Source organism: Neolamprologus brichardi, chromosome 13, assembly GCF_056152115.1.
Source record: "Neolamprologus brichardi isolate AB-2024 chromosome 13, ASM5615211v1, whole genome shotgun sequence".
NCBI classification, from domain to species: domain Eukaryota; kingdom Metazoa; phylum Chordata; class Actinopteri; order Cichliformes; family Cichlidae; genus Neolamprologus; species Neolamprologus brichardi.
The window spans coordinates 4,759,707-4,828,151 of NC_142116.1; the positions used below are offsets into that span (position 1 = coordinate 4,759,707).

General features: G+C 39.5%; 4 protein-coding genes across 5 annotated transcripts; 2 read left to right on the plus strand and 2 right to left on the minus strand.

The window, feature by feature from the left end:
- Positions 1–19,655: 19,655 nt before the first annotated feature.
- On the plus strand, positions 19,656–28,949 carry zc3h15 (zinc finger CCCH-type containing 15). The gene is made up of 11 exons (XM_087850005.1): positions 19,656–19,874; positions 21,369–21,470; positions 21,640–21,751; positions 21,854–22,006; positions 22,571–22,662; positions 23,014–23,196; positions 25,337–25,417; positions 25,588–25,653; positions 25,751–25,858; positions 27,746–27,881; positions 27,990–28,949. The coding sequence occupies exons 1-11, from the start codon at positions 19,800–19,802 to the stop codon at positions 28,181–28,183; spliced, it is 1,302 nt and encodes a 433-aa protein (XP_087706131.1). The 5' UTR covers positions 19,656–19,799; the 3' UTR covers positions 28,184–28,949.
- A 2,341-nt stretch (positions 28,950–31,290) lies between these two features.
- rbm45 (RNA binding motif protein 45) lies at positions 31,291–39,780 on the minus strand. The gene is made up of 11 exons (XM_087850006.1): positions 39,407–39,780; positions 38,919–39,041; positions 38,389–38,515; positions 38,084–38,215; positions 37,803–37,973; positions 36,070–36,199; positions 33,966–34,056; positions 33,513–33,670; positions 33,194–33,269; positions 32,954–33,093; positions 31,291–31,845 (listed from the first exon to the last, which is right to left on the minus strand). Exons 1-10 carry the CDS (start codon positions 39,680–39,682, stop codon positions 32,977–32,979), a joined length of 1,401 nt encoding a protein of 466 aa, XP_087706132.1. The 5' UTR covers positions 39,683–39,780; the 3' UTR covers positions 31,291–31,845; positions 32,954–32,976.
- Positions 39,781–43,169: 3,389 nt separating this feature from the next.
- LOC102776071 (cytochrome c) lies at positions 43,170–47,446 on the plus strand. Of its 2 annotated transcripts, none has more exons than XM_006783512.3 (3): positions 43,170–43,321; positions 44,641–44,815; positions 46,294–47,446. In XM_006783512.3, exons 2-3 carry the CDS (start codon positions 44,647–44,649, stop codon positions 46,437–46,439), a joined length of 315 nt encoding a protein of 104 aa, XP_006783575.1. In that variant the 5' UTR covers positions 43,170–43,321; positions 44,641–44,646; the 3' UTR covers positions 46,440–47,446. The 2 variants fall into 2 exon arrangements, with proteins under 2 accessions (XP_006783575.1, XP_035760736.1); XM_035904843.2 differs by lacking the exon at positions 43,170–43,321 and adding an exon at positions 44,293–44,436.
- A 6,382-nt stretch (positions 47,447–53,828) lies between these two features.
- LOC148099891 (uncharacterized) lies at positions 53,829–58,184 on the minus strand. The gene is made up of 3 exons (XM_087850497.1): positions 57,702–58,184; positions 57,399–57,546; positions 53,829–53,953 (listed from the first exon to the last, which is right to left on the minus strand). Exons 1-3 carry the CDS (start codon positions 58,182–58,184, stop codon positions 53,829–53,831), a joined length of 756 nt encoding a protein of 251 aa, XP_087706623.1.
- Between the last annotated feature and the right edge of the window lie 10,261 nt (positions 58,185–68,445).

Below are 68,445 nucleotides of genomic sequence, written 5' to 3' on the forward strand. Positions count from 1 at the left end.
CAGAATTTTTTTAAAGATGTTTCATCTTTGACAGTCAGTCAAAGATGCACAGTCAGGATTTTGGATGCACTGCAAGGGGGTGTGTGAAAACCTCTCTTTCCCCCCATCTGTCTGAGTGAAATCGTTTGTTGGACCCATAAAAAACTTAAACCCTCACCCGTGTAGAGCAGTCTGTTACTGCCAGAGGTTTCTTCCTGTCAAAAGGCAGTTCTTCCTTCTCACCCTCGACATGTGCTTCCTCATAGGGGACTGCTGATATATTGTGGTTCTTTCACAAATATTGTTGGGACCTTACAAGATAATGAACTTTGAGATTGGCGGTAATTCATCATTGAAATCTATTGACTAGAAGACCTACAAACACCCCCCTCATTGTATTCCAAAAAAGACAGCCAAAACAACCAGTAATTTCCTTTTTAAAGAAAAATCTGGATAATACATTATACATTTAAAAAACATGTCCACAGTGCCTAGAGTGATTCTCAAGTTTCACAGTTCAACAGGTGACTGAACAAAAACACTAATTGCATAATTAGGGAAATCTTGAATTGACTTAGGGCCTCAACAGCAGGCTCAACTGCTGTTTGCTTTGCAAGCACAAACATTCGAGCGTTCCAGAGAACACAGAAGAGAATTTAACCTCTATAAAACAAGCACTCAGCATGTAGTTAAATACACACATCCAGCTGAGGATGTTTAAATACCAATTAAGAAAGCTGCAAACACAGATAGGTAGACATTAGGTGTTTACTGACTTACGTTAACTGATGCTGAAGCCCATTCTCTTTTCTCTTCATAGGAGCAAAGTGGTGATCTACTGTCTTTACAGATGAAGTGGTGTGGTTGCTGTCAGAACCTGTTGTGTCCATTTAATCATACTGGCTAACTAAATTAGCTAAGTGAAGCCCATTAACAACACCCCCCTTTTTTTTTTCATATAAATTGCTTGCTGTCTGCTTCGTTTGTTCACCCTACAGTGTTTTGTTCTGACTGTCCTGGTACAGTTTTTAATCATAGATCATCAGCTTCCCCTGGTTTCCCTTGAATAGACACAAAATTATCTACTACGACAGGTCAATACTTGATTTATTTTTGGAAATTCACGTAAATTAAATCTAACAGTGGCCAAAAATGAAGAAACAAGTCATTGGAGAGGCACTTGGACACTTAACACAGACATGAGGTTTACTACAAACTGGAATGCCATACAGTGTCCTGTTTAGGGATGGGTATCGTTTAGGTTTTATCCGATACCGGTGCCAAACTGGTACTTTTGAAACGGTGCCGGTGCTTAAACGGTGCTCAAACCGGTGCTTAAAGAATGGAAAACACAAAATTGGTCCAAAAAACCTCTCATGTTCAGCTGTTTTTTTGTAAAAAGATAACAATGTTAGCCTTTTCTGCAGCTATGGGGCATATATGGTATCATTCTTGGCTGGAAGCAGTGCTTAATCAATGGGAAAAACACAAACTTTGTCCAAAAACCTCTCATGTTTAACTGTTTTCCACTTTTTCTTTGGTCGTTTTAGCCTTTTTGGCCAGGGTGAAGGGAGTATCTGCCATCAAACAAGAAGACAGCCGCATGTAGCTACAACGGTGTTTGCTAGTTCACCTTACATGCATTAATGTAATAACGTGGTTAGCCTACTCAACCTAAATTACACACGAACAACATTAAGCTACTCACGCAGAGAAGAACGGCTGCTGCTGCCATCATCATCATCATCATTTCTGCTACACTGGCAGGGCTAGGGGCCAGGACTCTCCTCTTCGGGTTTTTGGGGGATGTTGCTAACTCCGGGTCCGATAACAGGCAGTAGACATGCACGGTGTGAGGTCTCGCAGCAAGCTATCAAATACTGCGCATTTCTCGGCTTTAAAAAAGAACGCTATGCATCGCCAGGTGTTTCATCAGATTTGAGGTGTTACCTCCTTTGACAGTATCAGCTTAAAGCACTTGTTCCAGGCTGCTGAGTTTGCATCTTTTGCTGTGAAGTACAGCCAGACTTTTGACCGCTTCGCCTTGGGCATTTTTAATCTGTAGCTCTGCTCTATAAGAACGTACGTACCTGGACCCGCCTACTATCCTCGGAAACGTAAAATGATTGGCTAGAATCTAAAGCGTATCATTCCATACCAGTTGGTGGCGGTAATGCACCTTTCAGTTGTTTGCCAACCGCCAATACAAATATAAGGAAGAAGAAAGTATCACAGCTCAGGAAAAAAAGCACCGAAATGTGCGCTGCTTTCCGGTCTGGTTACTAACGTTTATGTCATCATGGCACCGGATACCGGTACCCATCCCTAGTCCTGTTACTAGAGACCTATCTGTTTAGCGTTTTATTAATTTTGCTCTCCAGCTGAAGAAACCCTTGATTTCCTCAACTTTTTCTCTCCTTTTGGATTATAGTCATTTGCTCTTCATGAATGCACCTGGCACAGCAGGTAAAGACAGTAATACTGTTTACTATTGTGTTTTATGCTTTAATAGTCCATAGAAATGATCGAAATCGCCGTTTCCTGTATGCTGCTGATAAGTGTCGTCTCTCTGTGTCCACAGATTTTCTTATTGGTTATTTCTAAATAAAAATATCTGCTTGGGCTTGCACACACTTATCTGTGTACGCACGTCTAAAACCCATAATCAATACGACCTTTGCTTTCTCAATATTATACAAATGTTTGCCCTTGGAGCCAGAAGAGAACGGGTCAAAATAAGCTTTTAAATATGCTGCCCATTTTTCCTGGAAAAATCGAAAGAAGGCGCTAAATTTGTGAGAACTGGTTATCGTGGGGGAGTTTAAGTCAATTCCAAAGAATTAAGAAAAAAGTTGCTGTTGAAGCTGTGCTTCTTCTCAAAATGTTGTTGCATATATCTAGATGTGATGTTCACTCCCTTGCATCGTGTGTCAGTTGTGTTTATTAATGCTGTCAAAGCCTCTACCGACTCCTTGTGCAGGTTTCTCTTGAACAACAGATTTTTAATGCTTGTGGACTTAATATATACAAATGTATCCATCTATGGCCTTCATGGCAGTGAGCCACCGTCCCACTTTCCAGTATTTTATATTGCTGGTTTATTACGGTGGCCCCTAGAGACAAAGCACGTACAAACTCCAAAACACTTGCAAACTCCAAAACACATGCAAACTCCAAAACACATGCAAACTCCAAAACACTTGCAAACTCCAAAACACTTGCAAACTCCAAACCACATGCAAACTCCAAAACACATGCAAACTCCAAAACACATGCAAACTCCAAAACACTTGCAAACTCCAAAACACTTGCAAACTCCAAAACACATGCAAATTCCAAAACACAACGGAAGTGCTCCAGGACGCTAGGGGCAGTGTTGAGCTCGATTTGCAAAATAAACGGCAAGTTTGTCTGTATGGGACGGTCTAGTCTCTGTCGCGCTTCCCAGGTTGCCTAGCAACCATGATACTAACCGCTGGAAACGTGTCATACAACTTTGTTTGACAGAAATGAAGGAAAACATATTTTGTTCATTTGTTTGTTTGTTTCTACAAGAGCTTTGTGTGATTTGATGAGTATCTGAGGCTGAGACCACAGGACAGTAAAACATGATTTTTGGGCTTCATTTCTGTACTGAACAGTCATTTAAGATTAGTTAGTAAATAACAATTAGCTAATGTTGTTCATGAGACTAAAGTCATATCACTTTGGTAATGTAAATATAATATGGCCAATATTATAGTTATTATATTAATCATTATTAGCTATTACAGCAGTGAACATGAACTCTGTGTCAAATACTGAGCCTCAGTACAGATTCAAGTTGCAGTTATTTATAGGTCTTATCACCTTAAATCTTCACTCAAAGACAAGTATCTTTGACAGTGCATATATAGGTGTATCATATATAAGAGAGAAATGTTGTTCCTTCAGTATGTTGGCATTACTAAATTTGGCTCATTGCTTACATACGTGTGTAAAAAGAAATTATATGAGCTGTGATAACTGTTTCTGATAAAATGAAGAGTAGACTGATATATTGAATATTCCTTTATTGGGTGAGAAAATCAGACCATGTCATAACTGCTTTAAGTCATACAGAATAGATATCAGAGCCTTAAACAGGCTGACTTCTGCTAAATGGGTCAAACTGGGCAGAAAGTATACAAACACATAGCATCATTATAGAATATGATGTAACACAATAGATCAACTTACCTCCGAATATATAAAGCATATAAACAATTACAGCAATATGATGCAACAAACACAGCAGTGCTACTAATCCAAAATACTCAAAGCTTCATAGAACTGAAACAAACATTTATTTTTAGGTCCATTCAGCTGCTGATACATACTTTAGGTTTCTGAACATTAAACTTGTTTCTTCCTTTCATAGTGTGTAACTTGAGGGCCCTGAGTACTTTCTCCCACACTGCAAACACTGGAATGATAAAATTATTTGAACATTACCTAATAAGACTGATTCAGGACAGACAATTAGTTATGTTAAACTTTCCTAGCAGTCCTTCACAAACAGGGAACAGTCTGTCTATTCTCTCCATCTATCAGCTGTTGCTGGCTCTTCCTCCTCCTCTTCCTCACACACTGCTGAGTCCTGGTGGATCATCAGGGGTGCAAAGCCTCACAGATGATGTGCAGCAGTGGGTCCCTCAGTCTGTCCTCACTCTGGACACTTGCAGTCGTCACACATGGAAATCAAATGCGTGATAAGCTGCAGGATTCAAACACAAGTGTAACTTATAAATACATGTTCATACTTTTATTACACAATCAGAGAGAAAGAAAAAGAGAGAGAGTGCAGGAGAGACAGACAGGTGATAGTCTCAGGTGTATACACTGCTACAAAACAGCACAAAAGAAGGAGGACTGTGTTATTACGAAACACGAAGAGTTCCCAGATGGTACAGTGGACACATGTGTGACTCCTGTGATTAAAGCATCTTTCTTTCAGCTTAACGAGTGAACCGTCAGCTCGTTCAAACACACGTTAAACTCCATTTGGCTCGACACCACCGAACAGAGGCAGCAATATAACATAGCTAACATTAACAGTGCAGTGAATCCTGCTTGTGCCGTGATATTCAGGACTGCAAACCGAGCAGCATCACTGACTTTCAGCCTGTTGTGTTTGTGGATATATGACTGACTTTAATTATCCATAAAATCATCACATTCTCTGTAAGATTAAAGTCAACTATTGAACGGCGTATATTTTGGAGTAAAGGCTTTAAAACCAAGTTAGTACAAACATCGCTAATGTCACATAACTTTCCCGACATGTGGCCAACAGTAATGTTTTAATGTTCTTCATTATAAAAAACATTTGCGCATAAATAAGTGACATAATATTCAGTACTTACTTCTGAAAGTTTACTCTTCGGCGGCTCCGCTTCCGCCGTTTTTTTCGGCAAAATTATCCACACCACAGCCGCGCTATGAAATCTGGGATATGTTGGGCCATGAAGGCTACAGCGACCCATCCTTAAAATTCAGGGAAATTAAGGACAGCCTTTGAATTGGGACAGCCTTCGTCGTGTCGCTGTGACGTAATCGGCCTTAAAATGCGGCCTTTAAGGCTGCAGACCCCAAATCTGGTCATTGGTACGTCCTGGCTTGTGTAGTTACTAGGTAACAAAAGCTCAACACTGCCCCTAGCGTCCTGGAGCACTTCCGTTGTGTTTTGGAATTTGCATGTGCTTTGGGGTTTGCATGTGTTTTGGAGTTTGCATGTGTTTTGGAGTTTGCATGTGTTTTGGAGTTTGCAAGTGTTTTGGAGTTTGTACATGCTTTGTCTCTAGGGGCCACCGTAGTTTATAGTATGAGGTCTCAAACTCAGTTACTCAGAGGCCAACTTTGAAAACGACAGTCACATCATGGTAGGCATGTATCTTTTTTTGGGCATGTTTTCATTTAATATAAATGGATATCTCACATAGTCTGCTCATGTACAATTTTGCCCACATAAAACCCTCAACCAGTCAACAAAAACACGCTTGCATTATTATCGGATAAGCTGTCAATCTGTATTATACCTAATTAGATTTTGCTCTACTCTGACCTACCCAGAATCTTAAAAAGCTGCTTGTGATTTAATGCATTAGTGGTCCACTTTAGATCAATAAAATAAAAGTAAAACAACACAGACCACTTTTTTTATAACACACAAGCACGTTTATGTATGAAAAACTGGAATGCATGACTGATGTGGGCATTTCTACATGTGAAATATCTGAGTAAACACTGACAGCATTGATCATGATGGATTTATTTATTGCAAGTGAAGTTGTGGTGGGTTTTGTGTGTGTATGTGTGTGTGTTCAAACATGGTGTGCACTTAAATTATGTGGAATTATGTGGATTGGTGCTCTTTTCACTTTGGCTGCTCATTAATTACTGTAATCATCAGGTACTTTTTAGAGATGATTTAAACTCCTTTTCATAACTTTTTTAGTTGTTTTTTGAGGGGAGTAGCATAATAACAAGGCCTTCGAGGTTTAAAGGATATGGTTCTAATTGAAAATGAAATTGAATGAGATTATTAAAATTCAATTCAGTTCAATTTTGTTGATATCGTAACAATTTACAAGCATCTTGAGGTGCTTTATATTGTAAAGTAGAGACCCTATAATATTAGAATTTTTAAAAAATTCTGATTTTTATTCTTTTTTTCCAGGATAATCAATGCTTTTAATTCATGAAAATGTGAATTATATGGACGAGGTGGGCTACATACATTTTGTATGGCTGATTTGATCTTTTAATTTGCACTAAATGTTTTCTAAATAAGTCAGTGTATATACAAAACTAATCCCTGTGATCTAAAAGTTCAGGCTTCATACTGCTCGAAATGCTTTGTTTCAGGGAGGTTTTCCTCCTATTCCAGGGTCTGTATGATGTTAGTCAGAGGGAATATCCCTACTACGCTTCTCAGGCACACAACCTTGCCTGTGAGCAAAGAAGCCCCACGCAATCTATTGTCCAGCCAATCAGAAGAGCTGCCCTGAGGACCAGTAAAATATTAATAAGGATTATTTGGATGCAAAGACACTCTAAAAACTTCAAGAATAAAAATATTAAGGCTAATAATAAAACAGGACTACGCAGCGTGTCCACATTTAAAGAGGCAACATCTCAAATCACCTTCACTTTCACTGCGTGTGTTTGAATTCGCAAGTATTCAGACTAGATTAATTGTTTTTAATAAAACAGGAAGTGAGAACAGAGACACATGAATAAACTTGAGGATAGACCAGTAAACAAATAAGTAAATAACATAAACTCAAATACTAAGGCTAAATTAAGCTTCCAAACATGCTGAAGAAAACACGAAGGTCAAAAAGCAAAACTATAACACCAAACAAAGAATTCACCATCAGAGGTTCAAAAGCCCACAGTTGAACCTGGGATCATAACACAAAGATTTTAAACTAATAAATAAGAGAAATAAAGAACAAAGATTGGACATATGAGGGACAATCTGGTGCTTTGTAGCTGTAGCTGGTTACTAATGGACATTCCAGGCTCTGATTTTGTTGGTACATGCACCTAAATATGTGAGTCAATTATGTTTTCATTTCCAGTGGTACCCTATTAAATTGCTTGCTCTATTTATCATTCTTATTTCACCAGTCATCGCTACAGGTCTTTGAAGTTCACTGACATGTCACTGTGATGTCCGGTCCCATGTAGCTGTTGGTGTCTTCCTGTTTGAACGCACCTTGATGCTGTGTTCAAACTGACTGCATTAAAAAGGCCCATCCTTTCAGAAAAAGAACACACACACACAGTGTTGGGAAGGTTACTTTTAAAATGTATTCCATTACAGAATACAGAATACATGCCCCAAAATGTATTCTGTAACGTATTCCGTTACGTTACTCAATGAGAGTAACGTATTCTGAATACTTTGGATTACTTAATATATTATCATGCTGTTTACAACTACATGAATGTACTATTGCTGTGATTTATTACTGTTACTGAAGGTTCGCGGCTCCGAACCGTAGTAAAGGGACCTCTGGCTAATACGGTGGGTTCTGTGTCGGGCTCGTAGCCGAAAACTAGCTTTACTTTGTTGTCTGGGTCAACTTTGCTAGCAGAGACAGAGAGAGGCGTTGAAAGGCTGCTCCATCGGAACTTATTGTTTTTGGAGGAAAACACGAACACAGTGTACAGTCGAGTCTTAATAGCTTACTTACAACTGGGCTCATCAGGCTCTCTTCTTGGCTGCAGTGGTTATTATTATATTTACATGCTTCCAGCTCCCGTTTTTGCTCGATGACAGCTCGTACTTTTCCTTTTTCTCCCTCCCTCGCTCACAGACACATAACGGGTATGGCAGTCCATTCTCCCTGCATCACGGACTACACTGCCCATGATGCTACATTCTTTAGAGCTATACCGGTAGCATTCTGCCTGTTAGCTTAGCACAACAACAACAGGCACTCTCTCACCCAGGAAACACGCAGAGAGAGAGCGTCACCCTGTAACCATGGCAACCGTAACGCTGCCGCCTGGAACAACAGAACGTAGCTGTCAAACAAAACCCAAACAGTCCTGACCCGCCACAATATGAAACAGGGAAGTACCGCCGTGTAATCCATTTATTTCAACAAAGTAACTGTATCCTAAATACCACCTTTTTAAACGGTAACTGTAACGGAATACAGTTACTCATATTTTGTATCTTAAATACGTAACGGCGGTACATGTATTCCGTTACTCCCCAACACTGCACACACAGGTCAAAGGGAACAAAAGTCAAACTTTATTATTACTGAAAACCCACAGTGTAAGAAAGCAACAGCAAACTAATCTTCCAGTTAAAACAGGAAATGACCAAAAGATAAATAACTGAAACTGTGACAGAAAGACTAATATTAAAGATGATTAACAAAGGTCTGTGCCTGGATTAACACTAGAGGGAAGTAAGGAAAGCCATGATAATCGAGAAACCAACATCATGCAGCAATAGCCCTTCAACCACATATTCCTGACCGACAAGACTTTTTTACCAGAAAGTTGATTTTTTATCATTTAAATCATTATTTTAACATTTAAAGATAAAATAACTGCACAACTGATAACTGTCTAGAGCTGCTGTATTTTAGCCTCTGATAAGCCTTCGAATTCACCGATCCGTTAGTCATACTGGACTTTGGTTTTCATATCTCACCTATCTCTGAAATAACACGCTTCCTCAATCAATTTTGGGGTGTCTAACTTTCAAATTTCATTTGAAATCAAAAAATAGTTTGTGGTACTGCTTAGATAAGAGCGGTTTGGACATGTGAGGACCTCTAATCTATCCAACCTTACACTGTGGAAAATTCAGAGCTAGCTTTGATATATGTCCTGTGTGCTGCGGTTAGATGGCTGTTCAGCAGGTTTTTCCCTTTAATTTTCACCTCATCGGGGAGCTTGGACAGAAAACGTCTCTTATCACCTGTTTTAATGCAACATGTGAAGTTAGACTAAAAGAGAAACTTGCCATCCAGCAGCATGAAAGTGGCACGCACGCACACGCACACACCTGAATGCTCACACAGGTACTAACATAACCTCACAAAGAAACAGATACATGCATACCCACATCCATTACACAGAGAGTCAATAAAGAAGCACACACACAGGCCAGGGGGGAGGGCTGGGGAGACACAGAACTGAAACACATGCACTCATGCAGTGCACCACTGGGGGTTCGATCGCCTCTCTATGTCAAATCAGTGCATTCCTTATTAAAGGTCCTTTTCTTCTCTCCCCTCTTCTTTTCTCCATCCCCTTTTTTCCTCTCCTTTTCCCTCCTGTCTTTGCATCCTCTTCCTCCCCCCTTCCCTCTCCCTCTCCCTCTTTCCCTTTCCATTCCTCTCTTCCCTCCCTCCCACTCCTCTGTCAGAGAGCAGATCTGCCTGAATAATTTCTTCCCCCTGGACCAGCTCTGCTCTTTAATTCATGAGCCAGAGCGCAAGAGTGTGTGTGTGTGTGTGTGTGTGTGTGTGTGTGTGTATATATGTGTGTGTGTGTGTGTGTGTGTGTGTATATATATGTGTGTGAGAGAGAGAGAGCGAGCGAGAGCGACAGTGTTTCAGTGTATGTGCGATTGTGTCAGAGAATGTGTGTGTTTGTGTGTCAGCAAGTGAGAGAACAAAAAAGAGAGCTAGTGACAGAAAGTGTGACACCGGCTGTGTGTGTGAGCAAGTTTCTTTTTCTGTTTTTATTTGAAATTTCACAAAATGTAATTGTGGTGTTTTGCGGTTCCCGTATCTTCATTTGTGTGCATTTGCATGGCGACAGCACGTGCACCGATAGCCATGCATATGTGCATGTGAGTGTGCGCGCGTATGTGTGCAGTGATCTTCTTCAACCGCTGAAAGTCTATTTTTAACTTCAGGATGAAGCTGGCTCAGAGTCATTTAGGACCGACTCCTTTGAATGAATCGCTTGCTTCCATTCAACATTAAGCTCCTTCCACTTCTTCCCAGATAAATCATTTACTTCTTTGCCACTCTCAGAAATTAATCTTTTAGCTCTTTCCGAACACTTCCAAATTAATTATTTGGTTTATTTCAGTTGTTCTAAATTGAGCCATTTAGCTGATTGCAAATCTTAACTGAAACGCTCAGATCATTAACACGGAGTTCATTTCAACTCTAATCAAAATAGTTGGAGTTGAGCTGCATGCTTCTCAGACGTGACTGGACTCCAGAAGAGCATCGCTCCCTTTATTTATTCCAAGTTTAAACAGTTTATGCTTGTAAATTATCCTCCATGTTGTTTTAATAAAAACAAAAGAATATTAGAACGCAGGCATGCCTGCAAGGCTTGGACAAGCTGTGACTGGCAGCAGGTGAAATGTTCATCTGTATTCTTTTATTGGCAATAACAAGAGTCTCAGTCATGGAACTGAAAGTGATTTACAGGTTTCATTTCAAGCTGCAATAAATTTGTCCTTACTGTCTGAATTTCATCTGTTAATATTTCAGAAACACAGTTTATTAAGTCCTTAACTTGTAACAATTCGCCGAGCGAACGTGACACGACTCCTAACTATAATAGTGCTGAGCTTTACTGCCAGCAATCATCTGCTGGTAGGTGGAAAATATATATATATATATATCTTTTTTTTGCCAAGTGGCAGATATCTAATTTTGGAATGAAAGTCTTCATTTTTTATTTGAAGTCTAATTATCTCTGGGAGTTTGTAATCTCTGAACATTCTGCTATAATAATCTGAGTTTTTATTGTGTGACGACTTCTCTTGATTTTTCATATTCTTTACTAAACAGTTGCTGAGTTTTGATATGAAAGCATTAACTTTATAGAAAGACATTTGATTATCTGTTAAATGGGTTTAATCTTTGAGATGATGTACAGTATTGAGTGGTGACTGATTAAAATTAATCCCACATTGTCAGTGTTGGGGAGTAACGGAATACATGTACCGCCGTTACGTATTTAAAATACAAAATATGAGTAACTGTATTCCGTTACAGTTACCGTTTAAAAAGGTGGTATTTAGAATACAGTTACTTTGTTGAAATAAATGGATTACACGGCGGTACTTCCCTGTTTCATATTGTGGCGGGTCAGGACTGTTTGTGTTTTGTTTGACAGCTACGTTCTGTTGTTCCAGGTGGCAGTGTTACGGTTGCCATGGTTACAGGGTGACGCTCTCTCTCTGCGTGTTTCCTGGGTAAGAGAGCGCCTGTTGTTGTTGTGCTAAGCTAATAGGCAGAATGCTACCGGTATAGCTCTAAAGAATGTAGCATCATAGGCAGTGTAGTCCGTGCTGCAGGGAGAATGGACCATACACATTATGTGTCTGTGAGCGAGGGAGGGAGAAAAAGGAAAAGTACGAGCTGTCATCGAGCAAAAACGGGAGCTGGAAGCATGTAAATATAATAATAACCACTGCAGCCAAGAAGAGAGCCTGACGAGCCCAGTTGTAAGTAAGCTATTAAGACTCGACTGTACACCGTGTTCGTGTTTTCCTCCAAAAACAATAAGTCCCGTTGGAGCAGCCTTTCAACGCCTCTCTCTGTCTCTGCTAGCAAAGTTGACCCAGACAACAAAGTAAAGCTAGTTTTCAGCTACGAGCCCGACACAGAACCCACCGTATTAGCCAGAGGTCCCTTTACTACGGTTCGGAGCCGCGGACCTTCAGTAACAGTAATAAATCACAGCAATAGTACATTCATGTAGTTGTAAACAGCATGATAATATATTAAGTAATCCAAAGTATTCAGAATACGTTACTCTCATTGAGTAACGTAACGGAATACGTTACAGAATACATTTTGGGGCATGTATTCTGTATTCTGTAATGGAATACATTTTAAAAGTAACCTTCCCAACACTGCACATTATCCATTCACATGTGTGATACATTTTGTAGCATCTTTACACCCCGTTCATTTTCAGTGCATGTCAGTGTTTTTTTTTATTATTTAATCCCCATAAGGTGAATTGCGTCCAACAGAGTTTGCCCTGTTGTGGGTGTTAAATTTCCATTTCTTCCAAGCCATATCTCACCCCCGTTTTGGCTAAACATTTAGTGGGAGATGAGAAAAAGGGCTAATATCTGCGCTCGTATTATTTTTAAAAATGAAATTATTTAAATTTCACATGAAACTGTCTTTTTTTTAAGGGATTAACAAATTGCTTAACATAGATCTTTCCTGCAGTGATGGAACCAAATGCAGTCTTGAAAGCGAGTGCAAATAAGTCTTGCAGGTGCCCTAAGTTTTGATGGTTATGTATGAACTTCCTGCACAGAGGCAGTGCTGAAACAAACCTTGTTACTACACCCTCTGAAGCATTATTATTATGTCATCATTCTAATAATGTGTGTAATGTGTGACCAGTAAGTGGTAATGTTATCCAGAAGGATTTAAACCTCAAATGCAGAACACTGAAAAAGGTCAGTAGTTTTAATGAGCAATTCTCTGAGCAACAATACTTGCAGGTAAACAGTGAAACAGATTAGGTAAGTAATCTTTCTGGTAAGCTGATCATTCACAAGCTGCAGGGGACTTGGACAAGTTTCTAAATAAGCAGGTAAGTATACTTTAGGCAGGGGGCAAACACTGTTACTGCAGTTTTTCTCTCTTTCCTCAGGCTAAGGTTTGCAATATTTGAGTCCTCAGAGTAGAGATGTTACAGCAGCAAGGGCAGTGAGAGCGGGTGAGGCACACTCTCCAGGTGGGCAGGCAAGTACAAGGTCCATGAGGATACAAACAAGCAGGTAAGCGCCATGCTAACGTGTGCATAGGTTAAAAATCTGGCAACAGGTGGTGGTGGAAGCTAGCTTTAAACACTGGTGCACCTGCCCTGGGTTTCCTGACACCATGCTCAGCACTGAAACAGACTGTAACGCACAACATTGCCTCCAGTCACATGGATAGGAGAGAGAAAGAGAAACAGACAGGCGCCACACCTGGAAGACTGTGACAGCGAAACTGTATGTGTCCCTATTTTTATCATGTGTAATTGAGGCTAATGTAGCATTTGCTTAAAGACTTACAAAGACATCAAATTAAGTTTGAGGATAAAGTTTAAACTTCTAAAGTTAAACTTTTTCTTGAGCTATTTCTCAGGTGGTGGAGTTCAAGCTCAGCTCCAAAACCTAAACACTATCATTTTAAATTTGTGAGCACTTTAAAAGACTTCTTATCTGATTTTTTTCTGTTTTTTCCTGATAATGTGCTACGGTTTAAAGCCGTGAACACTACTCTGTCTAATCCTTTGACTTTCCCACCAATGTTCTCACTCATTCATTCATGTTTCCAGTTATCAGGCAGTAAACCCCCACCTTCCAATCTTCCCTGAAACGACTGAGTGCGGTTCAATTCAATATTTATTGTCCCCTGAGATGAATATGGCTTGCAGATGGAGTTAACAATAAAATAATGAAATAGGAATACGCAATAAAAAGGCACAAAAGGAATGCAATAAAATGTAGGAATGAGTAAAATCACAAAAACAACCAACAGTTTTATGCCACACAGGCAAGCATGAGATGATAAAACCCTGCAGGGAGTCAATAGCCGAAACGCTGAAAACCTAAAATCGGTTATCAGTGCTGCTGGTGCTTCTGCTAAAATGAATAGGTGGTAGCACTTATGACTGACAGTAATAGGTTTACAAACAACTTTATCCAATTGTGAGAAGAAGCCTGAGTATTTTTCCTGCAGTGAGTGAATAATGGGACAGCTAGTTAGAGAAAAATCCTGCTGAAAATAGTTTAACATGTTTTAAAAATAGCTACTGGTAAATATCTCAAATGTTTCGAGCCCATCTTCTTGTTTGGTGTTCTGTTTTTCCAGATATTTCCAGTGTAGCTACACTGATATTGAAACTTAAAAGCACTACAATTGCAGTCCCACATTCTTCAGTTATCTGAAACATCAACAGTAAGCTAAACATCCTGTTTTGGTGTCAGTCCCTTGGGATTAGCGAGCAAAGCGCTCCTTTCTAGACTCTTCATTTTGCACCGACTTTCAACTCTCACACGGCGAGACAGAAATCCACCACGAGAGCAGGAATACACAGCAATCTCTCCACCGACAGTAGCCTCAAGGGACCTGAGTACAATGCATGCAGCAGACGAGTTGTGTTATCAGTAAAAGGATACGATTCTCCCCTTTTCCCAGATAAAAAAAAAAAGCACCGTCTCTCGCTATCACTCTTGCTGCTGCTATTGGTTATTACCTGAACACAGAGCATAAAGCTAAATACAACAAGTTCACATCTGTTCTCTTGGGACTGTCAGAAGTGTAAGAAACCATCTTCTGAAGTAAATGTAGACAAGGCAGGTTGAGGGGAATGTGCGTTACACCAAAAAGGAAAAAAAGAGAGGAACTTTAGCACCGAATAAGTCCTGGGTTGCGGGGAGCACCGCGGGATGATGGGATCTCAGCAGTGTGCAGAGAAAAAAGCCCTGAGGTGATGGGTGGTCAAGGTCTTTATGCAGCAGAACACTTTTCCCCAATCTACAGTGGAGATACATGTTTTTGCTTTTGGACCAGGAGGTTGCCTGGGTGGGCCTGGCTGGAGATTATCGTTCCTGCCCCTTTCTTCGCCCCTGGTGTCGTGCAACACCTTGATTGGGAGCAGCTGACAGCCGATGACCTGCTCAGCAAGTTAGCGGTACAGACAAGGTGCTGCAGTTTGTCCTTGGAAGCAGGAGGAGGCTGAGGCAGACTGAATACCAGGATGCTTTTGATTATTGCCTCAGAAAAATGAGACGGTTACAGGTTGCGCAGTGTCAAGTTTTCTCGGCTACCATGGGAAGAAGATCGACTGTTGTGCTTTCTTAATTAGGCCGGAGATGTTTTCTTTCCATCTGCAGGCCTCTCTGGATTCAAGTGCATTCGAGTGTGTGCTTCAGCATGTGTGTGTGTGTGTGTGACATGATGCCCTCTGCAGAAAGGATCGATGTTTGTATGAATATGAAGAGGGAGGTTATAGGGAAAATGCTCTTCTAGCAGATATAGTGATTTATTATACTCCACTCAGAGAGACAAAGACGTTCAGAGAAACAGAAAAAGGAGGAGCAAGAGAAAGAAACACACAGGGAAAGTTTGCTTGAGGCAATATTACCAGCCCCTGTTGTCTTAAAATCTAGCCTTCAGCCATGCAGTCAGCGGTAGTGTCAATATAGGTTATTGTATGCACACACTCGCGCACACATAGACGCACACATATTTGCAAGGTGGAAAAGAGTCATGCATGATAAGTGTGTTAGAAATAAAAAAGTCTCCGCATTGGATAGAATAAAATAAAGTTGCAGCAGAGCAAGCAGAGAGAAATGTCTGGTAACACATGGCTTGATAACACATTTTCAGCCAAGGATGCTGTTACTAGAGTTAATTCATTGTCTCACTCTGGGACTCATTAAAGTGCACAACTAGTACTGCCATTATAAGCGCACCCAAACTGAGTAAATGTTGTCCCTTACCCTTGAAAACCAGGACTCATTAAAAGACATGAGCGCAAATGAGAGCCCAAAAGGAGCAGGCGTGTGTGACCCATTTTGGCTCTTGTCTGTGCCTCGGTTTCTTGTGCGACACACACACACATTTGCACACACAGTGAAGTGGCCGATGAACCGAGGCACGATGTGGATGAAGGCCACACATTTCAAATGTGCCAAACCAAATCACATTAGTAACTTAAGTGAAATCTAATTAAATCAAGTTGAATCAGCAGCTGAAGCGGTAAAACCCCTGCTGGTTAGTTCTCCACCTCGCAGCGATGACACGTCTCGTGCTTCCGGTTACAAGGGGGGGCTTTTCTTTCTTTTCTTCTTCAAACGCACCCAACTGTAGCTTTGTTCCTGCTCTTTCTCTTCTTTTTGTGCTTCCTATAATTTTCCTCACAGCAAACCACAGAGGGTTTGCAGATAGGGGCTGATCCATTACTCAGCCAGTAAAAGTCATACCAAAGTTGAAATTAATTGACTAGTGGTCTAATCAAGCAGTGAAAAAAAAGAGAGTAAAAAGCTAATAAAACAGTCTTATTTTCAGTGGCCAGATGGTGGCTCTCTAATAACCTTTTTTATCTACCGCCTATGATAGAAACACACATCTCCTTTCTGCTGATTTCTCAGTACCTGTGTAATCAAATGCTCCAAAGTCATTCAACCAAACTCCAATTTAGGCATGTGGTCCTTCTCAAGTCTCATGAGTTGAGCCACTTCTTGATCTTTTGGTTGCTGTTTGAGGCTGCAACATTAATCTGTCAAAAGAAACTGTAAAGTAAGTACTCTCTCATAGTGGCCTCATTATATCACCTCAGCTTGCAGGCAGCATTTCAAATAATTTTGAAGATGTTTTTGTAATAACTAAATACTTGTAACACTGCAGATCTGTTTTCCTCATTATTCAGTTAGTTTTCCAAAACACAGAAAGTTCGTGCTCTCAAATAATTCTGGGCTCTCTAACAATATATGTCTGAATTTTGTTTACACTTGACCGTTAAATGAGTGAGGTCCTCTTTTCTTAATGTACAACTTCTTGAAGCGTCTTGCTTCAGCTGACATATATTGCAATACTGACACCAGATGGTTAAATCTTATAACTGCAATCAAATGACTTCAAACCCGGCATCATAGTCTGCAGTATATGCACACTGAAACTTGTGAGCAATGTTCCCTCTAATTTTTCACGTGTCTGAGCGAACACACAAACTCCCTGAGCGGTCCCTTGGACCACTGTGAGCAACAGCAGACATGTGCACGGTGGTCACGCCACCATCGAATCCATCCAAGTTACATGGTTTATTAAAATAATCAAATTGCCGCAGTTAGATTTATGTTAGACTACTTTTAATTAACTGCTTTAGCCCACTTACAATGCAAATTTAAAAAAAAAATCTAGTCATTGACCTGTGTAGTATGTTAACACTATTGGAAGTAAAAATAACTTGAACTCCAATTTTGAAAACAGCTCTGATTTATATTATGAGTCTGTGGTCTGGGAGAGAGTCCTGTAACTGTCTGCAAAATATCGTATATAATGACCAATGCTGGGCAGTTAATTATATAGTTACTTCTTCAAAAAAGTAACTGAGTTTGGCAAACAACAACGTTTTTTGAAGCTATTTTTTTTAAATGCAGCCAAGGCAGGTTTAAATGAACATTTCAAACTATTTACAGAACAATTAGCTGTTCTGCATCAAATTTAATGCCACACAAATTATTTGTGCCACTCCGCCGTCACTCCTAAAACTTCCCCTAAAACTTGCCATATCATTTTTTGATTGGTCGACATGGTACTTTTTTTGGACGAATAGGAAAGGGAGAGGGGGGTGGAGTTTGTTTTTGCTCACAGGTGGAGAGTGCTTTCATGCCTTTTTTCTCATAAAACGCCGTTTTTACCGTTTCTTCCCGCAGTAAATATAAACAACGATAGTATTCAGCAAGGAAACCAAACATTGCAGACATTTTTATCATAACTCTGGTTTTATGTGGCCTATCAACACAATTTAAAAACTGGTATAAAGTCCACACTTTTTCCGTCAATTGTTCCGTCTGTCCTGCTCACATCTCCAATGGTCGTACACGTTGTCATTAACGTGGCTTCGCTCCACATCAGCCACGCCGCTTTGCTAGCTAAAACACCGGTGTCGGCACATAAAGACGCTGTCATAGCCTGTCAACTACGTTGATTAGCTGTGTATATACGAATGTGAATCGCATTATTGGCTGAACTATGGGATAAGGTGGCATCGTTCTAATCCCATACGGGAGCAGCCAGTCACTCACTGACTAACACTGCAAAAAAGAATAGTTAAAGTATTAATTTTAATTTCAATTCAGGTTAGATTTTTTTTTGTGTGTGTGCAAAGCAGATTTTCTGTGCGCAAAGACCGTGCCAGCAGTGCGCAATTGCGGAATTTCATTCCTCTTCTCTCCAAAGCATACCTCCCCCTCTCCAGACTCTCTTCAACCTTCTACCTGTCCATCATCACTGCAAACAAGAATGGGCTCAGAGCTGATTCCTAAATTAATCCTACCCGCACCTTAAACACATCTTACCATCTCACCATGTCTTCATACATGTCCTGTAGTGATGGGTCGTTCGCGAACGAAATGGCTCTTAGAGCCTTAATATTTTAATTTATATTTAATTGTGTTGTGGTTTGCAGTGTTTTGTGTTGTTTCACGTTAAATTTGTTTAAAAGGAAAAAGCTAAAAATTTAAATAGTTAAAAATTTAAAATGTAAATAGTTGTTTTTTGTATTATATGATTTATTTATTATATTTTATGTGGAGTGAATAAATAAAGTATATTTATGGTGGCCCTTAGAGACAAAGCATGTACAAACTCCAAAACACGTACGAACTCCTAAGCATGTACAAACTCCAAAACACGTAAAAACTCAGAAGCACGTACAAAAGACAACAGAAGTGCTCCAGGATGCTGGGGCGCAGTGTTGAGCTTTTGTTTCCTAGTGGCTACACAAGCCAGGAAGTATCAACAACCGGATTTGGTGTGTGGTAGTAACAGGTAAATGAACATTTTTTTTTTTTAATTATTTGAATAAATATGAGTGCTTGTCTATAAATACACAAACAATACACACATGCTTTCAATTGTGTAATTTAAGTGATCTAGGTAGCTCTGTTTTGGAAGTTCAGTAAACGCTAGAAATGTGTTTTGGAGTTTGTAGTGCTTTTTGGAGTTTGTATATGCTTTAGAGTTTGTACGTGCTTTGTCTCTAGGGGCCATATATAAACATATATAATAAAACCACTTTTTTTACATTAGTAATTCCTTTTCTGCATAATTTTATATTATTGTTAATGATTAAATAATTAAAGCAACAAAACAACCTGAAGAGCCGGCTCTTTTTAGTGAGCTGAGCCGAAAGAGCCGGATCTCTAAAAAGAGCCGGATCTCTAAAAAGAGCCGGATTTCTAAAAAGAGCCGGAAATCCCATCACTAATGTCCTGCACCACCACCGTAATTATCTTAAGAAGAAGAAGAAGAGCCTTATGTTTGACACCCCTGAACTAGACGTGTTTTGCAATTTCCTTAGGGATTACATAATTTCCTTAGGGATTAATAAAGTATTCTGAGTCTGATTTTTCTACAGACTACAGTACCCATCCTGCCTCTCGGGGTGCGTGTTGACGTCACAGAACATCAACAACTCACATGTGGCCTAGAAGGCGCTGTTGCGGTGCTAGCAACAACCGGGTAATGTGGAGCTGACTTCCCTGCAAAATCACCATATTAATAAAGATATTGAACAGCTTCAGGCATTTTGTTCAGAGCTATACCTGAGCCGGCATGCCTCCGAAGAAACCCGCCCCGCCCGGGGGTAATAAAAAAACTCAGGAGAAGAAAAAGGAAAAGATTATTGAGGTAAAAGTTACACGAGTTAGCGTGTCGTTGATTAACCCTAGCTGATAAACTAGCATACGGCTAACCGCGGCTACCGCAAGTGCTGACAGGTGAATCGTAAAGTTGTTCTGGCCTCTGGGCAGTTGTCAGTGCTTTCTAATTGTTCGGTACATATTTCCAAGTAGTTAGTAGTATTCTACTAAAGGCTCCTTCGGGTATAGTTAAACCTAAAGCTAGCTGACTGTCTCGACGAAGGCATGCAGCTAACCGACAAAGCTAAGCTGCTATCAGGGCCGTCCCGCCGCATGAGCAAGTGCCTACAGTTATTGCTTTAAGGTTAATATCCCCTGTTGAAGACGCGTGTAAGAATTACAGACATTATGGTAAAGCTTATGTAGTGTTTTATGAGGTTTTATTTATGGTTTTAAACACAAACGGGCACGAAGGCGCAGAGTGAAAGGCCTGTTTTCTGACCGGCCTCAGGACTGCTCAGGAAACACATTTCAGTCTGTTTCAGTGATGTAAACCGGCTAGACATGAGTCATTTCAAGCTCAATTTGTGTGTATTTAGCTTTTTCCTGAAACAACACTTAATGTTATCAGCGTCTTCCGGTCGCTTACATGTTTTCTGTTGTGGTTAAGTTTAGCAGCGGGAATTTCAAGTAAATTTTGAAAGGGGCGCAGATTGTGCTCGAAGTTTTTAACATGCAACTTCATAATTCAGTTTCCTTAACACCAGACAAGCAACTCTTGCTTTCAGTTGCAAAGTTTTTAATTTTACAACAGAAAATGGTGTTGAGCCAGGCTGTAGGTGTGACTTTTGTTGTTGGTAAAATAACTATTCAAACACATAGATGAGCCACATATTGCACTCTTGGTTCAATACCACCTGTTAAAATCAAAGCCTACTGTTATGGTGGATGGTGAATTGGGCCTATGGGTTTTTAATAAAGAATGAACAACCAAATAAAGATGAAACTTGGGATGAGTGCTGCAGGCAAGGTAGTGCAATTATAAAACATTTAGACACAGAGCGATACAGTGCCGCACAAGGCCAACCATAGCCTTCAGTTCTAATCGCTGTGAAAATTACCCTCAATAATGATGTCTAATTTTTATCATAGCTGTATGTCAGATTTTGAACAAGTGTGTCAGTATTTGTTGAATTAGACATGCATTTATGAAATGTTCCTTGTCGATAGTCTAACTTTTCACAGACTTGGTCTGCTGAGACAAATTTTGGTTTCTCTGAAGTCACTAATCACTGGTCTCATGTTGCTGTTAGTAGAACCAAAGAAAACAGATTCCTCGTCGTTATTTTAAAGCATCTATGGAATAAAAGCAAACTTGGAGGTTATGCTTTGCATAATGAGCCTACCAAAGACTGAACCAAGACTACAATCTTGCAGATGTGTCAAGTGGATTTTTGTAGTGATGTAACACTTACTCAGGATTTGTGTTTGGAATTGTATTATAAAAGTGACAATTAATAAAGATGTGTTTGTTTTTTTGTAGGATAAGACATTTGGCTTAAAGAACAAAAAAGGGGCCAAGCAGCAGAAGTACATCAAGAATGTTACTCAGCAAGTCAAATATGGACAACAAAGTGCCAGACAGGTTGGCGAACTGTTGCCTTCTGTATCTCTTTCTGCCTTCATCCTTGTGTATCTTCTTAATCCTTAAGCCAAACATTCTTCTCTTACTTTTGCTCCCTGTACTTGCTGTCTTCCTTAAAGCTTTTGTAAGTAAGATAATCTTTAAATGTGGCTGAATTTGTCGTGTTTAGATTGCCCAGGCTGAGGCAGAAAAGACCACCAAGAAGAATGATAAGAAGAAAGAGCTGGATGAACTCAATGAGCTTTTTAAACCCGTAGTTGCTGCTCAGAAAGTCAGCAAAGGTAACACACAGCGTGTGACGCACACAGGAGATGAATCATTTGATGTGTTAAATTTGATAAGAAAAGATGATTGATCTTTTTTTCTCTCTTTATTTCTTGCAGGTGTTGATCCAAAGTCAGTGCTGTGTGCGTTCTTTAAGCAGGGTCAGTGTACTAAAGGAGACAAGTGCAAGTTCAGCCATGATCTATCCATGGAGAGGAAATGTGAAAAGAGAAGCGTCTATGTGGACGAGAGAGATGAAGACCTGGAGAAAGGTTGGTAGACATCACAGTTAACTTGTACATATTGAAAGGGTGTTTATTGCTGCGTGATGTCAACATCTGCATCATGATTTCTCTTAGGAAATCTGTTTGTTATCATTTTATATTATTCAGATAAATTAAGAAGACAACCATCTGCTAAAAATGTAAACAGCTTAGTTATGATTACATGGGTCTTAAGCCTACTTTATGGCAGCTTTGTTTATTTTTCCTGAATAAAATAGTCAATATTTTCCCCTGTAATGCAAATAAACCTCATTCATTACTGATATCTGGATTTAAAATTCAGTGATGAACACTTAATTAAATTAACCAGGCCTTTGCCTTATCTCCTTTATTGACTTGACCTGGACAGTGGTCCATCATGCCTACCATGTTTGTTTGTTTTTCCTTTGAAAATTAACTGAAAGTTCTGCTACGTCTTACTATCTTAGAGCCCCATTCTCGTACAAAAAAGGCCAATGTGAGCTTTTTTATGAGCTACAGGAGAGGGTGTTGGGCATTTTAGTGATTTGAATTCATACCCAATGCTGAAAGATTGTGATGTGCTGCTTTCAGACACTATGGAGAACTGGGATGAGAAGAAACTAGAGGAAGTCGTCAACAAAAAACACGGAGAAGCTGAGAAGAAGAAAGCCAAAACACAAATCGTAAGTCTGTTGTTATGAAAAACAATTAGCGAATGAAGACAAGGAGCTAGATATTTGCTGGTCGTCTGTGTTTTCATCAGGTGGTTTAATGAGAGTGTGGGAAACAGACTTGTTTGTGTGGTAAGGTGAAATGCAGGGAGTTCAGGATGTTTGATGGATAAAGAAGAAGCAGAGAAAACCAAATCTAGGGGAAAAAATGTGCTTTTTTCCTCTGTTTGTTCCCAAGAGTCTTTTGGCTCTAAACAAAATTCCTCAAAGACAGTCCAGCTAACAGTTCAGTCAACTAATACCAATAATAATACAAGATTTTGTCTGCTTTACTGTTGCTAACTCACAATTGTTTGTCTGCAGGTGTGTAAGTACTTCTTGGAGGCCATAGAAAACAATAAGTACGGCTGGTTCTGGGTGTGTCCCGCAGGAGGCGACAGTTGTATGTACCGGCATGCTCTGCCTCCCGGTTTTGTACTGAAAAAAGACAAAAAGAAGGAGGAGACAGAGGAAGAGATCTCGTTGGAGGAACTTGTAGAGAGTGAGGTAAGGATAACTACAACAGCGTGCTTTAGGGAACCTTTGAGGTGACAGCAGCAGAGTTCAACTATTGAATGAGATGGACTAGAAGGTGTAAAAGTGAGGCTGCTGTCTTTGGTATTGCTGATATGCAAACCATTTTTACTATAGACAACTTTGCACTTTTCTCCTTTATCTTCAAAAGGCTGGCTCAGCCTGGTGTGGAGGTTCACGTACCAAAACAAACAGAAGCTGTGAAACCTTTACGTGGATGCTGAATGATTAAATGCCTCAACTAATGCTCCAAGTAGGCAGGTCAATAGGAGAGGAGGTAGTCCCAGGGTCCACTGGTCAGTTGTTGCTCGATATGGCCCCATTAGACCAAATTGTCATTGGTTATACAATTACTAGTGTTACTTACAATATAAGAAACAAATCATCTGGGATTGAGCCATTGTATTTTTTGCAGCTAGAGGAACAGACTTGGTATGAACCCACCACTTTGATCCAGACTGACTGACACCATGTTGAAGAAGTCACTGCATTTTGTTAAAACTTTATAGCAGTTTCTGTTGAAATCATGTTGGACAGTTTAACTATTAAAAAATGCCTGAAACAGAACGCTAAGTTGTCTGTGTTTAGAGCTTCTGCCAACATTCACGTCTCCAGCTTAAAGGTTTAAGTGTGAATGTTATCACTACTGGTGTTCCTGTAATGGCACACACATCACAACCAATAGCAGCAGCCTCACCTAGTCCAAGCTGAGTGCAAACATGTATCTGAATCAGTTATGATTTCTTAAGAAAAGTACGTTTCAAATAGTTTAGTCCAGACAGACGAGACTATGTATCATTTCAGACATCTTAGACATTTAGTGACAGCAGTGCTAATAAATGTGAGCAAACTATGTGACCTCTGCAGGGTAGTGGAACGATGTTTAAACTTGAATACAAAACTGCTTAATATAAATTGGTGTCGCAGTCAGTGCTGCTGTTTTGGATTTTTTTTCAATGTGTTACTTGTTAGGATGTTTGCTAACAACTAGAGCAGGGCGATATGACCAAAAATATTTATCACGATATACATTTGAAAATTTGCGATAACGATATAACTGACGATATAATTGACACTAGACAAAATACTTTACAACTCCACAACTTTATTAGTGCAAAAAACCCCATCAATGTATTTTCACTTAAACAAGCAGCTGTTTTTGTATGTGCATTAAAGTTATATAAAAATGTAACAGTGCAAATTCCTTGTTGACAGTTTAACCAAAAGGCATTTCCAGTGGAAACTGGTCGACATATCCTCAGCATAACCATGTATAATATCCACAAAACTTAAAAAGAGGTTATACACACACAATACGGTAATATTATGTTGAAGCACAGTACGTATCACTCCGCGAGGTGATACGTACTGTCGGAGCCGTAATGCTCCGACAATCCTTCAAGCGGTGCGGGTTCGTAGCTTAGCAAAGTCGTACTGAAACATCTGACAGATTTTCGAGCGCCGTGTACATAAAATCGTTTCGAGGTCAGTAAACACAACCAGAATTCATACATAAGGCACACGGGATTATAAGGGGCTCTGACGATTTTCAGAAAAATCAAAGGATTGATTTTAAGTGTGCCGTATTTTCCAAACAACACGGTAATAACGACAGCCGCTAGCATGCGCTACCAAAAATAGTGCCTTGTTGTGTATCTGACGGACGAAAGCTAAACCAGTTCCACACCACTGAAGTTGCAGCATTTTAACAAACCAGTTCTGGTTCATCCGTTTCATTTAACGATCCGCTTTCGCTCTTCTCATTCTGCGTCTCCGCCATGTGCGTATGTAAACATAGGCAGTGCGCATGCGCGTTTTACCCATATTCTATCGCGATATTTCATTTTCCTATTGTTGTCCAAAATTACACCGGTATTACCGTGAACGGTATGATATAGCCCAGCCCTACTAACAACTCAACATATGTAATTATGAAAGTAAACTATTTCTACTCTGTATTGAAAAACAGCAAAACTTGCTGTTAAGAGAAGACATAAGCTAAGACTGAGATATTATAATTGAATGCTAAGAAATGTCTCTGTCTTCATGCTGTTACCTCAAATTAATTAATTTAAGTGCGGAAACTGAGATTTCTTTCTTTGTCTCTCTCCAGCGTGCAGCTCTGGGTGCAAATGTCACTCGGATAACTCTGGAGACTTTCCTGGCTTGGAAGAAAAGGAAAAGGCAGGAGAAGGTTGGACACATTCAAACATTGTAGTAGCATCAGGTTGTCAGGGCCAAGTCCCCACTTTTTCCCTGATATTATTAAAGACTTGATGGCTCGGGGGGTTTTCAATGACTGAAATCATTAAAGCTTTGTCAAATATTTTTGTCATGATATACTTGATGCTTTTGTTTTATCAGGTGGACAAAGCAAGGGAGGAACTGGAGAAGAAGAAGGCTGATTTTAAGGCCGGCAAATCTCTGGTGGTGAGTGCAGCTGTTGTGAAATTTCACCTTGGCAGCGGTGCCGAAGCAAAAACGTCTAAACGCAATTTGTATCATTATCTGTATTAATTATCTGCAGGTGAGCGGCCGTGAGGTGTTCGAATTCCGCCCAGAGCTGGTTGATGACGACGACGATGAAGCTGACGACACTAGATACGCCGACGAAGAAGAAGAGGAGGAGGAAGAGGTAATTATGAAATTTCCAGTAATTGCATAATGCAATAAACTCACAGATTTGGTTGGAGGCAGTTTGAAAGAAGCTCTGTGTTTTAGAATAGACAAAAACCTCCCACGGTCTTGTTTTTCTGTAGTCTGTGAGTTTATATTGATTTCAGCTCTGTGGCTCACACTTGAAATGAGATGTCCCCGCACAATAACCTGTGTTTGGTGTCTAATATAGTTTGCGTCGTTGGTATGAAATATAAATGTTTTGATGTTGGCATGCAGTGTGTTGGTGTTCCCACTTCAAGCGATTTATTTTAGTTCCTCTGTGAGGTCGGTGTAGTCGGGCAGATATGATTTATACTGGAGAACAAGCATTCAAATATGAAGCCAGTATTTCAGTATTTTATAGCTGGTGAAAAAAGACTTATAGGGGAATAAATATTAATATTACTGATAGTGTTAATGATAGTTGAACCTTCTTACCAGTGATTGGTTGAGCCATGCACATCTGTGCCACATATCGAGACAATGTCAGTGTTTTTAGTTAAATCCACACATGCAAGTCTCCCAAAATTCCCTTTTTGACAGTTGTCTTATTGTTGCCTTTCCAATGTAGTCACAATGGTTTATGCTTCCTTGCTAGACTAGTATTCAGATATTTTCTAATTTTATGGAAAAGGAAAAATGTATACATCAAAGATCAGAATTTTAATATAACTTTTTTTTCTTGCAATTTTCAAAGTTTTTCAAAATTCACATTTCCAGTAGGGGTGGGTTTTTATAATCGATTTATCGATTAAAATCGATTCTGGCTTGGATAACGTAAAATCGATTCATTAAAATCCTGAATCGATTTTTTAATATAAATTTATTTTGCCCGAAATGCCAGAATCTCTGGTGAAATCTCACAAAATTTCAACAAACACCAAACAGCTAAGACAGTAAATGAGAGCAGGAACACGGATTCTGCACAAAGACGTAAACACACAGCGCGACCCGCAGATCAGAATCAGAGATGTCGCCTTTCTCACGGCTGGGGCTGAAAGCCGACGCTCGATTCTGATCTGTCGGCGCGTCCGCGCTTTGTGTTCACGCCCTTTTTGCGCTGATTCTAAAGCTGTTAGTTTGATGTCTCTCCAAACAATATTGACCGAACCAGCAGCAAAAGAAGATCCAAACTACACTTCACATAAACATCGTCATGAATTCACTCTGACTTTTACTGTTTTGCTTCGACCACGATGCACAGCTCTCTCTCTCTCTCTCTCTCTGTACTGTTTTCTGCATTATTCGCTTGATTGTTACGCACAAGTCTACCGTTGTTTACAGCGCTGTCTGTTTTTCGTTTTATATACTTCCGAAAAGAAAACCTAATTTCTGCCGTTCAATACTGAACAAATTTAAACTTTTTAAAATTATGCAAAATGCAAAACGCTTAGCCGTGTCTCTAATAAAACCGCTGTAACTTCAGAGGTAATGTTCATGTGTTGATTAATGGTTTTCTTTCGTTTTTGATGTACTGCAGAATATTTTTATAAAATCCAGGCCAGGAAAATCACCTTCATGTTTTTCTGTGTTTTATCTTCAGCTACTTTGACACAAAGGCATCTGCTGTGATGCTCACACCTTTGATAAAGTCTTGCATGTGTCAGCTTCCTTTTTATAGATAAAAATCTGAATTATAATATTTCTGACTGTCAAAATTTCCCAGATTCAAATCGAAGTGAATCGAATCGAATTAAATCGAATCGATTCGGGACCTTGTGAATCGGAATTGAATCGATTCTAGAAATCAGTGACGATACTCAGCCCTAATTTCCAGCCCTTCCACGTTTTTTCTTTCTTTTCTAACTTAATGTTTCTCTTGTTTTCTTTTCTTTCTTTCTTTCTTTCTTCTTTTAAATTTCAGATTGATACTACAGGCGTCCAGGACATAGACTTATCTCGCTTTGTTCCACAAGAGGTCGACAACACAGGTATTACTGTAGCATCCACGGACCGGTTCACCTCTAGGAATAAGACAGAGACGACGGAATCGGACGACGGTGAGAAAAAAAACACACTTATCTCTTTTTTGTAAGAGAACAAACACATTACTTCTGATGAACAAACGTCAGCTGTGTGATTAGCATTTTTTCCCCTCCTGCTTGCAGAGGAACAGCTGAACGGAGCTTGTGGTGGCGCCGAGGCCAACGGGCTTTCAGAGGAAGAGGGCGGAGGGGAGGACGGAGGAGGGGAGGATGAAGAGGAAGAGGAAGAGGAAGTACCGGTAGATGAAAACCTGTTCACGGGAGAAGATCTGGAGGAGCTCGATGAAGAACTCAACACACTGGCGCTGGAAGACTGATGAGGAGGGAGCAGGAGGTAGAAGTCAGATGGACTAAGTGGCAAAGGGATGGACTGATGGATGCATGGAGCTAAACATCAAAGAGACCAGACGTTTGAATGATTTTAAGTTTCAGAGACTCCAGTAATAAAGCCTGATTATATCTTGACATCACTGCCTGTCTCTGCCCTCTCTGTTTTCACCGTACATCATTCTGTCCTCTGGGTGTCCAAATTTCCACAGCAGGGCCAACTCCACGCATCTCTGCTGAGGAGAACTTGGCTGTGGTTGCGCACTTTTTGCTGCTTGACAAACTTGATGGCTTACACTGACATTTGGTAAATTAGGCTTCAAGTGTTTCTCGACTCTATCAGTAAAATATTGAATATATTGATTTAAGGGAAGTGTATCAGATTTACAATTAAAGAGCTATACCTGTTAGACTGTATTATTAAACCAGACTTCAGTGGTGAAGAAGTTATACAAGTGGAAGGTGAACACAACTCACCTGCTCTCATGCCAAAAAGCTTTAGTTAGGAGATGCACTTTCATCATTCAAGTAGAGATTGTTTTCCCTTCAACAGATCCATTATTTCATTTAGCTGAGGTCACAGCTCTGCTGAAAAAATCACTTATTTTTAGTAATTGTTTTTTTTGAAGGAAAGGTCCAAACTGAGCTTCTTAAATGTCAGCTCCCTGATCTGAGACCAGATTTGTTCCCAGTGCCAGCCTGGTATTGTAAATAATGTTCTCATGAGTTGCCTAAAAATAAAATAAGATTACTGTACATCCAGTGTCCGTCTCTTTTTGGATGCCATTGCTAAATAGCTTGATGCTGTTCCTCTGTTTAACACCCATATTTCACTGATTGTTGTCCCCTCCCCTCCTGTTGTGTACCATAAAATAAAAGCTGTGTATTTTCAGTGATTCAGGGTCAGCTTTACCTTTTTAGGCCCTCTCTGGGCTAGAACCGGGATAACACACAACCAGAGCCAATGCTGAGAAGAAAAAAGGATTTGGAGCAACCCGTGGTTTTAAAGTTGATTAGTAGAGTTATACTTTATGCCAAACCCACTCAGTTATTTATAATATCTATATGTTGAAACCCAAGATTGCTCTTAAGCCAGAACAGGAGACTAGATAAAGTGCTAATTAAGAAAACATGTATTTCTGAAAATGCAACCTAAGTAAAATCCACACAGGTTATTAGTGTCAGACATGTGCATGTGATGGACCGAGCAGTGAAGGAAACTTAGGCACAGGTTAAAGTCCAAAAAACATGATTTTTTATTTAACCCAAAAAACATAATTGGTTAAATCATGCCAAAAGAATCAAAATCTTGGGCCCATAAAAGAGGTCAAAATAACAAAACTCTACTCAAAGTTGACAACACTACTGATAACTCAAACAAACGGACCTCACTTAACGAGACAAAGGGGAAACTTAAATAGTGGCTGATCAGCCCACAAAAACAGGAGAAGGGGTAAAACACACAAAACCTAACTAAACCAAACATAATGAACTCCAATTCCCCCCATGGTCCCGAGTTATGGCATGCAGTGTTGGGGAGTAACGGAATACACGTACCGCCGTTACGTATTTAAAATACAAAATATGAGTAACTGTATTCCGTTACAGTTACCGTTTAAAAAGGTGGTATTTAGAATACAGTTACTTTGTTGAAATAAATGGATTACACGGCGGTACTTCCGTGTTTCATATTGTGGCGGGTCAGGACTGTTTAGGTTTTGTTTGACAGCTACGTTCTGTAGTTCCAGGTGGCAGCGTTACGGTTGCCATGGTTACAGGGTGACGCTCTCTCTCTGCGTGTTTCCTGGGTGAGAGAGCGCCTGTTGTTGTTGTTGTGCTAAGCTAATAGGCAGAATGCTACAGGTATAGGTCTAAAGAATGTAGCATCATGGGCAGTGTAGTCCGTGCTGCAGGGAGAATGGACTGCCATACACGTTATGTGTCTGTGAGCGAGGGAGGGAGAAAAAGGAAAAGTACGAGCTGTCATCGAGCAAAAACGGGAGCTGGAAGCATGTAAATATAATAATAACCACTGCAGCCAAGAAGAGTGCCTGACGAGCCCAGTTGTAAGTAAGCTATTAAGACTCGACTGTACACCGTGTTCGTGTTTTCCTCCAAAAACAATAAGTTCCGTTGGAGCAGCCTTTCAACGGCTCTCTGTCTCTCTTGCAAAGTTGACCCAGACAACAAAGTAAAGCTAGTTTTCGGCTACGAGCCCGACACAGAACCCACCGTATTAGCCAGAGGTCCCTTTACTACGGTTCGGAGCCGCGGACCTTCAGTAACAGTAATAAATCACAGCAATAGTACATTCATGTAGTTGTAAACAGCATGATAATATATTAAGTAATCCAAGTATTCAGAATACGTTACTCTCATTGAGTAACGTAACGGAATACGTTACAGAATACATTTTGGGGCATGTATTCTGTAATGGAATACATTTTAAAAGTAACCTTCCCAACACTGATGGCATGAACCAATTTGTAGTCTTCCTTTAAAGCTCGCTCCGCCCCTTTTCCACCTCTTGGCTCCTTAATCAAGGGACTGGAACAGCTGCAACTAAGGTAACTCAGAAAACGAAAGATTAATCATACATAACAGTGTAAACTAAAATGTGCGCACTTATTTTAGAATACAGTGTTATGTGGATATGTGAATTAACTCTAAACAAAAACCAGTTATTTATTGTCCTGTAAATTAATTCCTATATTTAAAGAAAGACAAATGTGAATGCGATGTTACTTGTAAGCCTCTACACTAACATGGTGGGTATTACCACTGTGTGGCTGTAAGTGCAGCCATCACAATGCACATGGGTGACTAGCCAAGTCAAACAGGGCTTCCACCGTTATAGCATCAGAGGGACACTGCAGGACAAAGACAAGTACAACAGAAGGAAATAAAGACCCAGTATCCAGATGGTCTCCGGGTCATCATCACATGTTTTTTTAAAAAGTACAAACTGAATGCATGACCTTTTAATTTAGCAAGCTTCTTAGCATAACAGGAGAAATGATGCTTTTATAATTTATTTTTTATTAGCTGTTCAGTTAATATGTTGTAAAAGAAGAGATGAGACAGACGATGTGTTCAACTATATTTTTATTGACAAAAAAAAAAAAAAAAAAAAAAGGTTCACAGTCATTCAAATAACCACCTTTTAACCGAGCCCTGCACAGGTTACAGAGCATACCATCAGACAAGTAAGGAGGACCAGATGCGAGCTACAAACTGTCCACATCCAGCTTTATAAAGTCTGTTTTTTTGCAGCTTATCAGTAAACTGCAGCCTCCTGCCTGCAGATTTTCATGAAGTAAAATGCTGCACACTGCCCGAACTATGAGACTTCTCACGTCAGCGTTTCTTAAATCATCTGTTAAATCAAAGAGCAGTGTCGAGGCTGACACACTTAGAAAGCACGAAAGTATGACACTGACCACAAACTACACAATTGCTATTCACAGACTGTTTACGATTAAGACTTCAGTTTATTAGTGCTATAACACTGGAGCGTCCTATCAGTGAGTCGCCGCAAGGTCACTGACCGGGAGTAAGGTCAGACAGGTGTCAAAGGTCGTGTCAGAGGTCGGGAGAAGGTCTTGATATCGGTCTGTCAGGTCAGGTGTCATTGTGTCATGGCAACAGTCGCCTGGGGAACAAGAAGCTGCAGTGTTATTCACAGGAAGAGAAACGACTGTCATCAGAAACTTCTTGACATCTTGTTCGAGCGTCGCTTTCGTGACTCATGAGGAGAGCTTCACAGGAGTGCACAGGCGGGTGACGTGAAGGAGCTCTCACACAGTTTGTTTAAGTTGCAAATAAATCATAAAGGGCCTTCGCTGTGGGTAACATTGAGGTTAAATATTCTAAACTCTAATAACCTGCAATGGAAGCAGAGTAGGGGTGCAAAGCTTTATGTATAGTGATATAACTTTCTAATGATATGATTAATAATAATAATAATTCTTTTAGCTTATAATCAGGCTTTGAAAGCCTTCAACACAATTTGAAGACTCTGATCTGTGTTTTTTTGCTTTACTGACCAGACTTAGTATTGCAAGGACACTTATGTACAACACATGCTGTGACATAATATAATATCAGCTAATATATCAGGAAAAATCCAGAAAGTTGGTGTTTCCTAGTGTTTTATATCATAAATACTTTGTTGTCTGTGTAGTGCTTCCTAACGTTTTCTTTTTGCACGTCTACCTGCCTCCATGATACCACCTGTTGGATCAGACATCACAGCACTGCAGCACTTCCTTCCTTGTGAACTGATGAAGTAGCACTGGTCCTTTGTAGTTGGTTAGCCTGCCTACACACTGAGCCTTTCTTGTCCCTGACAGGTGATGTAGAGAGCCAAGAGTTACGCTTGTTTCCCACTATTACTTCAAGCCGTCACCTCACACTGTCCCTGATCCTTTCCCTTTTTGTACTTATTGTGTTTACATGCTTCATTTTTGCTCTTTTGTCGACGTTTGTTAACAGCGTCTTTACTTTGTGGTCAGTCAACACATATACCCGAAGCATCTGACACTAGAGCACGCACACAAAGACACACACAGGTGTTGGATTAAATAAATCAGACTTCCAAATCAAGAATATAAGAAATTATTCTCGTTGGCAGTGTGTCTGATATTTTCTTAAACAAACATGTAAACAGACAAATTACGTGTACAGTGTATATAATTTGTTGCCAAAATACTTCCAATTGCACATACTGGTGAGCCTGCAGCAGAAGACTGCACACTTACCACTGGTTCGTGTCATGTAGGCTTCAGTAGGTACGAGGACGTTTATGAGATTCCTCTCTGGGAGGATCAGCCAGCATCACCTTCATCTTTACCCCGTTAACGACGCGTCCGTGGAGCGCCGCCATGGCCTCGTCCGCACACTGACAGATGAACACAGAGATGAAGAAGAGTTTGAAGTTTACTTACATTCTACTCCTTCATTAATAAAACCCACAAGTTTATCCTCAATCTGAGCTTCACCTGTTTATCTGCATACTTCATGTATCCAACTTTCCTCCCTGGAACCAAGTGGACTTCAATGAGGGAGCCAAAGCGACTAGACAGACACAGGGAGGCACAGACGAACAAATAACATTTAATTGTAAAGCAGGAACATTTTCTAATTCTGTCTGTTTGGTTTAATAGCAGCTTTACTCTGTTATTTAAGAGCACTTAGCCTGATGTTATCATCCACAGCAGTTTGCACTGATTGAGCCAAGAGTCATAATCAAGCAGACCTTTAACCGTCCCGGTAATGCACTGTTTTTTTTACTTTTAGTGATTGAGTCAGACCACTTACCAAAAAACATCCTCCAACACATCGGTGGGCAGCGGGGAGGGGCTGAACACGACAAACAGCCGCTCCTTGGTTTTGCTCTCAGGCGGAGCGAGCTTCTTCAGCGACGGCAGGTTGGCGTCGGTCTGAATTCGAGAAACTGACGAGACAACAGAGAAGCCCTGGTACATACCAACACAGAGAACACAGGATCAGTCCTTTTAACGTCACATACTGTTCACACACTGCATATCCCTCAGAAAAGGAGATTCTAGGTTTGGTCTGTTGAACTACTTTTAATCTTTATGTGAGCACAGATTTTTAAAAGATAAGCTAATAAGAATTCAAATAAAGCTTTTTTAGATATTTTCTTATTGTCATTGCTAAAAAACATCTGAAATGTAAATAAAATGTGCAGAGTAACAAGACAATGACCTGACACAACTTTGTAAATCAGATGTTAAATTAATGACTCACAGGTTTCATCGCTTGGCTGCTGGATGGTCCGTTCCAGACCGCTGACATCATCTGTGCTGCAACAAACTGCATGGCCATCCGACCTACAGGACTACACACAACAGCAAACATACAGGCTGTTTCCAGCTGTGGACACGATGGGAAGATTAAGTCTGCCTCAAGCACCCAGCACAGAGGTGCACTGGTCGCTTGTAGGGCTTCGTCTACATGTTATAGCTAAATATAACCACAAGGGGGCAGTGTTGAAAATCTGTGCAGCAACTATAATGAGAGCTACTCTTTTTCATGTTTGTGATGTTAAAGACAGAAGGTGTTTAGAAGAAGAGTGTTTAAAACACTGTGTACTGTGTAGTAGGGCTGGGTATCATCACTGATTTCTAGAATCGATTCGATTCTGATTCACAATTCGATTAAATTCGATTCGATTCAATTCGATTTGAATCTGGGAAATTTTGACAGTCAGAAATATTATCATTCAGATCAGTAAATTTACATATTTTTGTATCTATAAAAAGGAAGCTGACACACGCAAGACTTTATCAAAGGTGTGAGCATCACAGCAGATGCATTTGTGTCAAAGTAGCTGAAGATAAAACACAGAAAAACATGAAGGTGATTTTCCTGGCCTGGATTTTATAAAAATATTCTGCAGTACATTAAAAACGAAAGAAAACCATTAATCAACACATGAACATTACCTCTGACGTTACAGCGGTTTTATTAGAGACACGGCTAAGCGTTTTGCATTTTGCATAATTTTAAAAAGTTTAAATTTGTTCAGTATTGAACGGCAGAAATTGGGTTTTATTTTCGGAAGTATGTAAACGGGAAAAAAACAGCGGCCGACAGCGCTGTAAACAACGGTAGACTTGTGCGTAACAATCAAGCGATTAATGCAGAAAACAGTACAGAGAGAAAGAGAGAGAGAGAGCTGTGCATCGTGGTCGAAGCAAAACAGCAAAAGTCAGAGTGAATTCATGACGATGTTTATGTGAAGCGTAGTTTGGATCTTCTTTTGCTGCTGGTTCAGTCAGTTTTATTTTTATTGTTTGGAGAGAGATCAAACTAACAGCTTTAGAATCAGCGCAAAAAGGGCGTGAACACAAAGGGTCCGCGCCGACAGATCAGAATCAGCGAGCTGTCGGCTTTCAGCCCTGACCGTGCCGTCAGGTGAGAAAGGCGACATCTCACTGATTCTGATCCGCGGGTCGCGCTGTGTGTTTACGTCTTTGTGCAGAATCCGTGTTCCTGCTCTCATTTACTGTCTTAGCTGTTGGGCGGTTGTTGAAATTTTGTGAGATTTCACCAGAGATTCTGTCATTTCGGGCAAAATAAATTTATATTAAAAAATCGATTCAGGATTTCAATGAATCGATTTCACGTTATCCAAGCCAGAATCGATTTTAATCGATAAATCGATTATAAAAACCCACACCTACTGTGTAGAAGTGCATGCTACTTTAATCTCTGATGGCTTTTTGTGCTTCTTCCTATATTGCGCTGTATTCTACTGATGTGTAATTTTCATGTTCAAGCCAACTTGAACAGGAAAGGAAACACTGGTCCTACATTGCATAGTTAGAGACGCTGAGGCATAGCATATTGAGAGACAGCAGAGGGGGAATGACAGCTGTGCATCTCAGCCCCAGTTCACTGTCACTATATAGTCCACAAGCACCAAATTTAATATCCTGGCCAAGTTAACTAGATCCATATTGTTCAGGATCGTCTTCCACCTGCTCTTCTGATGTCTTTTACTAGAGTGAGTGTGAAGTTTGTGAATATTGTGAGTGTGTTGCGTTGAGATCACGTAATATTTAAAAAGGCAGTCACGGCACTCTGAAAAAACACTGCCCGGTCACTACAACCCACAGGGGACAACATTCACCTGTGAATATTTAACAACAAATAAAATGTGGCCGAGAAGGCGTGCAGACAAGGTCGCAGTTAATTATCAGTGCCATTTTCGTTCCTATCTTTTAATTTATGGATATATTAACTTTAAAGGGTTTTTCTTCTCTGAGGCTCCAGTAATTTTGACCCTTCTGCAGGCTCAAAGTTAAACATATACGGTTGTGTAGTTACGTGTGCATTGTGTGCATACCTGCCGCGGTCCTCGCCGTCGTCGACGAAATTTACCACCAGTCTGTTTCCAGGTGGATATTCAAAGCCGTTTAGCTTTTCTCTGGCATAAAGTGCTGACCCAAGATTGCTGTAGCGAATCAAAGCATGGCCTGGAGGCAGGTGACACACAGCAAAGAAAAGGTCAGAGTGGAATATTTTACAGTCATCAAAATAGAATGGACCATATCAACATCCACAGAGAAGCGATACTGCAAACTAGAGTAAAGCTGATGCAGTGTGTAAAATAACCATCAGCTCCATCCAGTTTTTCAAATGTGAGGGTTTGCTCCTTTTAGCCTGTCACACTAAGAAAACATTCATGATTAAAATCTTGTTACATCTGTAGAGGATTAAATTGATAACATTGTAACATATGTTCTTTGAGGTTACTGTTCCCAACAATCTGCTCAGTGTTTAGTGATTCCTTGGACAGTTACCGTCTGTGATGGCATCAGCCACACAGGGGTAAATTAGTCCATTTTTTACTTTATTAGTTTGCTTTGCAGTTTTCTTCATTAATCATTTGGTTAAACCTAACACTGGTATTATGAGGCGCGCACATAGTAACATTGTGTGGTTTTTCTAAAATGTTTTGTTATATTAATTATGTTTCTCTTTCTTTGAGTTACCTGGGTTTGGGCGGTGAAGGCTGTCCCAATTCAAAGGCTGCTCGAAATGCGGCCTTCAAATGCGTCCTTCATTTCCCTGAATTTTAAGGACGTGGCGGTGTAGACTTCGTGGCCCAACATATCCCAGAATGCATAGCGCGGCGGTGGGTGTGGATAATTTTGCCGAAAAAAACGGCGGATGAGGGGCGCCCGAAGAGTAAACTTTAAGTAAGTACTGAATATTATGTCACTTATCTATGTGCAAATGTTTAATAACGAAGAACATTAAAACATTACTGTTGGCCACATGTTGGCAAAGTTATGTGACATTAGTGACGTTTGTACTAACTTGGTTTTAAAGCCTTTACTTTAAAATATACGCCGTTCAATAGCTGAGCTTAATCTTACAGAGAATGATCAAAGCTCATGTAGAAACAAACAAACAAATGAACAAAAGATTTTCTCCTTCATTTCTGTCAAACAAAGCTGTATGAAACGTTTCCAGCTGTTAGTATCATGGTTGCTAGGCAACCTGGGCAGCGCAACGGAGGCTAGACCATCCCATTTCACAAGCCTCGCACTTCCGGCCTTAGCGGTCTTCAAGTACGCGGCCCTTGAGGATCGTTGAGGCTGCGTACTTTAAGGCTGCAGACCCTGAATTGGGATACAGCCTTAGTGTGTGTTTTTGTTTTCCCCCCTATTGTGTGTAAATGGTTTGGCCAAATCATTATAAAAGCTACCCTCATGTGTCTTTGTAATTAGGTCAGTTTGTGAGTTAAGTTGTGTCTCACTTTGTTTTGTTTAAGTTTCTGGAAATTACTTTTCGTAGAGTTATATTTAGTTGACCTCTTTTATGGGCCTGCTAAGTATGTTTTTGAATTTTGTTAATTTTGGACTTTTTGAGGGTTAAAATAAAGAAAACCCTTTTTGAAGATACTTTTTTTGCCTGTGTCCTCTTTGCTTTGGCTGCTTGGTCCCTCACACCGTCCCTGAGCCTCATTCTGCAGATGGTTCGTGTTAAAAGGGGTTTTTTTTTCTCCTAAATGCAACAGATTCTGACTGGTGTAACATGTTGGAGGTATATAAATAACATTGAACTGCTAACCTTTGTTCATTCCATAGGCATCCCTCTGCAGCTCGCAGTACTCCATGCCAGGTATAATGTCAAAAAGAGAAAAAATCTGCTCTTGATTGAGTGCAATGCGCGTGGACACAATGAGACAGCGTGTGAAATCACCGTGGCGGTAATCTATGACTGTGTAGTTCCCAGGTTCGCCTATACAGAGAAGAAGGACACCAGGGTCAGTACCAAGACAGAGGATAATACTAAGACCTTTACACTTTCCTTCCTGTGGTAGTAAATTCTAATGACAAAGAAACTCGTACCCAATGAGAACGTGTACTGGTTCATGGATTCAGAGCCGCCAGCATAATCATTTCTGGCTGCTGCTCCTCCAGAGCTGTAATCTTCTGTTGCTGTCGATTTGCTTCGAGGCTCAGCCAGAATGGCCCTGTAGGCTAATAACATCATTTCCAAAGCTTTAAATCATAAACATGCCCTTTACTAAGTGTTAACAGAAGTGAGACGTCACCACAGATGTAACCGTTCACCAACCATTCTGCATATTTGATGTTCATACAGCTGCTTCTACCAGGATTAATGAACAAGTAAATGAGTTTGGCAGACCTACCTTTGTCGCAGTTCTCTATGGCGAGGGCAGCTTGGGAGGGTTTGTAGTATCTTACGTAGCCGAGGCCTTTACTTTCTCCTGTAAACTTGTTTTTGATGATTACACAATACTCAATATCCCCATACTCCTGCAAAACAGAAAACAGAAAGAATCGAAATGAGCTTTTAGGGGTGTCAACGAGTTCTAGAGAGCCTCAATTAAGATGGCCTAAAAGAACACACTATATACGCTAAGCATAAGTGGTCTGTATATAGTTAAAGCATGTTTTTTGTTCTTACTTAACATAAGTTTATGCATTTTTAGGCCATTTGATAGACAAATATAAATATATTTAGCTTATAGCAAAATACTTTAATCACAGTCCTGGTGTAGGTTCTTTGGTAGATGGCCAAAACCTCTTTGGGTGAGCACAAAAATATTTTTCATAAAGGAAACACAATACTGACATTAAACAATCAACGCAATTTCCGTTAGACACATACAAAACAGGCAAACATAGAGCTGCAAAACCACAAAAGAAGAAGTATTACTTTGAATGTTTCTTTGAGGTCCTCTTCTGAGAAGGATTTGGGGATCATGACAAAAATCCTGGTCAGCTCCTCATCCTCGACATCTCTGTGTCTCGTTGATGACCGTGACTGGGCTATAAACACCTAAAGAGCCAACATTTGCAAACAAAGAGACACAAACGATGCATTAAAATAGCGGACGATACACGTTAATTGTATATTTTCGAAGAAGAATCGCAACTATGATATTTTCTTATGTAAAGTTAAGAATAAGATTTATCCCTAGCCAATAAATATTCCATGTTTTGTCTTCTCAGTTCCAAATATTTAAAATTTAAACAGCATTTTGCACAGAAGAGTGAGATTGTAGATAATTAAGGTTACGTGAACTGAAAGCAGCTAACGATCACGCCCCTTTAGCTTGCTAGCTATACGCATATTATAAATCGACAGTCTGAACTGAAGCAGACAAAATATAATCTTTTTGGAAACCTAACCATTGACATTACCTTCACAGGTTTAGTCCCTTCCACCAGGACTTTGCCGTGCATTTCTTCCATGGCCAAGCAGGCCTGAGAAGACTTGGCAAACTTTATGTAGGCAATGCCTTTGGACTCCTTTGTCTGCTTGTCTTTGACAACCCAGACCCCCTGAATGTCCCCAAACACGTAGAAGCTTTCCCGCAGCTCATCTTCAGTGATGGACCGACTCGTCACCACGAACAGTCGGCTGTTGGGAGGATCGTCGAGGTTTTCGGGTACCTGTTTGGAGGGATACTCCTCCATCTTTGCTTCCCAGTAAACACTAGTGATGTGTCGGTCGCGAACGAAATGGCTCTTAGAGCCGAATCTTTGACGTGAACGACGCGAGCCGGCTCCTTATCGCGAGCCATGGGTTCTCATCCTCTCTGGCACTTTTTTACGCTTTGCCAGCCTTGTGTTTTGCCCTGGGAAGAGGGGGGAGGGGCGGTAGTTACACAGTAGCACAGGAACAGAGCTTGAGGGAGAGACAGAGAAAGAAAGCCAGGGACAACGACTCATATTAGAAAGGTACAGTAGTCATCCACAACTATTTTCAGTTGCGGATGATAAAGGATTCAGAAGGTTTATTTGAGGCGGCCGTGGCTCAGGGGGTTGGGAAGCGTATCTGTAACCGGAAGGTCGCTGGTTCGATTCCCTGTGTCCTTGGGCACAACGACACTTTACCCTACTGGTGTTGGCCAGAGGGGCCGATGGCGCGATATGGCAGCCTCGCTTCTGTCAGTATGCCCCAGGGCATCTGTGGCTACACCCGTTGCTTGCCTCCATGCGAGAGTGAATGAATAGTGGCATTGTAAAGCGCTTTGGGTGCCTTGAAAAGCGCTATATAAATTCAATCCATTATTATTATTATTATGCAGGCCTATATGACAGAGAATGTGCACCTTCTTTTTGTTTTCATATTTTAATTTATATTTAATTGTGTTGTGGTTTGCAGTGTTTTGTGTTGTTTCATTTTAAATTTGTTTAAAAGGAAAAGGCTGAAAATTTAAATAGTTAAAAGTTGAACTGTGACTAGTTGGTTTTTGTATTATATGATTTATTTATTACATTTTATGTGGAGTGAATAAATAAAAGTATATTTACGGTGGCCCCTAGAGACAAAGCACGTACAAACTTCAAAACACGTACAAACCCTGAAGCGCGTACAAGCTCCAAAACACGTAGAAACTCAGAAGCACGTAAAAACTACAAAACATATAAAAACTCAGAAGCACGTAAAAACTCCAAAACACCTACAAAACACAACAGAAGTGCTCCAGAATGCTAGCCGCAGTGTTGAGCTTTTGTTACCTAGAGGCTACACAAGCCAGCAAGTACCAACGACCGGATTTGGTGTGTGGTAGTAACAGGTAAATGAACTTCTTTTTTTTTTAATTATTTGAATATATATGAGTACTTGTGTATAAATACACAAACAATACACATATGCTTTCAATTGTGTAATTTAAGTGATCTAGGTAGCTCTGTTTTGGAAGTTCAGTTAAAGCTAGAAATGTGTTTTGGAATTTGTACGTGTTTTGTCTCTAGGGGCCACTGTATATATTTATATATAAACATATATAAATAAAACCACTTTTTTTTTTACATTAGTAATTCCTTTTGTGCATAATTTTATATTATTGTTAATGATAAATTAATTAAAGCAACAAAACAACCTGAAGAGTCGGTTTGGAGTCGAAAGAGCCGGGTCTTTTTAGTGAGGCGAGCCAAAAGAGCCGGTTCTCTAAAAAGATCCGGAAATCCCATCACTAGTAAACACAGCAGCGTTGCTTGCAGTTGTTAGTGCTGCCTTCATGTGCTCCGCGGCAATTTTTAAGTAAATTATAACACTTTTGTTATCTACGTGTTAAAAAAAAAACTTTTGGAAAAGTAAATTCCTTCATTAACATTATTTAGATTGAGACTTAAAAAAATCACGACTTAGCGCTTGTAGTAGCCATTTGCAAGCATTTGAAAACGTTATGAATCAGAGAAGCAATGAAATTGAATCGTGCATAGAGAATGCTTATAAGGCATGAGATTAAATCTTGTTTTAGTACTTTTGTTTTAAATCTTTAAACATTTAGAAAGTGAATTGCTTTGTTCGCTGTCAAATGAGAACTTTAGAGAATTAATTGTAGAAATTCCGACAGTTTTAAATGCATCCGCGGCGCTGATGACACGTATTTGCGTTTACTGCCCTCTGCAGCACGGGAAGGAGAAATGCAGGTGTTACAAAATACCCTGGTCTTACGAAAAGATGCTGCAGAGAGGTTTTGTAACTAACACGTTAATTAACATGAGCAATGGGACTTATCACCAAACGAGAACCCCTGATGGTTTATTAATCCTATTAATCGTGTTCTATAAATACCTGACACAGGATTACACTCATCAGGGATCAGCTGTGAAATAGTTACCTGAGCTCTTTCTGTCTGCCTCTGTGTGTGTTTGTTTAAAGAAATAAGAGGGAGCTAGCCCTTCGTTACAGATGATAGAGTTAGTCACATTCGTGCTGGGGACAGGCGACCCGAAAGGTTGTGGGAGTATATCTATAATGTCAGACCATGATTTTTAAATAAAACACGTGCTGTTAAAATATGATGTGCTGCACAGGTAGATTATTATTTTTGAAAGCATCCTAGTTTGCATGTGTGTGCGCGCGCGTGCGATCGCTGGTGTCTAGGTGTATTTTTAGGTGCTTACAGGTCACGTGCTGAATGACCCTTCTGAGCACAAACGTTTAAATTTTTTAGCCGCTTTCTGTCATAATAGTATTCCAGTTTCACATGTTGTGAATGTTGATCGCTATATTTCTTTGTGTTTAATAAAACAAGTCTTTTTTACTATCCTGGGGACACATAGGGTCACCTTGAGAAAACACTCAAGGGTTACCACTTAACCTTCTTATTTTTTTTTTCCATTTTCTTTTGTCTTTCCTGTTTAATATAAATATCATTTAGGCACATAAATTTCACTTCGCGAGTGAGGGTTCATTTTGGGATAAGGATGTAGAGTGCAAAAGGCAATGTAAGAAACTACAAGTAGAAGACATAAAAAGAAGAAAATATAATTTATTTAATAATTTGTAAACATTATGCGCACATTTTCTATTCGTAATTGGTTTGTGGAGAATACATGTACCTAAGTGTGTACGATCATTGAGTGACTTATTAAATTACGTGTCAGTTTTGTTAAATTAAAAGGCTATCTTTGGTAAGTTAAACGTGGAGTACTTTCGGTTGCCAAAATCCTTCAGGAAACTTCTCCATAAAAGCAGGTTCAGTTTGCCCCATAAAGGCTCTGGAGGAAATGCGACAAGATTCTTGGGACCTGTGCTAAAACTCCCTTTCGTTTTCTTGCTCTCAGCCTCGTCGCCTTGCGTGTACACACATACATAACAAGACTTGCTGCGTTCTTGGTAAAACTTTACATATAGACACGATATTAGTGTTTTCTGTGTTTAATTTTTTTTTTTCATAAAAAGAAAACGACTTCTTTATATAAAAGTAAAGCTATGACATGGATGAGGATATTGATATTTTGCTCTTTACTATATTTCTATTTATTTTTAATTTATTTATTTTTCTTCTACTGTACCTTTCTGCTGAGTGACTATCTTCTACTCGTCAAATACATTTCATTGTGATGTTGACCTTGTGCTAACTTGCATATGACAAATAAAACTGAAAACAAAAAAACATATAGAAATGATACTATACGACACGTAATGGTTAAGCGGTCATCTCGCGGCACGTGATTGGCTGTGATGACGTCGAAAGCCGGTGCCTTTAAAGTGAAGTGACCTTCTTTGCGACCGTCACAAACCGCTTGTCGGCCGAGGCTGAGACGGTTACTTACCTACAGTAGAGTATTTTTAACCCGACATCTTCTCATAAAAAGGTAAGATTTCATACTTTATAAATGTATTTACAGGGGAGTGGAGGTTATATTATAAGTAACAGGATATGAGTCGCAACAGTAGCATGTAGCGGGAGTTAGCGCACACGTTGGTGAATAGCCCGGTTGTGTTCTCATTCCTTTGCCCGCTATGGGGGAATAATAAGGTAATTTAAACGTTATAGCCATTTTACTTGGGCTCTTTTGTGATTTGGGAAAACATTTGGGCAACACAGCAGCTTTGAAGTGCAATTTCCGTACGCCGACATTGAAGCATCCTTGACAGCCCCGGTGGGCGACCCATACCCGGCTTATCGTACTACTAGCACGATGGTCGGCCCAAGCTGAGTTCAGGCTGAGCTTGAGTCAGCGTTTCGAAGCGTCAAAATCAGGCGAAAATGCCACGTAGACCGCGAATACACGTTGATACTTGTTGTAAAGGGTGTATGCCCTTGATATTACGTGAGGGAGATGCCATTCAGCCGGCTGCCGCCATGTTGGAGGCTACGCGGAAAACGATGTGGTGCGGTTCGTCTCTTAAGAACTAGAATGAGAAAATTAGCCGTTATGTTGTGTAATTACTAAAATACTAGCCGTTTAATGATAGCTGATAACTAAAATGTTGATTTGTAGGTAGTTTTAACGAAAAGGGGGCGGTAGAAGGATTTTGGGGGACCGGGGGTCATGTTAGTGGTGTTGCACTAAAATGTTTCCCCCAGTGATGATAGACCATCATTTTTAACCTCGAAACTCAAAGTAGAAGCGACTTTATGGCAGAAACACCGGTCGGATCTCTGCCACGGGTGCTCTAGTAATTACAGCACATTTCCGCTAAGCACATTAACCTTGGCTCCCCTCGGTAAACCTTTTGCCTCATGGCGCAAGATCATTAAAAAGGTCCTCCTTTACTCGCCAAACCTGGCAACCTGTCCCCCCTGGAGTAACTCGAGCTGAGGCCCTTCGTGGCTTGCCCAACGTGTTCTAAGGGCGGTGTAGTTTCGGCTTCCTACGCTGCTTCTGCCAGCTTTCCGGGTAATCTCGGCGTCGTGCCAGCGCACAGGGCAATGCGATCACTTACCTGAATGCACTGTAAAGTTAGAGCCGACGATAAAGAAATGGTAAAAGTTATGGAGTTGTCTCCTTAAGTGACCTTCACAAAATGGCGCTGGGGTCAAATTAGAGCTTTAAGTTTCCTAACTGGGCTATGGATAGAAGACAGTCTGGTGTATTTAAAGAGCCCCTCATAATTCTGTATACTTTTACTTTTTAAACTGCATTTTCATCTCATTCTGTTCTTTTTCCTGTTGGCTTTGTTTCTCCAGTCAACTATGGGAGACGTTGAAAAGGGAAAGAAGGTTTTTGTCCAGAAGTGTGCTCAATGCCACACAGTAGAGCAGGGTGGCAAGCATAAGGTGGGCCCCAACCTCTGGGGTCTGTTCGGACGGAAGACCGGACAGGCAGAAGGCTTCACTTACACAGACGCCAACAAGAGCAAAGGTCAGTTCACTGGGTCTCTGAGTAGATTATAAATACCTTTATATGCTGGATATAGATCACCAAAGAAGGGAGATTGGCATTGTCTGAAATCGAAGTTATTTTAAAGGATTTCAAATTGATTTTCGGGGACTTTCTCTGTAAACTGCCTCGCTTGACTAAGTGTGTAGACAAAGGACTTGCATCTAAACCTCTATGTTCACAAATGTTTTTTTGTTTTTTTTATTCAGAAGTCTTTAAAGGGCTATTTTGTGTTTATATGTTGTCTCAGTAGCTTACAAGCTAAAGATTTTTTCTGTCTTTTTTTAAAACCATTTTATTATTTTTAATAAGGCAAAGGATTCCCATTTAAGCATCTATATTAAAAGTAGTCAAGCTTTTTTCTTTTTCTTTAGGGCTTTAAAAGTCTCATATCCTCCTCTGTTTTCACATTTTGAGGCTTGCAGGTTTTCAGCTCAAATCACACACAGTTTGTACCTGCAGGTGTATCTCTGGTCTTTCTCACTCTTGAAGTGAAGTTAATAAAATGATCTCCTGTGGCCCTTTTTGGAAGAGTGCCACATCTTTCTTGCCACTGCCTTGGATGCTCTGATAGAAAAAAAAAAAAAAACCCAAAACAACATAACAACCTGCTGAGGTCGTTATGTTATGCAGTGCACTTTGACTATAATGGTGTTGGATTACTTGACAAAGCCATTTTAGGTTTCATAAAAGGTCTCATGACACTTTCACTGTGCACACAGGCCTAAAGATCCCTGCGATTTTTAGCATCCTCGCCATTTGTTTTCTCTATAAATCCTGCTGAAGCTGGGGGCCAACACGCTCAAAGTCCTTTGTGTAAAACTGCCCCTCTGTGGTGCTTTTCCTTCCTTCTGTAACTTTCCCCTCCCAACTCCAAACTCAAGAAGGGGCAGGTGTGTGATATCAGTCAAGATAATGGTAGATGCGATAAAGACGTGTTCTCGTAGCTTAGCAACAGTAAGCGCTTGAGAGAAGTACTCTTAAAGGTTATGGGTGTTTTCAAGGACAAAAGGACGGATCTTTAAAATTTCCGCTATTGTCTCAGTGTGACTGTTTTGACATCGCAGGCTGCTGACACTAAGCAGTATGTCATCTGGCAAGCCATCAGATACTTAAATATTTGGAGTACACAAACAGTTTGTACAATAAACTATTCAATTGCTACAAGACTGTTTAGAGTTGTAACAAATCTCTAGTGTGATTCATTCAGAAGAAGCAGGCAAATGAGTGGGAAGTGTTAGGTGACATTTATTTTCACCTCAGTTAATTCGTTTTGAGTCTAAACTAGACTTATATAAATGGCAGCTTTAATTCCTTAATTCCTTTTTTTTCTTAAAGATTGTATACAAGCTAAATGCTTTTTATTAAAGTGGCCTCTTTAAAGCCACACATTAAACTGGTCACTGATACTTGGCGTCACCTGCTTGCTACTTGACTCATTGATGACCATTTTCCCTCAGGTATCATTTGGGGCGAGGACACTTTGATGGAGTACCTGGAGAACCCCAAGAAGTACATTCCTGGAACCAAAATGATCTTTGCTGGCATCAAAAAGAAGGGAGAGCGCCAAGACCTCATTGCATACCTCAAGTCAGCAACGTCATGAGAAGATCACCGAGATCACAATATTTAATGTAATTTTAATGTTTTTTTTCTGCCATTACACATTAAATATGATTTTATGTTTGGCCATTTGAACAGACGGTTAATGTATATTCTCAGACTGGTGTTTGCTGTAAGTTTCACTTCCTGTTAAGGTCAGATGAGTTTTGAGCAGCTGTTCAAGTGACCAAACATAAAACCAGAGTCCTGTTTTCGTTGAGTCTGTACGAGTACATACTAATCACATTATTTAAAAAAAATCTCTTGGGAGGATGGGTCGTCTCTCATTCTTTTCCATGACAACGTGTCTGGTATTTTCGACTAACAGAGCTATCACCATATACTTTATTTTCAAAACGATGAATAATAAAATTCATCTAATATCAGCTACATGAAAGTGAAACGGCAATGAAGCCTGTGTGGAGTTTTGGTGGGAACTGGTGCTGATTTTGAATCTGCCCTCAGCATTCATATTCAAGTTGTGAGAGTCTGACCTTTGCACAGATATGATTAAAGACTTCTGCCTGCTGTGAATGCTCTTAGTTTGTTGTGGACTGAATTTGGGAAATACCGTTTTTGTTAACACTCCTGAAACCGCCCCTCTGAGCTCCTGTTTTTACCCCCTGCCTGTCATCAGGCTCCTTTGAAGTTTTTAAAGTTTTCTTGCTAAAGGTGATGTATTTATCTGCCTCCTTACAGCCAATAATTGTGGGGTTGTATAAATATTACATTGATGCCTTGAAACCCACCACCATGCGGAGGTACAGGGAAATCAGCTGGCATGCGAGCATCACGAGCTAATATTGTGGAGTGACTTTATAATGTAGGGAAACTATTGTGGGCACCATCTGGACTGAAGAAAGATGTTATTTACCTGGTTTCACAGGCAGGACAGAGTTGGTTTAATTTCTTTTACTGTAATCGGTGTTTGACTGTAATGTGGTAGCTGAATGTTGTTACAAGCAAGATGGTTAAAGATCAATTAAAAGAAAACGTACAGACATGTAAAAACGACTCATTCATTTCATGGTGTTTGTCCCTGCAGCCGGGTGATGTTCTGCTCTTTTAAAAATCCCTCCAGAGTAAAGGCAATAAACATCACTGGTCTTATCAAACCAGTAATTTTTATTAAAGATAAGACCAGACTAATTTTACAGTCGCCTCTCAGCCAATTTGTTAAATAAATATGAAGCCAAGCATGACCCTAAATGTGGATTTGACATTTTCGTTTTCAGTTCATCTTAAAGCGAATTAAAGACGCCGTGGTGAGCAAATATGTGTAAATTTTGTATTATCAGTGTAGTAAGGTACATCTGCTACTGTAATAACACTATTTGGAGTCTTGTTTCCTATATATATATATATATATATATATATAAAAGAGCAGATTAGACATTGAATATATCCACTCAAAGTAACATTTTGTGGTGCACTTTCTGTCTCTTTAAAGAGAGTTGAACTCTCAGTCATACCCAGAGGGCCGCTCTTGCCAGTAAGGTGTCAGTTTACTGCTCATGAAATCATTCTAGAAAGACAGTCAGCTGATGGCAGCCCAGGCCTTGCTTTACCTCTGGATCAAAGATCAAGTAAGAGCAGAGACGTGACTGGATTTGTCTTCAAACAATGTCTCTGTATGCTGCCTGGAGACAGAAGGCTGAGTAAATTTAGTGTTTGAACTCTTAGGCTGTAAACTCATTACATTATTTAAGGATCTAGTTTATGGAAAATCTAATTAGAAGAGCCCTTTTCTTTGCCCGCATTACACCTCTCCATAAACTATGTTGGTTTTGAAAGAGAAGCTGGGACACCCAGAACAAGTTGATGAGGATTTGGAGACACCTGCTGGCCCATGAAGGTAATACACAACAAAATGCCTTTTATGATACTTCATTGTTGAAAGATAGAGGGGCATAATGTTCTGAACCTCAGATGGAAATAAGGTAAGGCAGAAAATAGCAAGCCTCTGAGAGGCTGATAGGTTCAATTTAATGTCACAATAAACCTACACATACAAATACATCTTTAAAAAACAAATAAATGAAAAGCACAAAAGTGATAAAAAATACACTAATTCATCATCAATTCAGGACAGTCATGCTGATAAAAGACAGTATCATTGTAAGGAAGCAGTGATGTGTGAGGGGCAGAGTAGGCAAAGGACTAACAGGGACATGTGTACTGTTCAAAACATGGTTTTTATTTTATCTACAAATATGAAAACAATCATATCAAAAACACAGCAAAGAAAATAAGTTGTTCTAAGAAATAAGTATAAAGGAGTTAGCAAAAAAACCACAACGCATAACAGACTGTAAAAGAAACAGCCATAATAATAAAATAGAATTCTTCATCAATATACTTTGAGGTTGTATTATATTTTACAGTGTCCACCAGGGGAGGGTCCAACACTCAATTAAATTCTGTTTCCATGGCACCAACATAACGCCACAACAGCCACCTCAAGTTTCTTTGTGTTGTAATGCAAAGATCCTGCAATATTAGATAATGAGACAATCCTTTATGAGCAGCACTCCCCATGGTTGGAAGGAAAAACAATTCTTTACTAGGAAAAAACCTCTGGCAGAACCAGGCTCAGGGAGGGAGCAGCCATCTTCACAACTAGTTGGGGGCTGAGGGGGAAGAAAATACAATAAACGAGACACAGAGAGACAAGGACACAATGCAAACTGTGAGGCAGAGTGAATAACATGCAGTGGCCAGAAGGGCCGATGGCACAATATGGCAGCCTCGCTTCTGTCAGTCTGCCCCAGGGCAGCTGTGGCTACAACTGTAGCTGCCTCCGCCAGTGTATGAATGTGTGTGTGAATGGGTGGATGACTGAGTGTGTAAAGCGCTTTGGGGTCCCTAGGGGACTAGTAAAAGCGCTATACAAATACAGGCCATTTACCCTTTACCATTTACTAGCACATAAAGACATGGGGAGTAGAGAAGAAGTGCATAGTACGTGATGGAAAGTCCTCCAGCAGCCTATCTAATCGGTGGTCAGAGTCACTTAATTCAGCTGTAACTATAAATTTTATCAAAAGGAAACCTAAGGAATCTGGTTCCACAGAAGGACTGAAGATTCTTGCTTTTGGAAACTCTAGGAAGCACAAAGTAAGCCCACAGTCTGAGAGCAATGTGCTCCATTGGAATAATGTAGTACAGTGAGATGGTTAAGATAGATGAAATAAAGTAATGGGGTCTAAAACGGAGGTCAGTAGAAGAGAAGCAGTCTTAAGTAGGGATGGGTACCGGTATCCGGTGCCATGATGACATAAACGGTAGTAACCAGACCGGAAAGCAGCGCACATTTCGGTGCTTTTTTTCCTGAGCTGTGATACTTTCTTCTTCCTTACATTTGTATTGGCGGTTGGCAAACAACTGAAAGGTGCATTACCGCCACCAACTGGTATGGAATGATACGCTTTAGATTCTAGCCAATCATTTTACGTTTCAGAGGATAGTAGGCGGGTCCAGGTACGTACGTTCTTTTAGAGCAGAGCTACAGATTAAAAATGCCCAAGGCGAAGCGGTCAAAAGTCTGGCTGTACTTCACAGCAAAATATGCAAACTCCGCAGCCTGCAACAAGTGCTTTAAGCTGATACTGTCAAAGGAGGTAACACCTCAAATCTGATGAAACACCTGGCGATGCATAGCGTTCTTTTTTAAAGCCGAGAAATGCGCCGTATTTGATAGCTTGCTGCGAGACCTCACACCGAGCACATCTACTGCTTGTGGGTTGCCTGTTATCGGACCCGGAGTTTGCAACATCCCCCAAAAACCCGAAGAGTACAGTCCTGGCCCCTAGCCCCTAGCCCTGCTAGTGTAGCAGAAATGATGACGGATGATGATGGCAGCAGCAGCCGTTCTTCTCTGCGTGAGTAGCTTAATGTTGTTCGTGTGTAATTTAGGTTGAGTAGGCTAACCACGTTATTACATTAATGCATGTAAGGTGAACTAGCAAACACCATCGTAGCTACATGCGGCTGTCTTCTTGTTTGATGGCAGATACTCCCTTCACCCTGGCCAAAAAGGCTAAAATGACCAAAGAAAAAGTGGAAAACAGTTAAATATGAGAGGTTTTTGGACAAAGTTTGTGTTTTTTCCATTGATTAAGCTGTGCCCATATTCTATAAACAGTCTATGGGCAAAATGCACTGATGTAGTACTAAACTGTCGCACTGTCAGCTAACCTGAATAGAAAGGTGTCTCAATTACTCTAAAAGTTGCACAGAAATATTTGCAGACACACAACAACACATATCTTGTAAAATAATGTTTCTCAACATTAAATATGAAGTGAAACTACAAAGAGAAGAAGAGGGGCGTGTCTCAATATGGTTTAGAAGAAAATCCAGCTAATCATTTCAAAGTGGAGAGCATCTAAAGAGCAGTGGAGTATATCTGGAATGGCTCAAAGGCCAAAAGGTTGGTGTATTTTCATTGACCACTTTAAAAACCGTTGTTGAATTTCTTGCTAATAAAATTATAACAACTAGAGAAAAAAAAATACTTAAGACTAGGAATGGGTATCGTTTAGGTTTTATCCGATACCGGTGCCAAACCGGTACTTTTGAAACGGTGCCGGTGCTTAAATGGTGCTCAAACCGGTGCTTAAAGAATGGAAAACACAAAATTTGTCCAAAAACCTCTCATGTTCAGCTGTTTTTTTGTAAAAAGATAACAATGTTAGCCTTTTCTGCAGCTATGGGGCATATATGGTATCATTCTTGGCTGGAAGCAGTGCTTAAAAGTGAAGCCAGTTTGCAGTGCTGGCTATTAGACCAATCCTGGCGTTCACCAGTGCTGCCCCTGAGCCTTTTCAAAGTCCCGTGTCACATCACAAAACTTGCATATCTATGCTGCTAGACAATACCCCATCAGCCTTTCCAGGCTGAGGGATAAAAATGACGGTTCACTATTCTTCTTATGACCAGCAGGGGGGGACTCATGATTGCAAAATGAAGTCCTCTTGTGGTGAAGTCTATACAACCATGGTCTCCTTTGCTCTATGACCTCCGTAAACATTTTTCTCATGAGTTGATCTGCTCTGTTGCCAGTTCATATCTCATTTGCACACACTCATCCCCCCTCCCTTCCGATGCTGCACCCTTTACCCAGCAGATTAGCAGATTACACTATAGACACAACCATAAACGATCAAGAAAGACGAATAGAACTCATAATATTAATTAAACTAAAAAATAACACATGATCCCTGGGTCACAGAGCCAGGGCCATGACAAAAAGTCCAAAGTTATGGGAATCATTAAAATTAATAACTAGGGTAAATCCAGGTTGTTCTAAGTTGACACGCCCCTGTACGGAGATCTCTTCATTGGCTACCTTGTCAGGTTCGAGCAGATTTTAAGCTTCTGCTGCTCACCTACAAAGCTTTAAATGGATTGGCACCTTCATACCTCGCCGACCTTTTACACCTTTATGTTCCACTTTTATGCCTTATAGTTTTTAAATTCTTGACTTCCCTCTTTTGCTCTATTTATTGACAGCAGTTATACACAGTTTGGGTAACCACATGACAGTTTTAAGGCACGCATGTGTAAGCTTGTCTGTGTGTGTATATGTGTGTGTGTTCCTGACACCATATATGGCATGGTTACTTATCAAACTTTTCAGTTGCCCTGTACATGTCATGGTCCTGGGTCATTTTGACCCAGCGTTCTTAGTTAACTGTGTGGCCCACCGTGTGTTTCCTCGTGAGTCAGTTCCCTTAGAATCTTCCAGTTTAGTTTTATTTTATTTTGTATCACCTTTCCCTTCTGTCAGCAATAAAGCTGTAGTTTGAGTTCAGTCCTGTTTCCCGTGAGTTTGCGTTTGGGTCCAATTCTTACCTGCACACAGCCTGATCAAGACAGTATGGGATGCGACCTTTCAATGACATCTCAAGTCACTCCATTTAGGCATGACCATTTAACACCTCAACATGTACAAAAGCAAAAGTAAGCAGTCCTGCTAAACTTATAAGAACAGAAATGGTAAATGGCCTGTATTTGTATAGCGCTTTACTAGTCCCTAAGGACCCCAAAGCGCTTTACACATTCAGTCATCCACCCACTCACACACACATTCACGCACTGGTGATGGCAGCTACATTGTAGCCACATCCGCCCTGGGGCAGGAAGTTGTAGTTTCCTGTGTGCAATAGAAAACTGACAACGAGGCTGCTTCCTGCGTCTCATGTCTGCACTTCTAAACCTGAAAATAAAGCTTCTCATCCTCTAGTTCTTTCTGCACACTGACAACCATATTAGGACACACATTAGGACTTTTAACTGTTTCTCTCAAGGTGGAATACCAGCGTTTTGACATCTCTTTACTTGTATCTGCAAAAGAAGAAAAAAGATCAAATTTATCTTTTAACAAATGATTAAACAAATGATTCAATGTCTTTGCTCTGACTGTACTGCTCAGAATTTACAAATGAACTGAGGTGAAAAGGCCTACAACTACTAAAAAAACTGCAGTACCTCAATCTTTTTATTTTGAGAAAGTTAGTGTGAAAGAAGAAAGTTGATTTTAATAATAATAACCAACAGTGGAAATCTAAGTTGCATTTTTATTAGAACCATTTCTCTGCTTCTGTTTAGCATTTAATCAGACCTGCAACTAATGTTGTTCATTAACCAACATGGACTAAAAGTATTAATACAGACTTACATCTTATAATAAAGATATGAACTATAACTTGTTCTTTTTTAATCATTTTGTTAACTTTGATTTAGTCTATATTTGGAATGTTGACATAACTTAATATACATGTTCCTATGCTGTGCTACTGATGTACAAACCACAACAGCAATATATATTTAAAGACGAAACTAGATCACACCAACCTGTCAGTGCTTTTATGCAGGGCTCTTTTTAGATGCTCTGCACTCTGAACTTATTTTTATAACTGACTGGTTTAGTTTCATTTTCTTCTTAAGACTTCAATAACATCCCTTTTCTCCTGCCCCTTGTTGCTGTTAAATTTGATAATCAGTCTAGTTTTATTTTACAATTATGTAAGAGCCTCTAAGAACATTTTTGTGCAATCCTTAGAAAAATGAAGATAGTTTTGCTTCTTTTAGCATGACTGGTTTTACAAGTGGTCCGGTGATAGTCTGAGAAAACATATCTTTGAAGGGTTGCACAGACCTCAGTGTGTCAGCCAACAGTACCTTGACTTCTGGTAAATCTTCAGACCCATTATGAGTCCTGGTCCATAATTTTGTTATACATGTAAAATGCAATAAAGAGATATTCTATTCTATTCTACTCTATTCTACTCTATTCTATTCCATATCCCTGAGTTCTTCCTGGTACAGGTCTCTTGTAGCCAGAGTGTGTAGGTAGTTTCCGGATGGTGAAAGCATTGATCTCAGGCCCTCACTTTCCCCACACCTGAATCCATTTGACAGCTTCTGGGACATTTTGTTTTATGCATTTGATGCTGCCAAATCCATCCAGATTGTCCAAGGGATCCCTTGATCCAGGATAGGATCCCCCAGGATCTAGTGTCACATAGACAGCCACATTAATGAGCCACATTATGACATAAATAGGATCAGCATGTGATTCAATTTAATTTCTTATTTTTGTTGTGGTTTTGGTTTTCACTGGTTTCCTGTTATGTCATTTTGATCTATCAAGGTCGAAGTGCCATTTACAGTTAGGTTAATATATATTTGGACACAAGTTGTTGTTGTTGTTTTTACCTGTTAACCAAAACATATTCCAATTATAGTTATATAACAGATGTGGACATAATGTGTAGACTCTCAGCTGTCATTTGAAGGTATCCACATTGAAATTGGATGAATGGTTTAGGGGTTTCAGCTTCTTAACATGTGACACCCTTTTTTCAAAGGGCCTATGTCTTTTTAAAGGGACGTTATATCATTATCAGTTAAGCAAATAAAAAGCCTGGAGTTCATTTGAGGTGTGGTGCTTGCATTTGGAAGATTTTGCTGTGAATAGAGAACATGCAGTCAAAGCACCATGTGGATGAAACCATCCTTAATCTGAGAAATAGCTACAATAGTAGCTATTTAGGCGTTTCATAATACAGATGGACAATGAACAAAAACAAACAAACAAAAAAAAGCTAAAGCACCCTAGTGTCATGGTTCTAGGTCATTGTGACCCATTTTGAGTCTCTTGTGTTTTGATATTTTATATTATGGTTTATGTTCTGAGTCCTTTGTTGTGCTGTTTTGATTATTGTAGTTTTCATTGTTACAGGTTCGATTATGGCTTTACAGTTTTAGTTCTTAGGTTTTGTTATGTGGCTTCCCTCTGTTCCATGTTGTGTCTACTCTGTGCCTTTCTGTCCCACTGTTCAGGTCTCTATGTTCTGAAACTTAACAGTTTTTAAGTTTACGTGTCTAGAGTTCAGTCGGGGTGTTTCCTGTTTTACTTTAAAGGTCCGTGTCTCATGTCAGTGTTTCTAGTTTTGCTTCCCTTGTTTCGTCCTGCCTAATTATTCCCAGCTGTGCTCTCCTTCTGTGTCTCATTCTCCTCATTATCTGTCAACGTATTTAATCCCGGTGTTTCTCTTTGTTAGTGTTGTGCTCTCCCTCATACTTGTGTAATAAAGGTGTCATTGCCAGTGTCCCGAATTCAAAAATGTTGAGCAATGGAACAAACCAACAGAGGCCCAGAAGAGTGCAATCAAACAATGAGTTTATTAAAACACACGCAGGAGAAGAAGTACACAGCATCACATTAGCATACGTCTCCTGCTAAGAATACACTTGTAAATGCTTTTATAACATCAGGGTTTACGCCCCTTTTCGCGTCAATTACACATCAAATACATCGATTATAGTAAATGGTTCATCTTAAATCTCTAAAAACAGACACAGAAGTTCCTTTTTCCATACATGGCAGTAAGTTGCAAGCCTAGATGGTCCCTGAGGGCTTGTCCTTTTTCTTGACTCGTCTTCTGTCATCTGTTACTGAGCAAACTGAAATGCAGCTAGAAGCTAAATGAATTTCAGGCCTTCGGCCTGGCAGGTTTCTGGATTATATGTGTTTTGTAAGTGTGTATGCAATCCTTCTGTGCTCCAAGTCACCTACACAATCGATTGTGAAGACATAGCGCTTCACAAAGCTTGAAACCTTCTTTAATAGACTGAGCATCCATTCTCAATGAGCACAAACATGCAATGTGTGTATAAAATAATTATGGTTGCACCTGTAATAAAAGGTTAATATGGTACCAGTGACTTTAATAAACATCTTTAATGCAATATCAATGCTGTAGATTATATTATTAATGCAATGTTAATGATGCAGGTTATATTGTAGCAGTAAAATGATTTCTGTATCTCCACACCAGGAAAGCATTTTCAACTAAGTATTAGAAATGAACATTTTATTTTTAGTTATTTAATTTGTCCAATTACTTTTGAGCCTCTGAAATGAAGAGAATGTGTCAAGAAATCCTTTAGTTCCTTTTATCAAATCTTTTTTTTCAACCCACTGAATTAAAGCTGAAAGTCTGCACTTCAACAGCATCTAAGCTACCTAAATCTAAAGATTTATCAAAAGTTTGTTAACTTGTAGGATGAAAAGACAGTTTTAACTTGTGAACACACATATAGACTTTGCATTTCTTTAATCAAATAGAAAAAATGAGAAAAGGGGAAGCAAGGCTGTGTGGATGCAATATCCTGCAGAAAAAAGTAAGTAAAAGTTTATTAAAGTCCCAAACACAACCCTCCTAAGCAGATGAAAATTACAATTTCCTAGTTGATATACGTCTGACCATTTCCACCTCCACCTCTCAAAACGTGGACTTTTATCTCTTGGCCTCCAATATTCTCTTGGCTACTGAATGAAGGATGACACACCTAAGGAAACAAAAATATATCACTTTGGGCCCACCACTTTAATATTCCAAAATCAATATTTTGCTTTGATAAATAGATTTATTTTTATTTTTTGCAAGCTTGATGAGATATGTGCACGCCATTTGTTACATATCTTTTTTGAACATTATTTTGATTTGTACTGTACACCGACTACAAATATTTGTAACTTTTAAATGGCGTAAAACATCTTACTGAATTGTGCTAAATATATGCAAAACAATACACACTCGTCCACAAATCCTCTGTGTGGGTTATAATGCATTATTATTATTATTATTATTATTATTATCAAAACTATTAAAAAATAAATAAAGTTCCCAAGCGGCTTCCTGCCAGTTAGAAACATTGTTTGACATAAAAGAACTCACCTATGCTTCTTCACTTATCAGTGGGGTTGGTGTCAGGACTGCTGTAGCGGGATAGTTTCATCTGTTTGGCAGCAGGTTGGCAGATGCAGGAAAAAGTATTTTAGTATACATATGTACAAAGGGTCTGTCTGCACTGATTACATGTTGGCTAAAATAACACAAAACATTATTTTGTGTTAGAAATTAAGCAAACTAACACTAGGAAAGTCTTTCATGGAGACTTCCTTTGAGTGTAATTTCCACCTGTCTCACTTTTTTGAAACACAGACTTCACTTTCAATATAGCTATTCTATTGTCTCCTTCTCCTGCAGAGGTACAGGTCGAGCGCTCAGGGTCAGGTGAGGGACACTGTGAAGCAAACATTATTTTTTGGTGATCAGTTATTAATTTTCATAATAATAATGACTAATGGACTCTTACTCATGGGCCCTTAGAATCATCATCATCTTTCTCTCCTGCCCTCCTGCCAGCACATGTGCGCAAACCAAAGCATAAAACACAATAATTTCTCATTATTACTTAAAAAAATAATATACAATCAGGATACAGTCAACAATGTCACTTAATTAATGTCAATTAATATCATATCATAACATTCCAGTAATACTTTTTGTGTGTGAAATTCATGACATTTAAAGACAAAAAGGTTGTAAATTGTTTTAGTAATCATTGTTATCATTTCTACTGAATACAGGTTAAAGTGAACAGGTACCTGGAGGAGCATGGAGACTGGGTTGACTTTGTGCAGGAGGATTGGATTGCTCTTGTTCAGGAGATTTTTTCATGGTGCATTTTATGATCAGGTAGACCAAGAAGACCAAGCCCAAGACCAAGACCAAGGCCAAGATAAGTCCACCCCACTAAAACAAGGAACAGAGATAAAGAATGAAAAAATAAACTCATTTAGAATCAAACATGTCATAAATGGTGGATTACCACATTTTGTAGGGAACACATTATTTCATTTTACATATCAATTTTCCTTACCACTTTAAAAAACACAAATTTTATTTACCTGAGAGTGAAAGTACCAGTCCTGAGATTCCTTCAGTCTATCCCAATATAAGGTACCATTTTCTGGTTCACACCACTTCAGTGGGGCAGCTTTGTCAGCAGTTACATACCTGCCTGACCAATCAGTCATTGCACACGCAATGTAGCGGCCATCAACGACCAACAGGATCATCCACACAAATGCAGGGACAAAGCAGTGAAAGATTCTCTTTGCATTGTCTTTGTCACAAGAACACTTGGGTTCTTGAACTGAAGCCATCAGCGCAAAGGCCAAAATCCCTGGAACGATGAAGAATGCAGCCACAAACCAACCATTCCAGCATTTCCCTTTACAGGGGCACTCAAACTCTGTCTCCACCAACCTTTCCAGGACCGTCAAAATAAGGCCAAACACAGCATTTGATGCAAGTGGGCCATTTTGAAATTCTGTTTTCACTCTTTTCATCCATTCTTGTTTTCCTTCTTTACTCGCTTCTGCAAGCATAGACAAAACCAAAGATTAATAGTCAGAGAGATAATAGTTTGATCATTCTAAAGATGCTTTTTTGTGATATATTAGTACTAGTCATTTGACTGTAACGCTCATTAGATATGAATCAAAAGTTAATTTCAATATTAACTTGATGATGAAAAAAACCCAAAAAAACAAAACAAAACACTGGGGCGAGTGTTAAATAAGTGTTAATAAGATACGTAATATCGGATCGATCCATCTCTAGTTTAAACAGAAAATTGTGCTTTTAGTCCTTTCTCATGAGGTATTGAGCGGGGTTATTTCAACAAACCAAAGACTTCTTGCCAAATAAATGGATAATCATGTCTGTGTAAAGCCTATTCATATAAACTTTAATGCTCAGCATACCACATTCTCAACAAGTAAATGGCTTTGTGTTAATTTCCAGACATCCTAAAAAACAAAATACTATTTGCTTTGATTGTTCCACATTGCCAAAAGTATGCCAGCTGGAAACAAAAATACACCTTTCTGAGTACATTACCAAAAACTATTGTCTTTTTTTATTTTTGTAAAACATATTTCTTTAGCTGAAAGAATGTGTGATCCTGTTTGTCAGTGATTTTGACAGGGGGAACAGATTGTGGCAGGGTCAGCCTGATATATTCTGTAGGGAATAACTACCTTGGCATGACACCGGCACAACCGCAGCTTATGGACTTCTAAAAAAGCAAAAGCAAAAAAAACCAACCAATTTTAAGCCCTGAGTATGACACTCCTGTGCCCATTCTGAAAATGTAAGGAGCAGAAATTAGATATTTGTTTTAAAATACAGTGAAGAAAAGTAAAACATTGTCAGAAAAATAAATACTCAAAGTACAGATACCTAAAAATTATACTCAAGTACAGTAACAAAGTATTTGTACTTGATTACTTCTGAACTCGGTACTCTCAGTTCATGTCAGTTCATGAGCAGTAAAACAGACATAGGGCTTTGTAAAAAATATTTTACAAACCCTAACCCTAATATAAATATATTACAAATGCTTCTTTTTCAACAATTTTGTATATTACTGATTCAGAAGAAAATTATATACATTACACTTTCCTACTTTTTAAATTCTTTGATGTACCAACTGTATTATAAATAAAATATATAATAAAATAAACTGCACCAACCTCTTAACTTTTGATCCATTCCAAATATACTCTACTACTTCTTACACGCTCTACCCTGTGAGCACCAACAAAGTATACAACAACTGAAACTGAGTTGAAGTTTCTCATCTTAACTATAATGGGACACGCCTCTTTTCTGGAGTTATACAGACGACTACACACACACCACGTGTATGCTATTGCTATTTTTTGTGGTGTAACCTGTCAAGGACAAAAACGTACAGAAAATTCTTCATCAAGCCTAAAAATCATAGCTTTCCTACTCTTGCTACACCTGGATCGGTGGCGTGGTGGACAACAAGAAGGTCCTGGGTTCAAATCCACAATCTCGCTTGTGGTTTCTTTCTGGGAATTCTGGTTTCCTCCCACAGTTAAAAGTCATACAGTCATAAGAGTTAGGTTAGGTTAATTGGTGATTCTATTTTTTTTCTTTTAAAACTGTGCAGACTGTCATGAATGTGTATTATGTAAACACTTTTTTAAACACAGAAAACCTTCACCAAAGTCTTTTGTTTCATACTTTACGTAAACCATGATTGCTGAGGCAACAGTAAAATTAGACTGCGATAGAAAGGAGAAGTTTGAAATGACATTTGCCTATACATTTTCAAAATAGCCTTATCAAGTACAGGATCAGGGGATGGTTTAATGGAGTGGTTGTGTCACGCAATGTGGAAACACACTTCTGCAAACACACTCTGTCCTGTTTCCTCTCAGAGAGTTAAAACCATCATTACCAATGTTCCTTCTAATTTTTCACGTGTCTGAGCGAACACACAAACTCCCTGAGCGGTCCCTTGGACCACTGTGAGCAACATCAGACGTTGTGCACTGTGGTCACGCCAGCATCGAATCCATCCAAGTTACATGGTTTATTAAAATAATCAAATTACAGCATTTATGTTAGACTACTTTTAATTAACTGCTTTAGCCCACTTACAATGAAAAATTTAAAAAATCTTGTTCATGACCTGTGTAGTATGTTAACACTATTGGAAGTAAAAATAACTTGAACTCCAATTTTGAAAACACAACTCTTTTTTTTTTTTTAATAAAGCTCTGACTTGTATTATGAGTCTGTGGTCTGGGAGAGAGTACTGTAACTCTCTGTCTGCAAAATACAGTATATAATGACTGAGTTTTGCAAACAACAAAGTTTTTTGCAGCTGTTTACCTAAAAATGCAGCCAAGGCGTTTTTTTAAAACAAACATTTCAAGCTATTTACAGAACAATCAGCTGTCCTGCATCAAATTTGATGCCACACAAATTATTTCCGCCACTCCAAAAAATAATTTCTGTCCACTATGAGATAAAGGAGAACATCAAAAGCCTGATACCTGCAGGCCTGACAACAGGAGATGTGTCACTGCTGTAACACCTGTAACATTCAGCAGTCGCCTCATTGTTCTGACACACACAACAAAACTATTGACTACACTACACACTAACTACACAAGATTTGCCTGTCCCGTTTGACTCTTTTGCCATCAGAATTATTGTCTAAAGGCGAAGAAAGATGCCCAACGGATTTACTTTACCAAATGGACCGTCCCAGCCTTGCCGTAATGGTCTATACGATTCACCTTACTTCCTCAGTTTTCAGCCAATTTTCTGAAAGTCTAAACTGTTCTGCTCTTTCTGCTAATTCCAGCTATGACTTTTGGTAATTATTACTATTATACTTTTTAAAATATTACACTTTTTCCCTTTTTTTGTCCCATTTAAATGAATGGAAAACTTCCACAATTCTGCTAAAACTTGCATGTTTTTGAAACTTTTTTTTTTGGACAACTTTATTTATAATTTTCCAATATGACAAAAGTACAGAAAAATATAACTCGAATTGCGATTACAAACACTGCCATTGTGAAACTGGTTACGCCACGCAGTGGCAAACCAGTTGGATGCAGAAAAATGTGTAATCTATGGGCACATACAAAAAAAGTACTATCACGTGAACAAGGCAAAAAACAAACAAACAAACAAAAGAACAGAAAAAAAAAACAAAAAACAAAACCCACCAAAAAAAAAAAACAAAAACAAAAAAAACCAAACAAAAATAGAATAAAATAAATACATAAATAAAAGGGGGGCTGCATTGTGCGCAGTTCTTTTTGGCTTGCTACAGATAGTAGGTGGCTTTAAAGAAAGAAAGAAAAAAACCCAAACCCAGATAAAAGCAGTATTACATCATACTTCAGTAAATGCCAACTTCTCCACATATTCAACAAAGGATGACCAGGTTTTGTAGTATTTACTTTGAGACCCTCTCAAACTGTATCTCAAATGCTCTATCTGCAAACACCTCATCACCTCTCTCACCCACTGAACAAACACTGGCGGACCTGAATCCTTCCATTTAAGAAGAATTAGCCTGCGTGCCAGGAGAGATGAGAACGCCACTGCATTCATTTGATAAGAAGTTATCCCGTGTTGGTTTGGGAGTACACCAAAGACTGCTGTCATCGGATTAGGATCAATTGTTTTCCCACACACATATGAAAGAGCTTTAAAAACTAATTCCCAGAACCGGTTCAAATCAGAGCAGGTCCAGAACATATGGCTCATAGTGGCGGGTGATTGCTTGCACCTTGGACATCTATCATCGGAGGTACTGTATATTTTGGCTAGTTTAGCTTTGGTTAGGTACGCCCGGTGAAGAATTTTAAACTGTATTATACAATGCCGTATACAGATTGAGGATTCATGGATCCTGCCCACACTAAGGTCCCATAGGTCATCTGGGATCTGGAGGTTTAAGTCCAGCTCCCAGGCATTTCTGGCTTTGGACACAGAGTCTGCCTTTATATGCTGCAATGTGCTATATATTTGAGAGATGTGGCCTCTAGCCATAGATCGAAATTGCAGACAGTCCTCAAGTGGACAGTCATTAGGTAGACTTGGATAAGAAGTGAAGTGTTTAACTGCAAAGCTACGCACTTGTAAGTATCTAAAGAAGTGGTTCTTCGGGATTCCAAAATCTTTAGATAATGTTTCAAAGGATAGAAATGACCCTTTAACAAACAGATCAGAGAAGCAGATAATTCCTCTGCTGTACCAAACCTTGAACCCTGCATCGCTCTGAGCTGGTAAAAAAAAAGATGATTTGACGTAATAGGGGAGCAGACAAGTGACCGCCTTAGCCCAAAATGATGTCGACACTGAAACCAGACATTGAGAGAGTTCTTAACCACAGGATTTTTAAAATTAACATTGCGACTGACTGGTAGACCTGAACACATTATTGCAACAGGGGATATGGTGAAATTACCGTCTAGCTCCATAGTGGACCAAGGCGGCCCTCTGCCCTCCCTAAAAGCCCGCATCCAGGTGGATAGTTTCACAATATTGGCAGCCCAATAATAATACATAAAGTTTGGTAGGGCCAGGCCGCCTTCTGACTTAGAACACTGTAACAGGGATTTACGGATTCTTGGAACTTTTTTGTCCCAAATATATGATGATATGAGTCCGTCTAACTGGGTGAAAAAGGTTTTAGGAAGAAAAAGGGGTATCATCTGGAAGAGGTACATAAATCGAGGCAAGACTACCATTTTAATTGTGTTGACCCGCCCAGCAAGAGAGATGGGTAATACTGACCAGCGTGCCAAATCCGATTTTGTTTTCTCTAATAAAGGGGTAAAATTTTGTTTAAAAAGATCCTGATAAGTGTCTGTGATTTGAATACCCAAATCGGTGGATGAGGAGTGTTCCAGTCTAAACTGAAAGGCTGAGTAGTTAGCCTCCTTCGCCAGACTGTTAACAGGGAACAGTGTGCTTTTAGCCAGGTTCAATCTGTAACGAGACAGGCGGCCAAACGATCCAATGAGGTCCAGAGCTAAAGGAATTGATGCCTCCGGGTCTGTAATATACAGAAGGAGATCATCTGCATACAAGGAGCACTTATGAATAGTGTTTCCCCTAGTGATCCCCCTTATTCTGGGGTCCATTCTCAATGCTGCCGCCAGTGGCTCTATTGACAAATTGAATAGCAGGGGGCTTAAGGGGCATCCCTGTCGGGTGCCTCTATGTAAGGAAAAGTCTTCTGAAATAGTGTTATTGGTGCAGACTGAAGACAGGGGCGCTGAGTACAGAGTCCTGATCCATGAAATAAAATTAGAACCGAGGCCAAATTTTTTCAAAACGGAGAACAAATATTGCCAATCCACACAGTCAAAAGCCTTCTCGGCATCTAGTGAGACTATTATCTCGGGGTGATCAACAGAGTGGTCAGAATATAGGATATTTAACAGCCGTCTGATATTGAAATATGACTGGCGGTTCACTATAAAGCCTGTTTGGTCCTCATGTATAATAGAAGGTACTACCTTCTCAATACGAAGTGCGAGAGCTTTTGTGAGGATCTTATAATCCACATTCAGTAGACTAATGGGGCAATAGGATCCACATTTTTGAGGATCCTTGTCTTTTTTGAGTATTACAGAGATTGTGGCTTGTGACAGAGTATGTGGCAATGTGCTTGTTGCCTGAATTTCTATTACAGACTTATTAACTGGACACATTGTTTGCTGGACGTGGGTTATGTGTCACTGCGTTTCTGTGTGTGTGAGTCCATATTTGCAAATATTGTTAGGCTTGTCATTTTTGCCTTAGCTTTGTGTATCTGCTGGCTGTTCCTTCTTGCTTTTGTAATGTTTCTGCCAATTTTTCACAGTTGAATAACAAGTAGTTTTGAGAAAAGTTCAGGCTTTTTCAGCTGGCCATTTCTCTTCTCCAATATTTCTGCTTAAGATATTACTTTTCTGCTAAATTATAGTATTTCTGATACTATGTTTCACCTGTTTCCTACATGTGACATTTGCTACACATCTTCCCTACTTGAATGTACTCTACTGACACTGCATAGTGTACCCTTTCACATACAGCTATCTTCATCCATCTTGTTGCTTCCGTAAGTTTTTTGCACCATAACTACTTCCTCAGTTTTTGTGCTATTGTCACCGTTCAAATTTCACAATATTAAATTTCCTGTTTTTATTGTAAAGCACTTTGGTGTACCGCTGATCTTTTAAACGTGGTATACAAATAAAGTTGTATTGTATTGTATTGTATTCTGCTATTTCTGACCTTTCCGGCTATATCATTTGGTGTTTATTACTATTTATACTTTTTAAAATATTACACTTTTTTCCTTTAATTTGTCCCATTGAAATGAATGGGAATCTTCAAAAATTCTGCTAAAACTTGCTTGTTTTTGAAACTTCACAACTTCCTCATACTTTCATGTAGAAACTCCATTCAAACTTTAAAACGTTCTCAAATTATTGGGCTATTCCTGTACAATTCAGCTTTTTCATATCCATTACCGTTTTAATTTAATGCCTCTTTAAGTTTTCAGTTGCAGCTTTGTGATTTTTCAGAAAATACATGCGTTGTTATGGTTGCTATGCAATTAACTGGTCCTTTCTGAAGTTTCTCTTCATGTCCAAACAACTTCTTGCTACTCACTCAATTTTCACTCAACCTCGACACATTATACATCAAAACGTGGGGCTTTTTGCTGGCTTTCAGAAAATGTCACTATCATTGTTGTGGAAGTTGCAGATTTTTATAAAATCGCCTCAGGGCAACACAAAGTCTGAAAACTCTCCATAGAAAGTCATTGGAGAGTTGTTCAAAATCACCACTGGAATTCTCTAATGGGGCGCATTTTCAAATCGTTATATCTCCTTAACAAAGCAAAGTTAAGACATGAGGCTTGTGCCAATATATCTGCAGACACTGCTGATGCTCACAATTCAAGAATGTTTTTCTCACCTATTACTGTTTGGCCATGAATTACGTTTGTTTGAGGGTAGGAAATTCGTCCCTTGCTCAGATTTCGACGACGACTTCCTTACCAACATACCATTCAGTGCATCTGGTAGGGAGGGAGAAATTCACAATATCGCACGAGATTTCAAACTGCACTGGAGTTATAAGAGGCAGACGACTACACAAACACCATGTGTACTCTATTGCTATTTTTTGTGGTGTAACCTGTCAAGGACAAAAACGTACAGAAAATTCTTCATCAAGCCTAAAAATCATAGCTTTCCTGCTTTTGCTAAACCTGGATCGGTGGCGTGGTGGTTAGTGCTCTTGTTGTGAAACAACAAGAAGGTCCTGGGTTCAAATCCACAATCTCGCTTGTGGTTTCTTTCTGGGAATTCTGGTTTCCTCCCACAGTTAAAAGTCATGCAGTCATAAGAGTTAGGTTAGGTTAATTGGTGATTCTAAATTACCTGTGAGTGCAGATGGTTGTTTGTCTCTATGTGAAAGACAGGTGAGCTGTCCAGGATGTACCCTGCCTCTTACCCTATCACTTCAGGGTTATGCCCCAGCCCCCCTGCAACCCGGATAAAGATAGGAGGATGGCAGTTGTTGTAGATCCATTCAATTTTTATGTTAACCAGACTTTAGAGTCTAGACTTTGTTGAACATTATGTAATATGAAGACAACATGTAGTATTTAAATGACCAAGTAGTACTGGGGTAAAAGTTATTGAATACTGTTGAAATAAAATGACAAAATTGTAAAGGATTAAAATATTCCGAGAGCTCAACTTACTTCATCTAAACATGTTTCAATTGTGTTTTATCAACACAAAATGCACAGGTTTATGGAATATGAATAAGTTGTGTTGATTTAACTAAGTTGTTTAAGTTTCTGCCAAAGCAAAACAGTTGTGTGCAACCAATGTCCACTATTGAATTAAGTAAATCTAACATGGCCTTTTTTTCAGAGCAGATTTGTTCTTATGTACTGTCAGTATATGAGACATATTATCTCTTGACCTATAATATTGCTTTGCTGCAATTTTTCTTTGCTTGCTCATCTGGGATGAGATGCCTAAGGATACCTTGTGCCACATTTGGAGATGCCAAAGGCATATGACACAACATTATGATTTCATCCCATTTTATGGGATTCATTTTTGCAAGCACTTCTCTCTTTATTAACAGAAAACTGCTTCTGCTGCCCAGTTCCACATCCTCTGTTTGGAAACTACGATGCTGTGACCACACTAACAACTTTACATGAACTCTATGAAAACTTTGGCATGTACCAAACTTTGTGTCTAACAAGTAAATTATTGTCATGAAGGGGTCATTCCATGAAAAATCAGCCAGTCTCCTGACTTCCTCTTTCAGAATCACCTCATTTCTTTCCATAAGAATTTTAGAATATTTTACAAAGGCAACATTTTTTAACATTAATAAATTCATTGAAATAAAGAACAAAAACATCAAACTGCTGCCACTCCAAGTGTCAAAAATAAAAACCTTTGTGTTTCAGGCTCAAATTTCAGACATTTTGAAAAACATCTTCTGGACCAAAGATTGTTATGATAAATGTGATATGCATATGCTAGGCAGTTTGAACATGCTGAAGTATGTTCAGAACTCAAATGCTCAGTTCTTACCTGCACTAATTCCTATCACCCCCTTCCTTATGTAACCATACTGGCTCCCAGTCAAGTTCTGCATCTCTATAAAATCCTTCTCCTCACCTTAATATCCCTACATGCTCTTTCTCCCCAGTATTTACCTAATCTTTTCCTCCCCTAAACTCTATTCTTTTCTTTTTTCATGTTACATGCAAATTGCATGATATAGTATTCATATTTATTCACATAGTACTCAAGGTTTGCCCTTTAATTACATAGATAGTGTAGTTTTTTTTACTCAGAAATCTTGTTGTTAATTTTTTTTTAACTAAATGTAACTAAATGTAACTAAATGTATACCAAACATTCTAACTTGTAGAACTCTAATGTCTCAAAACACAGTACAAATTTACACACTGTACTGTGCTGTCACACTTGTCATGGAAATTTAATTATCAAAATCTGTAGACATGGTTAGCAGTAGTCAACCCCCTTTGAACTTAGGTCACTGTAGGTTAACATTAATCTGTAGGTTTCATTTTTGAAACAACTTGTCTGTGGTGTTGTTGGTGTGTCTGACCAGAATAACAGATTATGAACTTTTAAGGAGCATATGGTTCCAGTGGTATTGATGCTATAATCATTGATGTCAGACTAAAGTGTGTGTCCAAGCTCACACTCAGGTGATATTCAGTTTATAAATGGAGGAAAAAATGATTTCCAAATTTGGAATTTGTGAAAGCATCAGTCCAGAGAACGCATCTCAACTGTTCAAGAGTCCAATGGAAGTGTGCTCTATACCACCATATGTGATGCTTTGGATTTTGCGTTGTGATGTAAGGCTTGGAATTAGCTACTCAGCCATGGAAACCCATTCCACGAAGCTCTCTTTACACTGTTCTTGAGCAATGATCACAAGAAGTGTAGCAACTGACTCTGCATCATGTGGGTGACTGCACATTATGTGTCTCAGCATCTGCTGACCCCACTTTGTGATTTTACATAGAACTGAATGATTCGCATAGGGGAGTGAATACTTTTGGCAGTATAGTTTCTATAATTACTGTAAATTTCAATAAAAATGTGCTTATTATTTTACAGCTGATAAGAAATACCATGTTTCACCACATGGGGATGCTGTCCCTCTAGGATTTCCAATCCGTCCCTCTTTGAGCTTCTCTGCCATAAAGGAAGTCTTATCTCCTTTGACAATACAAACACAAAATACTGTGGTTATTGAGACAACAATTTGTAAAAATTTTATATATTTTTCAGTGTGTTGCAATAGTCCCATGGTTTGAGTTAAGCTGTATCATCTGACTTTTTCCACTCAGTTACAGATATGACATATGTATGTTTTTTATGGTATGGGTACAAACTCCTACACCTTAAAACAAGCCAGTTAATGTAATTTTGGCATCTGACTAGGATGTCTCCTGGGTGAGACCTTTTGGACACGTTTTACTGGAAGGAGACTCTGAGACAAACCTAAGGCGCACTGGACAGATTACATCTCTTGATTGAGTTAATGAGCAGTTAGTGCCCCCTCTTCTAATGGAAGAACTAGAAGAGGTTGCTGTGGAGAGGGGGGGCTGGCAGCTCTGCTTTAACTGCTGCCCCCGCAATGAGCAATGACCTGATGTGATGGATGAATCTACTTTCACTTCTAGCTTTGGTGTGGTTATATTTTTATTTAATTGGTCTTTATTTGTTATATTTT

Bases quoted from the DNA above. Each gene is read 5' to 3' on its own strand.
- LOC102776071 (XM_035904843.2), top strand. From the start codon at position 44,401: ATGCACTGTAAAGTTAGAGCCGACGATAAAGAAATG. The intron at 44,437-44,640 runs GTAAAAGTTATG...TTGTTTCTCCAG, and splicing joins GAGCCGACGATAAAGAAATG to TCAACTATGGGAGACGTTGA. The intron at 44,816-46,293 runs GTCAGTTCACTG...ATTTTCCCTCAG, and splicing joins AGACGCCAACAAGAGCAAAG to GTATCATTTGGGGCGAGGAC.
- rbm45 (XM_087850006.1), bottom strand. From the start codon at position 39,682: ATGGAGGAGTATCCCTCCAAACAGGTACCCGAAAACCTCGACGATCCT. The intron at 38,516-38,918 runs GTAATACTTCTT...TCTGTTTTGCAG, and splicing joins ACCTCAAAGAAACATTCAAA to GAGTATGGGGATATTGAGTA. The intron at 33,671-33,965 runs GTGAGTCATTAA...GGTATGTACCAG, and splicing joins GCAGCCAAGCGATGAAACCT to GGCTTCTCTGTTGTCTCGTC.
- LOC148099891 (XM_087850497.1), bottom strand. From the start codon at position 58,184: ATGCTTGCAGAAGCGAGTAAAGAAGGAAAACAAGAATGGATGAAAAGA. The intron at 57,547-57,701 runs GTAAATAAAATT...TCCTTGTTTTAG, and splicing joins ACTGGTACTTTCACTCTCAG to TGGGGTGGACTTATCTTGGC. The intron at 53,954-57,398 runs GTACCTGTTCAC...ATGTGACACTAG, and splicing joins CAGTCTCCATGCTCCTCCAG to ATCCTGGGGGATCCTATCCT.
- zc3h15 (XM_087850005.1), top strand. From the start codon at position 19,800: ATGCCTCCGAAGAAACCCGCCCCGCCCGGGGGTAATAAAAAAACTCAG. The intron at 19,875-21,368 runs GTAAAAGTTACA...GTTTTTTTGTAG, and splicing joins AAAAGGAAAAGATTATTGAG to GATAAGACATTTGGCTTAAA. The intron at 22,007-22,570 runs GTTGGTAGACAT...TGCTGCTTTCAG, and splicing joins AGATGAAGACCTGGAGAAAG to ACACTATGGAGAACTGGGAT.